The 72,089-nt window shown below is 42.3% G+C and overlaps 5 protein-coding genes across 5 annotated transcripts in view; 3 read left to right on the plus strand and 2 right to left on the minus strand.

Annotated features, from left to right (window-relative positions):
• Nucleotides 1-6,275: 6,275 nt before the first annotated feature.
• Nucleotides 6,276-10,595, plus strand: LOC146176505 (uncharacterized). The gene is made up of 3 exons (XM_084582816.1): nt 6,276-6,456; nt 8,596-8,684; nt 9,678-10,595. Exons 2-3 carry the CDS (start codon nt 8,606-8,608, stop codon nt 10,232-10,234), a joined length of 636 nt encoding a protein of 211 aa, XP_084438942.1. The 5' UTR covers nt 6,276-6,456; nt 8,596-8,605; the 3' UTR covers nt 10,235-10,595.
• A 5,188-nt stretch (nt 10,596-15,783) lies between these two features.
• Nucleotides 15,784-21,651, plus strand: LOC146176506 (uncharacterized). The gene is made up of 4 exons (XM_084582817.1): nt 15,784-15,858; nt 16,163-16,233; nt 19,951-20,039; nt 20,945-21,651. Exons 3-4 carry the CDS (start codon nt 19,964-19,966, stop codon nt 21,508-21,510), a joined length of 642 nt encoding a protein of 213 aa, XP_084438943.1. The 5' UTR covers nt 15,784-15,858; nt 16,163-16,233; nt 19,951-19,963; the 3' UTR covers nt 21,511-21,651.
• Nucleotides 21,652-30,531: 8,880 nt separating this feature from the next.
• On the plus strand, nt 30,532-38,309 carry LOC146176507 (uncharacterized). The gene is made up of 3 exons (XM_084580985.1): nt 30,532-30,695; nt 32,111-32,199; nt 37,645-38,309. The coding sequence occupies exons 2-3, from the start codon at nt 32,124-32,126 to the stop codon at nt 38,211-38,213; spliced, it is 645 nt and encodes a 214-aa protein (XP_084437111.1). The 5' UTR covers nt 30,532-30,695; nt 32,111-32,123; the 3' UTR covers nt 38,214-38,309.
• Nucleotides 38,310-54,242: 15,933 nt separating this feature from the next.
• Nucleotides 54,243-60,379, minus strand: LOC146176508 (uncharacterized). Its single transcript, XM_084582820.1, has 3 exons — nt 60,232-60,379; nt 57,004-57,088; nt 54,243-54,966 (listed from the first exon to the last, which is right to left on the minus strand). The coding sequence occupies exons 2-3, from the start codon at nt 57,068-57,070 to the stop codon at nt 54,323-54,325; spliced, it is 711 nt and encodes a 236-aa protein (XP_084438946.1). The 5' UTR covers nt 57,071-57,088; nt 60,232-60,379; the 3' UTR covers nt 54,243-54,322.
• An 8,587-nt stretch (nt 60,380-68,966) lies between these two features.
• LOC146176509 (uncharacterized) overlaps nt 68,967-72,089 on the minus strand; it is a 21,350-nt gene continuing 18,227 nt past the window's right edge. Inside the window, exon 4 of the mRNA XM_084582818.1 lies at nt 68,967-69,705. Coding sequence (XP_084438944.1) covers nt 69,138-69,705 — 568 coding nt within the window. The 3' untranslated portion in view covers nt 68,967-69,137. The remainder of the gene's footprint in view (nt 69,706-72,089) is intronic.

Here is a 72,089-nt window from a genome sequence, read left to right on the forward strand (position 1 = left end):
CGCTTTTGTTTACATTTAATGTGAGACGCAAGCCACGCAACCAATTCTCAATAGAGTTTAGGTACGTTTGCAAGTGGAGATAAAGGGATTGAATATCCGATGCAGTTGCAAAAAACGCAATATCATCTGCATATACGTAAGTGCGAACGTCATGATTAACTGGTATTGAGCTGAGTAGTATGTTGAAAAGGACTGGTGAAAGGACTGCTCCTTGCGGCACTCCCCTGGCTTGCTTACATCTGCCAGAATGAACGCCGTTTAATGCACAGTAAAACTCTCGGTTTTGGAGGAATTCAGATATCCAGGCTACTAAATAATGTGGAAACTGAAGATATTTTAATTTTTGCAATAGAATGCTATGCTCAACGCTATCATAGGCCTTGGCTATATCTAGCGTTATCAAGGCAGCATGCATTTTTTGGCGCCGCGCTAAACGAACTCGACTCTCGAGATTAAATTCATTATTGAGGAAGCTACCTCGTCTTCATCGGTTGGAGACAAAAACATGATACTTTCGAGTGATAAAATATTTGGAAGTGCAGGATCTCTTTCTTCCAAAGAAATAATTGAAGTTGAAAACTGGGTTTTGAAACAGTCATTAAAAAAGTTTGCTACGCAGGATTCCGACACATTTATACTCTCATCAGAGATCGATTCGATTTCATTAGAGCAATGAGTACGATCAACATCTGATTTCTTCCACGTTGATTCAGAGGCATGCGAAAATAAGTTAGAGGAGGGAACGGCTTAGGTTTTCGGATTTTATTGAAAGGCTTATTTCGAAGAGATTTCAATTTAATAAGAATATTTTAATCTTTTTGTCAAGAAACTGTTCAAAAAAGGCTATTTTTGTGATCAAGAGTTTCTAGAATATCCCTAGTTGTTCAAGGCTTTCAGATTCGATTTGTGAACTTGAAAGTTTTAAGAGGAAGACTTTCAGTATATGCACTCCTTACTGTAGCCAGAAACGTTGCGTAGAGCTCCTCAGCATCTGTTATTATGTATAAATGTTCCCATGCAATGTTCTGCAAGGAGTTTTAAAAGAGCTTTAAATTCATCTCCTAAATATCTTGAAATGTTCATTTTCTTTTCTTCTTTTTCGACAGCGTTGTTGTTTTAGAAATCATGTAAGCAGGCCAGCGATCACTTATATCCGTAGTTATAGTATCTGAAACTATCTCTAAAGATGAACGGTTTGTTGCAAAGAAATCTAGCAAAGCCGATAACGTATAAGTGACCTTTGTCGACCTTTGGCAAATAACTTCACTGCCTTAAATACTAATGATAAAGTTTAATATTATGTGTCTTGAAGCACATTCAAGCAAATAACATTATAATCACCACCAACCATAAAATTTATCCTTTTGTATGATGCAAAACCCAAGAGTGTTTCAACAAAGGAACAAAACTGGTCAAAACTTTCATTAGATTGTCTATATATGCTGCCGCAAATGATTCAAATCTTTTTTCTTTTTTCGACAGCCGCCGGCATTCGTCCTTATCCCTAATTATGCCACGTGGATATATTCTGCATTCTTTGTTTATTCATGCTCGTTGTAGCAAAACGCAGCATTATCTGTTTCTTTGATGTCCAAGATGTGGCGAGACGTGTATCGAAGATTGCGGCCACTAGCGTCAGTTTCATCAATGTTCCAGGTTGTGCTAATCACTTTTTGCGGCTTTATTTAGACGTTTCTTCGCCGCCTTTAAATTGAGCATTGACGGGTGCGACGGGCATTCTTAGTTCGTAGAATGACCACCGCCTAGCACTCTTGCTGCTATTGCCGCAACCGATTCTTTAGTTCTTTTACGGTCACAACTCAGCCCAATAAAAAGCTTATTTCAGTGAATTTCAAGCCTCCTCATTTGTCGCCAACGGCCTTGTCACTACAGCTTGAGACCTGGTGGGACATATCCCGGGATGCCGGGACATATCCCCGTAGATGGCACTCGTTGGACAGAAACCACCTGCAGTTTTCGACCAGCCCCGTGAGCCCCCTGCTTCTGAGGGCGATCGAATGAAGTTGCAAAAGACTGGCTCGACTGTTTGAACGCGTGTAATCCTACAACGCCTGAAATGAGGAAACGAAGATAAGGCAAGTCTACTTTGCTCTTGAAGATTCTACCCAGATCTGGTTTAAAAATAATTAGGCTTTCTTGAAGGATTGGGACAAATTTAAGAGATAGGTTTTGGCGGCTTTGCAAATGCCATCTGTAAAGAAAGAGCCCAGACCCACCTTCAATCCCGAAATGAACTATATTCTACTGTCTGGAGTTTAGCAAAATGTAGACAGCCTGTCAACACCAACCGTCCCTAGTTGGTGCCTCGAAAGATCTGGAACATCAACAAAGGCTGGCCGTATCAAGAGCGCAGAGTTATTGAGTGCGTGTTCTTCGAGACGTGTATACATATTTCGTTGTCAAATGTATGCTTGAAGCGGTGGTCGTGTCGTACAGCATTCACCTTGCACTTGTTCAGCGCTACGTTTTGTACAAATACAAGGTATTCCTTGCCTTGGCGTTCTGTTATTTAGGTGAAAGGCTTTGGAAGAAAGGTCGAGGAAGGAAGTAACTAAGGTCAGCGCTTAACGTTAACGCTTACACCAGAAATATAGTTCAGGTTGTGTCGAAAAAATGATGGAACAAAAATAACTTTAGTGGCTTTAGTTCAACCTGGGAGCAGGGAAACTTACTCTCTAACTTCAACTTCCAAAAAAGGAGGCAGCAGGATTGAAATCACTCTTTTACTTGTGAGTTGTGTCGAAGGCCACATAGGACTACATCATTTATCTGGTGATTTTCCTCAGGGATGAAAATTTAGTCCCTCACGGTTCTTCACGATTCCTTCGTTGCTCAAATGTCTGTTGTTGATTTTGACAGCCTTGCCGTCTATTGTTAAATTTTCCCGCAACGCAGTCGACATCTCTATGTCGTGCTCCGGACTCTCCACAAGCATTGTGTATGCGTAACAGAGAAAGAAAAATGCTGTTCCAATTTAATTACGCAAGGAGACTATTGTCATATTCTCTCATATATAATTATTTTTTCTTTTGGAAGGGAGAGTTGGGTGGCGTTACTTGTCGATTTGATTATTGCATTGTGTCAATAATACTTTGTTGCTGACGTGTCCTTTCTCTGATATCGGCGTTTAAGTTTACATGTCAAATTACTTGTATAATTTTCTTCCGTCTCATTTGTCTCTGTCCCCTCCACACTGTAATGCGATCTATGTAAACGTGTGTAATATGATGAATAAATAAATAAATATGCGCAGAAATACCATTTTCAAAGTGTGATTCCTTGTTTTACGTTCTGAATGTCGGTTCCAGTCACGCGATGGAAATTTCGAGATTTTGCGTTTGAGAGTTCCCTACGGTAGACACCAAATGTCGAAGAGCCAAAAGCCAAACTTTGCTACTTTTGTACGGTTTGCACCGTCAGAAACGACTGCTGTATAGATTTACCACTGTGGCTTTAGAGAGCACTCAGCGACGTCCTTTACGCCTCATGGTCTTCAAGATAGCTCTCAAGAAAGCACAAAACTGCTAGTGTTCGTGCAACGTAATACTTGAGACTGACATGTTCTTCACCAGAACACCCCTACAGTAAGGACACAGGCAAAAAGCAGTCGTCTCCCTCGATTCCTACTACCGACATAACTGCTTCTAGCCCAGGTAAGTTTTCGGTGCGTTAGCGTAACCATCGGCTTCCAAGCGTGCAGCATGCCCGGAATGGGCGATTTTTTCCTCCTGACAGTGTCAACGCGCCGTCAAGGCGTCTAATACAACTTGCAATTGCCTAAATGGCGTATTAGAGCGACTGTACCTGGAGTCCAGATAAAAACAACACCTTCACTGCGAAACTTAAATTTTTTGTTCTTGAGCAAAAAACCTGAATACCGAAGCGAGTGAAGCCGCAGCAATGGGATGATCGCTCTCTGACGCCTGATCTATGTACACAACAATCTCGCTCCACAGATTCACCGCATATTCAATACCCACTTCAGTACCAATATAATAACCAACTTTTTAGCTTCAGTCCTATTCGTATATTGTCGGACTGTACGGCTACAGCTATAGTACGTCGAGCAGTGTAGGGCAGTTCGTGATCGACATACATATTTATGCTGGTCGGCTTAAGCATGGCGCTGCGCTGCAGCAGATATCCATTCATTGCGGCATCGTGATATTGCCTCAGGACGGGAGATCAGTACGATTCGAAATCCTATTCCAGAGGTAATGTAGATAGACTAGCGGCTACTGCTGAATCGTCGCAGTCTCGAAGTTATCAGTGCTGTATTTTTAGCATCATTACAGGCCCCAAATTTTATTTATCCTTAATGCGGATTTCGAGCTCCAAGCAATTAGGAAGGCGCATCGGGATTGTGAGCCCCTAATTTATTGGCACGGCTCCTGCTGTAAAGAATTTTTAACAGGTTGATGTATACGGCTCCATTTTCCACCCGTCGTGTCGTTTGCGCTGAAACCTTAACAGTATGTATGTGAGAGTGCAAATTTATTTGCACGTCGCAAGTGATCACACACTAGTTGGGCTGGATGAATGGATGGAATATAGGAGCGTCCCCTTTGAAACGGGGTGGTAGCAGTAGCTATCATGCTCATTTTTCTCCCTATATCTTAATTATTGATTTAGATTGGTTAACTAAACCATCATTCTATTTATTAAATTTTGGTTTCTACATTACTAACATTATGTCACTTCTCTGCTTTTAAGCCACCAATCTTCCAGTCGTTTTTTGCTAGTTTCCACCGCCGGTTTATTTACTCGGCCACTGCTTTCTCTAAACCCCAGAGCTTCAGGAACAGTTACTGCGCCTGCCGGGTGGATACTATTATATTCGAGTATAATATGGTCAATTGTTTCTCTGGAGTTACCACATAGAGCACATGCGTCAGCTTTATTGTTAAATTTCTTTTTGTAGCTGCGTGTTCTAAGGCACCCTGATCTAGCTTCAAAACGTAGGGCACTGCCTCTTGAGTTATCAAAGAAAGCTTCCTTCCTGATCTGCATTTTCCACTTTCGGTATAATTCCACACTCTGTTTCTTCTCCATCTCCGCCATGATGGTGCCCTCTATGTGATGTATGTAACTGGATCTTGCTGTGAGAAAGCATCGGACATAAGTCGGACTAAAGCCCACTAATTTACTTGATGGACCCAGGTTTGGTACAAACTCTTTCAAAATCCAGTCTGTTTGCGACTTCGTCAATGTCAGCAACGTGTTATTTCCATTTAATCTTTTTGCATGCTTTGAGCTGAATCATGCGTTCCGTGCGGTAACGACGACGCGAGATTATTTTTCGCACTTCCTGTTTTGCAAACACCTGTGAATACGTTCGTACGGATACAATTAGCGTGGCCGTATTAACCATTTAAAATTGACGCTATTCGTGTCACTCTATATTCTTACGGGTCCTCACAGACTCTTTTTTTAACAAATTTGGTTCCATGGATTTAGAAAAGTTCACATCTTTTGCTGAGTGTTTGTTAAAGCTGGGGTTGCTTAGTGCATAAGAGCGCTATAATTATTCAGCTGTGATCAAACCTTGCGCCAGCAGAGCAAACGTTTTGATATTCTTTTGGTATTGCTCGTGGAGGTGTGGGATGAAGTGTCTTGGAGCAGAATCGTATGCCTTTTGTGGCTCCAAGACATAGGCTAAGAAAAACTTAGTGAGGGCCAAAAATTCAACTTGCCACTAGCAGTGCCCTCGAATAACAAACTGCGAAAGTGTTCAGTGTTCGTTGCACTAATCAACGACAATACATACAGAGCAGGACTTGATACTGCTTCTTGGGTATATCCTAAGTACTTGTAAGCTAACTTACTACTCATGCGAGTGCCACTTCAATGTAGGAGGCCCTGGAAGAGATCAGTAAGCAGTGTTCTGCTGCTGAACGAAGCATACACGTATAGCGCATCTTGAGCAATGTTAAAAATTGGCAAAAAATGCAGAGCGCGTCTATTGTGCAGCGAAAGGAATAAAAAAAAAGTACAACGTAACACTGTGTTTCCGGTTTTCAGCAGACCTTCAGCGGAAACACTCTAATGACAGGCTGCTGAGCCTGCGCTTACAATGATAAGAGGAGAAACGGAAGCAGTCCGCTAAATGCCACTCTCGTTATGAAGATAAGCACTGCTTTTATTCTTAAGAATTATATCTCTGCCAGTGTGAATGACCCAGTAGCGGGTATAAAAATAAAATAAGCGGTATGTTTGTCATCCGCTTTTTAACAGATTTAATGGTTTAAACCCTGCTGCCTTCATTCCAGGGCCAGAGCTGGACGCTTATCGACTTGGAGTAGCAGCCTGTGTCCTCATTTAAAGCGGTTGAACTCTTGCACTACAGTCAGTATTCGTATTCAAGACTGCCGAACAGGCTCGAGCTTTTCTAGTGCGCTTAGAGGACGCTGTGTTCTCAAGGAGAAGCTCTTCCCGGTAAGCGCTTTCTTCATTCCCCATTTCAATAACGGAGAATCTGCTCTACGTTTCCCATCTGCATTAAGGTAAAGAGAGCGAAGTTGCAGTTCCTAGAGTACCCTTCAGGTCTTAAGAAAAAGTGCCAATAGTGTAAATAATCACTGGTTAAATCTTCGATTATCTCTATAATATAATACAGGCCAAAGTTCAGTTGTTATCGCTCTACTGACATATATATCAAAACGCACAGCGCAGTTTCTTATGTGTAGCTTAAAATTGAGCAACAGCCATCGAAATATTTTCATTCCGACATACTTGAAGTAAACTTTTATGGAGCTACAATGATATACGGGTGGTTTGTAGCAATTAATGAATTAATTTAGCTCGTTTATTTATCGCTCGACTGTCATTCTTCTACAGCCCGCTGCCGTAGTGGCACTAGTTTCAATTTAGAAAGCTAAATTTTGGTCAGCTAACTAAAATGAACAATATCATACGCAAACGCTCTGAAACTCGTATTCCTCCTCTTTGTGAAAGAACGACACTATACAGGCTCTCCTCGTGGCAATGAATCTCTGGTCGCACAATATATTTGTTTCCTATACCACCTTTTTCCACAAAAATTTTCGCCTTCCACCCTCAAACATAAAGACTTTCAAAGTACCTCGGGAGGCAGCCCCATTTCGATTCAATGTTCTTGGCTATCGCAACATTCATTTCCGTCTACGGTAACCACATCCTTCGATTATACCCACTGCCCATTACTTATCCTTGTAACCATTCTCAAGTTGCGTCTGTGTCTTTCCATGGTTGTTCTCCTTTTGCTCCGCCCAGAATAACCCTCCTCCTCGTTCAGTGGTAACCGGCCAGCATATTTTTACTTTGGCACCCAACCAACGGTAACGTATTATTCAACTAAGGCCAGCATTTTTGTCATCAAGATTGCAACCGTCCGACTGATACCTGGTGCAACCGTTGAAGATGTATAACACACGAGGTCTTTGTGCTTTCGTAGATTTCTGACGTGGAAAATACATTTACTTGCAATGTCTTTCCTTCTAGACGGCAAAATGTATTTACCCCATTTGATTCTTGTCCCATAGTTTTTCTTTGTGTTGGCATTGTTTATTTTGATGTCATCAAGTAGTTTCACACTCTCCTTGGAAACATCGGTATACTAGAAGCTTGCTCACTGTTACGTTGAACGGGCCAGTCTTATTTGGTTGAGTTGGTGGAGGAAGATTATAAACTACTTCCAAGCTTCCTAGTTGCTTCTCGTCTTCTCTCTTTGTTCCTCGTATCTACAAAGCACGAACACAACAGATAAACGTGGGATATATATATATATATATATATATATATATATATATATATATATATATATATATATATATATATATATATATATATATATGGTTTGTGGGGTTTAACGTCCCAAAGCAACTCAGGCTATGAGAGACGCCTATATATATATATATATATATATATATATATATATATATATATATATATATTATCTCTGTTTTAAGCTTTGTAAAAAGGATGTCTTTCGGGAGCGGTGGGAATGGCAAGGAAAAATGATCATGTTCCTTTTGTGACCAAAAAAAGGGCGCTGGGTTTCACACATTTTAATATGAACAGGCGACGTTCTGCATCTCACTAGGTTACATACGGTCAAGTGTATTGAGTGCTGTTTAGTTTAACCTTAACGCAATACAAGGCGCTGTTGCAGCATGTCTACTGTGCGAACACTCACTTAGAATGAACAGCGTGGCAATAGACTGTTTAAATGTGCATTAATATTTGCTTGTATGCTGCATCCTAGGACGGTTCCTAGGGTCAATTTGACCCACGTCTAAAGAGAGAGACAAATTATGCTCACTTGCTGGGTATTGTATCTTATGCAAAAAAATAAGTGCAGGCAGGTATGGTGAACTACATGAGCGCTTCTATCCACTGAAAGTTCTTTTTAATTTTTGTGGTAATATAAAATAGATCCACGCTCTCTCAGAAGATACTTTGCAATCAGTTAAAGTAAATATCAATTTATAAGTTACAAAAGGTTTTTTTTTTCAGCGTTTTTAAACACCTGTGGCTCCTTCTTATTTCAGTATCTTTTCAGCGTTTTTAAACACCTGTGGCTCCTTCTTATTTCAGTATCGAAACAATGATGGGGGCGTTTCTCATCACAATAGTGACAGCATTTTGCACGGTCCTGTCAGTTACAGCCATACCATACGAAACAGGTAAGAACTCTGCTACAAGCTGCTGCTTGAGGACGTCAGACCTTTAGGCGAACTAAACGACTCCCCAGTCCTGAGACTTGATTTCAGTGAAGTAGAAATATGATAGTGAAAGTATACACAGGAACACTCATCTGTGAGGGTATATGCGCTTGAAATAGCAGATGCTTTAACGATCGCTTGCGCCACCTAAATTTGTATGGCACAGTGCACCCCTGACAGTTCACGATAAGGTATATCTGAGGTGATATATTTGTCATTGCCCAGCACAGCGACATAACATCAACGTTGTGTTTGATGCTCCAAGCAATGCTTTATACGCTCACAGCTTTGCAAAAGAGCATACCAACACACCTTCATGCTGACGTAATCAAAGCTTGAGCGGCCACTATTACAAAATAGCTTCTGAAGGATGGCGGAGAAAAAGGTCGTCTTCTCGAAAGAACTGAGACTAAATTTTATCTCATATCGAAAATAGATTGCTTCGTTCAAAGTGTTGTTATTTCTACATCTTTTAAATATGTATTGAGTATAGAGCCATGTATTCTACATATATATTCAGAATTGAACACATTTCATAATTGATAGCTCTCTAACATTTTTGGAAAATTTTAAAAAATTCTAAAATTGTTCTTTGTAATCAGCACTAACCCTAAAAGGTGACAGGTGCAGAATACTTCAGACATTTTTCCTTTCTTCTCAGAGCACTAAGGTCTTATAATATAAAACAAGCTTTATCCTACATTAAATTTTTAGACTACTCTTCCAAACAAATAATACCCAACTACCTTCAAGCGAAACTGCTTTAGTAGAAAATGTGTCTATGAAACAGTGGTTCCATTTGATTGCATGTAAATGCGCTAAAATAAAACCCCAAGCTGTAAAAGCGATGTATCAACTAAACACAAAAGGAAGTCATGCCTGCTCAATAGGCGCTTTTCTACTGCTGTCAATTTTTTTATCAAGTTATGAACGTCTTCCTCTTTTACTCGACAGAGTGCGACTTCACTGGCTTGGACCTGGACCGCGCCGTGGACAAACTTCTCTCAAAGCTACCTGAGTACCACATTCCCTACGTGCATGAGTACCATCGAGTTTTCGCAGGCCTCGAAACTGGGCCTCTGAATCTCACCGGTCTCAACAAAGTGCGCCGCTACGGGCCGCTGCTGCCGTACTGTATCAACGACACCCGCATGCTACAACTGGATCTCGTCAGCGAGAGGGACACTTTCCTCTCAGTGCCTTGGAGGACGTGCACGGGCCACGAGGGAGCTCTGCTCATTAAGGCCGACGTCTCACGCTTCACAATTCTGCTGAGCGTCGAGAATCAAGGGCTCGGAGACAACGTGAAGCTTGCGTACGAGGGACCCATCCTGCCTCTATCAACGGAAAACACCAAGTTCGAGATTACAGGTTTTGGTCGCCGTTTCATTGAGAAAACTAATATACTCAGCACTCTTTTTCCGGCCATTACCCGCCGTGCTTGGAACGATAACTTTTTCATATATTTTCGCGGCGCCCTCCGTAAGGCACTGAGTGATGCTTTTGAGTAAAACATCATGGAGAAATGTGGTGCCCGACAGTCATGTGCAACGTTACAATGGTGCCGGTAGCAGCAGTGGTAGAAGTGCCTTCCATTAACAAAGGAGTTGAAGAAGCTACCTTGAAGGAGAATAAGCCGTTGATGTAATCTCCGCAACATCTTAAGCGGTTGATGTGCCACAGGTTACATGAGTCTAATGCTAGTCAGAAACACCTGCGGATGTTGAATATGAAATGCTTGCGAATAAAACAAGGTGGGTGCTTTATTATTAAACCTTTTTTTTTTGACCACTGAATAAATATGCTTATTTTAGGAAGCCTATCTTTGTGCAGTGTGTGCTTAAAAATATTAAATAAATTGTTTGCACTTAAGATGAATTCTGATTTGGTATCTGCCTGCTGAGAATGTAAGATAATCAAAAAATATATATACTTTCATTGCTTACGAAATTGATGTTTTCCAGAAAATACCTACGCGTCGCCAACTACAACCCCTCGACGGTTGTTTGAAATACATAGTACCGCTAGCGGACAAGAAGTGAATAGCGTATTGAAGGAAACGATGTGGAGTTAATAATTCTAAATTTAAGCCAACAGGAGGACGTAGATTTAGGTATAACTTTTTATTGTATAAAGTAGAAAAGGTCATAAGCTAAAATATTACGCGGAAGTGACGGAAATCGTCTTTAAGCAAGACGTTTATTGCGTGAAGTCCGTAGTGTAAACGCTCTAAATAAAAAACTACTTCCGAACGTCTTTGTCTTCTTTGAAACGAAGTAACGAGTATTGTCCTCAATATAAGCCTTGTTTACCTTGCCGGAAAGCAATGTTAGCGTTTTATAGGTTGTTTGAGGCCAAAACAAATGCAAATAATTCTGAACACTGTTTTATTCGCCTTCCAAACTTGTTGCAATAATGTCAGGTTTTGAAAAGTGGATGGACATCCCCAAAAAGGGCATAATTTAAGGCTACCGGACGCTACATCGATTATGACGTGGATATTAGAGGCGTGCTACTAACGTTTCTTCCGGAGCACAAATTGTTTTTTCCGTTACAAACATCGAGTGTGGTGCATCCGGTGTGGAGTGCTATAAAGCCAGGCAATCGACCTTGCTACCCTTTCAGAGCCGGATGTAAAGCTAATGGGCAGCGATAGATTTAAAGGATGTGTTATCCGAAGTAACAGCCACACTGTTCGGGCGTAAGGGTCAAATATTTAGTGAGTCGGGATTTTATCAGCTGCTTTCAGCAGCCTTAGGCTGACTGCATGGCTCAGAATGGATATTGTGCAGATTTTCCTTAAAATGAAATAAAAGCGATACGAGCAGCTAATCCTGTATCTCTGGCGTTTTTTTTTTTTTTTAAATTGTCTTTGTATGTCAATTCGATTCAGGTGTCTCACGAGAACCTGACACCTCTAAGTGTTTTTCTGATTATCCCATGTGAATGTTGCCAAGCTTTTCAATATAGCAATTTGTCATTTTTCAAAAATAGGATTGTGAGCTATTCAGAGTTCGTGACCTAATTTTGGGTTCATTTATCTTGATTTATTCATTTATTTATTCATAATACCTTACAGGGCTCAGAAGGGCATTTATTAAGGGGGGCAAATAACAGCAAAATGTGCAAAAGAAACTAATTAATACAACATAAGATACAAAAGATTAAGTAAAAAGAAAACTATTATACAAGGCAAAACTAAAGCGAAAATATACATAGGATACAAGGTACTTTGTAGCATGAACGCAGGACATACGGCACATACCTTTCGTAAAAAGAAGACAAGAAAAAAATGCAGAGCACTAGTCACTGTAAAAGTCATAAAACGCACAAAGCACCGAAACAAAACGCAATAGTAACGAAGGAAAAAAACATACACTGCGATAAAGAAAATAAAAGATAAGAGAAGAACCGATGTCATGTGAGATGGAACATTAACTATTCTTAGATTGCCTTTTTGGTTGTCAACTCAAGTACAAAATGCAAAATGTCGAACAGCTAGCTGAGACTAAAAACTCTTAGTTGTTTTCTCTAACCCCAAATTATTACTCCAACAGCAAACAATTTCAGATAGCTGTCGTTTACCCTCTCAGTTAAAAGAGACACGCCTTTAAGACTTACATTCACTCTTCATTGGAGCGCTCTCATCGCTGAGGTTTTCTGTGTGCATTCATTGAGAGGTGCGTGCCATAAGTTGGCCATGTTGTAGCATATTTTAACGGCCAGTAATATTGCATGGTGATTTATTAATAATTAGCAGCTAGCTGCTTCAAAACATGATCCAGAATATGTGAATCGACCCGTTGTTTTAAATATCTCTCAATAAATGTTAGATAATCAGACTTACTTATTAACTTAGATGTGCTTTTGTTGCTGATATCAATTGGTTGTGTAATATTGTTTATGTAAAATATATACAAAGTAGAGAGAAAAAACAATACGCTGATAGTTGGATTCCAATCCAAGGCCTCGGAATATCATTCGGAGCCCTTACCAACTGAGCTAAAGCAGCGACTGGTCAGATTTCTTTCTTGGGTATTAATTAATGTTGCGCCGTGTCACGCCGTGTACTTTATATTGCTGTTACGTAGAACGTGGGCGAGAGAAAAAATGGCAATCTCTGAGAAACATTTCATGCTTCCTTTGGCTTCAAGACTGCCATAACGATCCCTCAAACTCTATAGCAGAAAATGAATAAAAAATGAGATATTGAATGTGGTACAGAAATGAAAAATTCCGAAATTCAGCTACGCCAAAGAAGTATACGGATTTGTGTTCATTTTGCTGTTGGCATTAATAAATATTGGAATATTGTTTTAGGTGAGGTATAATTAAATACCATGTAGAAGGAATACAACACGCCGTTTTATACATTTTATTGCACCTAGAAAGTGTTGTGTTGCGTTGATATTTCTGGCGCACAAGCAACTAAGGCCATCATGTGCCAAGAGCAGCAACTAGAAAGCAGTACCCTAATAGTTCATATAAACAATAGAAAGTACATAAAGCAGTACCCTAATAGTTCATATAAACAATAAAAAGTACATAAAACCATGCCTATGCTTCCTTTTTCTCGCTGAATGTTGGCTTTTTTCATGTGTGTATCACAGTGAATCCCTAATTTTCACTTCATTTGTCTGCTTAATAGCATATGATGGTCTCTGTTCTGGCTGTACCTTAAAGCCAGAGGCGGCGAAAATGGTTCTGATACAGCTCCTACCCTGCATCACGATTGCGTTCTACGTGACATGCACGGTACTAGATGGCGTGCCACGACCACGGCTATACTTATGGGTGGTTCTGGTGAATATTATCAAGGCTAAGTTGAACGCCGCATTAATACCCCCAAAAAAGTAGAATTTTATACTGTGGCCGCGTGGCGCAGTTTGTACAAACTCTCGATGCGATATACGGTTTTTATTTTGGATCCTACCAGCGGAGTGTTGCTTTTAATCCGTTTTGTATTTATTACCTTTCCCTCAGAACTCGTCGACTACAATTAATCTCAAGTGAAAAGACAAAAACAAAAAACAATCCTCCATGCTACCACCGCATCGCCGACTCCTGATTTCTTTCGTTTTTGTCTCTTGTATTTTATAATTTGATGGTTCTATATTTTTCAATCAGCTCGTTTAAGTCCCTAGACAGCTTTCTGGTATTCTGTCTGACTAACGTAGAACCGAGTTTGATGGTGCGCGCCGTACGAATATCTGAAAAATTAGCCGTCATTACTTAAACGCTTAAGCCCATCTTCATCGGTAAAAGCCTAATAGCTCTTCTCCATCGAGATCCTTGATTCGTTTTTGTTTCTAGCGGTAAACCAATCGTGAGGTTTTAGAGCATTATCGAAAATTTCTATGATCAAAGCATGCCGTATTTGTGACCCTGAACTCTCGTGCTGTGCTACAAACAACCTCGTTTTCGTCATAGTGCCCAGCCATGAGACCACAATGCTGTCGCCGCAGCCAATCATGCCTCGTGTAAAACTACAACACCTTCCAGCGCTGTGCAGTAAACATTGTAGTCGCCATCAACTTTCAAAAGCAAAACACTTCCGCGCTCTGCAATGACCATCGCTGCCTTAATGAAATTCCGACGGTGTCGTCCACAAATATTAAACATTGCCTGACAAAATGCCACAAAACCTTTTAGTTCCCTACCTACCATTTCCCTCCACCACCATCGTTGCCCTTCTGGCCTCCTTGCCTCCTTGGACATCTCCCTTGAAAACGTTTTCGACTCCGTGTCGTCTCGACCCGGCTCTGCTGTCCTTGAGGTTCTCAAACATATACGAATGAGTCCCACACTTTCGCTGTGCCTACTTTGCTTTCGAAGTGTTGACTCTTTTCTTAATATTTGTTTCCCCGTGAAGTTTGCTCGCACTGAAATTGACCAGCGATGGCCACATGCGAAATTTAGGTGCTCTACTGCTACCACATCACTGTTCCTGAAGTCAACATTGCTTAATAATAGTATTTAGAGTAAATGAAATGGCACAGCGGAGCAGTCTACGACATCCTTTCATTGCTTTTTCTAAACATTAAGAACGTGACCAAATCGTGCTAAGTCCGGATGAGGCGAAAGGTTTTCTTAGATCGTACTAATTCCACCCATTATGTCCAGACTGTATGCTTACAATTAAAGCTGACGCTACGTACCGATGTATTTTAACATGTGAGCAGTATAGAGCAGCACTGTACTTGCCGTGGAGAAGGGTATACTCTTTTGTTGAAGATACCTGGTTCATGCATAAAACGTAAGCTCTGAGGACCCTGTAAATTGCTAACCGCAACTGGTACTTCGAGAAGCAGAGTACAAATGGCTTCCGGATAACTGAACTGATGCGTTCAGCTCTCGTCCTCTGCTTCTTCACCTTTCTACCTGTGTCTTTCTCGCTGTTTGCCTTTTGAAGACCCGAATACTGCTTACTGCGGCATATAATGTTGATTTTATGCGCCAAGGAGAAAACTATTCAGCACATTTGAATGTTTTCCATAAAGGCGCTATAACAGGAAGTTAACAAGTGACTTCTAACGTGGTTACGAAAGATGTGGAGATAGCGGGCATGCCGTTCAAGCAGTATAGACAATAGCAGCGTAGCAATGCTTTTTTTTTTTTTTTTTTTTCAAGAAGTATAGACAATACGTACAGACCACCTCCGTAGTGGATTGCACGGAATCGACTGTGTGGAGTTGAATTTCTTTCAAAACGCAGAAAGGAGGAGCGGATGGAACTGCTTTATATAAAACACGGCAATTTCTCATTATTTTAAGTATAATTATCCATCTTCCTGCCGGCACACACAGACGGAAAGAATTTCCGATTGTTTTCCGTGAGCAGTAGTGACTGTTTCTTGTTTTCATGCACACGACATGTGAGCGCTACCCACTTACGCCTCTTATCGCTGCCAGAAGGGTGACGGATGTGGTGTCTGAGCAGCTCCCAATTACGAATGTAATGACTTATTGTTGCGGGTGACATGATTGGATGCAACCGTTTCTGGCTTATCGGCGAAACCAAGCAGCTCACGACGCCTTATATCAGCCTATGTTGATCCTTGCTCAAGCATTCGTTCCAGCTCCTGTGCGACCGTTTACGATATTCGCGCCCTGGTCAAGCTGCCGTCAACATTCGAGTGAGTGACTTGAACTATTGAGCCGTTCAGGAAAAGACAGCAGTGTAGAAGAGGTCTGTGATGAATGCATTTTGAATAGCGGAGCTTTATTTTAATAATATTATACCAAACATTTTTTCTGCGTTCGAAAAATAAAGTGTAGAATAGAAATTTACGGTTTGATATAAAAAGTACAAAGTACAACTTTATGGCCCTCATTTGTGTCGCCGCTCATGTTCTGAAATATCTGAAATTACTAGCAAAAAATGCATTGATCATTCGGTATAAATCTTTCTCAAACATATTCTGAAACTCTGCTTTCCAGCACGGCAGTGAATACGGAATAGTAAATTCGAAACAGTACAAAAAGATTTTCTGGACGAGTCTCACATACACGTGAGTCCAAAACATTTTTTTGTCGCTGGGTAATTCTGATTATCTTGCAACAAGAAAATCATTCTGACCAATGTAGAATGCATTTCGAATCCTTTCTTCTTTAATTGTTATTCCATCCTAAGCCCAGACATTTTTGTTATTTTTATCTGCAATAGCCGCTTTAAAATTTTGCTTTTTTATTATTTCGGCTGCTTGTTCTCATCTTAAAAGGAAGGAGCGAAGTTTTCTTTGTCCCAATAAACACACTTTGCACTTTCCGCTTGCACATGACAGATGGTAAGAGCATAGCTCTCTCTGGCTGCCGCCTGAAAACTAGGGCTGGCTGTCTTTACAGGGTTTCAACTGCGATGAGTGCCTCTTGACAGGTCGCAATCCCATTAGCACCGCTTAAATCGACTGTCCTAAAAAATGACAGCACAGTTTCCATTCGCCGAGGTTGACATGTCGAGGGTTCACAGAGGCCGCATCGATGGCGTGCCGTGCAAAGAAGTCTGGCCTGTGGAATACGATGTGGTCCCAAAGCTGGGCCGACAAACAGCAAATTACACTGCCAAACTACCAGAAGCAGGGGAGGCATTCCACAAGACATTATTTCAAACCTAGAAGTGCACCTGCTCTTACTAGAGTCATTGGGCTTGCAAAGGCATTGCCCTGGTAATGCACTACCCTTACTGAACGTTTCATATCGACAGACGTACTGTTTAATCTGACCCTTGAGCCCAGTATTCTAAAGCGATAGTGTAAAAGCCCCAGTTCACAAAAATTGCTAGTTTTTGGTGATAGTGTCGTCTTTGTAAGCAAAAAGTCTCCAGCACGCATCTGTAGGGTGGTACTTATCACACGAGCGGCCACCGACTGGTCGTTGGGATGTATGACGTCATGAGATCATATCAGAATGAGTTATAAATTCAACTAACGCTGGCATTTGTATCCCAAGTATGACACGCTACGCAGGTATAATTTTGGGGCCTGATTAAAACGGTGTTATATAAGTGCATTGTGATCTTACAGATAATATGACAATTTACGGTTACATATTGAAGAATATGATAGATATAACATGCAATAAAAATATGGAACTTGCTATCAAGCAGGTCCCACAATGGAAATCCACAAAAGAGCCAATATCACTGTCGCGTTATCGTATTAAGGTTAGAGAGTTTAAGTGCCCGGTAACATCGTGTATATCGTATGTCAATTCTTGAAATACAGTGACAATTATTTGTCATACTTTATATCATGCATGAGTTGCACTGATTTTAATGCTGGCATTCAGGATATTCAATGAACTTGAACATGCCGAGTGCTAAAGTTCGAGTGGAGTCCACCATCATAGTCAGGCTGGTCACCAACTTGTTCATGCTATCTGCACCCACTGCAGAAACAAAGGCTTATCGCATAATCGTGTAATTAACTAAATTCTCCGCCGGCTGCGGCCACCCTAGATCTGCTTAATGTGTAACCGTCTTCGCCCACATGACAGTGTGAAGCCCCTACTACACCTTGCTCAGAATCCACAATATTGCTTTAGGGAAATACCGCTTCTCTCCATGCCTATTTATCGCACCAATTTTGAATAGGAAATCAATACCTGTTGTTTCCTCACCCACTCTGCTCTATTCCTGTCTTTAAACTTCACGCTTATCATGTTTCTTTCCCTACCCAAGTTTCTCTTAGTTTATATTCTTCCCTTTAAGTAGCCACCCTTCTTTACGACTTTTGTTACCGGTAATACTCAGCTTTTATAGACGTCTTTCCTAAGCTTTGCTCAAAAGCCACTATTTCCTATCTGAAACTGTCTGACAGATGTGATCTAACCTGTCCTTAGAGTCCTTGTTATGTGACACCTGTCAGAATCCGGCCTACTACCTGCACTTAATATTTACAGTAGCCCCGTGCCCAGGAGAAAATTGCTGGTCTCTCGGGGGCTGATAATTATACCATTTGACGCCTTCGTGTTATTTTTACCTCCAGTTTTATAATTTGCTACCGCATTTTTGCATGCCCCTTTTTTGTAGTATGATTAAATAATCACTGTTTAATGGCCTGCTCTATCCCCGCTAACAATTTTATGCCCTTTTTGGTATGTTCATTCACTTTCGATGACGTTTGTCAGGAGCATCGTAATTATGGGGTTAGAAAATGTCACTTTTACCCTTAATCAAATCAATAATTTCCTTAGAGAGCTTTGTACTCTTCTGTATAATGGCTTTACCTTCTACTTTTACTGCGTAAGCCGGAACGACGTTTAGGAAAAAATCCTTATCTCCTGAACTTTCGGGTCATTCTCCCTCGGTAAAGCTGCATGGATTATGACTAGCAGCTCACCGGTATCGCTCAAGAGGAAAGTATACAACAGTGGCATCTTACTTGTGCTCACCTATGGGGCTGAAACGTGGAGGCTAACCAAGAAAGTTCTACTTAAGTTGAGAACAACCGAGAGGGCTATGGAACGAAAAATGGTAGGGGTAACATTAAGAGATAGGAAGCGTGCAGAGTGGGTCAGAGAAATAACTCATGTTACCGACATTCTAGTGGAAATTTAGAAGAAGAAATGGGCATGGGCAGGATATGTAGTGCGAAGAGAGGATAACCGATGGTCGCTTAGGGTAACAAATTAGATTCCAAGAGAAGGAAAGCGTAGCAGGGGGCGGCAGAAAGTTAGGTGGGCGGATGAGGTTAAGAAGTTCGCGGGGGGTCAAGTGGATGCAGCTAGCCCAGAACTGGGTTAAGTGGAGAAATATGGGAGAGGCCTTCGCCCTGCAGTTAGTATAGTCAGGCTGCTGCTGCTGCTGCTGCTGCTGCTGCTGCTGATGATGATGATGATGATGATGAAAACTGTATGCAGTCTCTCTAATAAGATCAGAAAATCTGCTTTCTCGAAAAGGGGGTGAATACGGGCTGTTTGGCACATGCGGTTTGAAAGAAACAGTATTAGGAAGTTGAGTCAAGAGAGCAAGCACTTGCGCTTAGTAGTAGCCAAATGATGGTCGCTAGCCAGCATAAGTGTGTGCTCGTTTGTGCCGTTTCATTATTTTCGTCGATTTACTCGATGATCGCTATCCCGCAGAAGAGCCTCCTCCTTAAACGTTCATTGCGTGCCTTTTTAACACTAGCGCAAATCGAACCCTCATGACCGCGGCTGAGCCAAGTCAATCTGCTCCTTGAAGCGAGGTCATCCGTATAATTCAGCCGCCTTCTGCGGTTCTAAACGACCGCGTGAGATGGTCAGTAGACAAACGCCACCGATTTATTTTGTGTAAGCGCTAAATACGAATATAGATTACATAGCATACTGAACCAACGAATGCACGCCCTCAGAACGACTGCGCTCAAAGACTACGGCGGTATTACCTTCTTGTTACCAACATATTCCTAAAAGATGACAAGAGTGTACTTGTGAAATACGCATCAATATATTAGAAAACTCGTATCATGCTTCTGTCCAGATGAACACTTTTTCACAAACGCTATTTTATCCTTCGAACTTGAGAGAAGCGTAACATTTGTTCTCAATTTCAGTATGGTCAAACTGAAAGGTTTCTGTGATTGTTGTGTCCCGTCTTATGGCAAATCTATATTTGCCATATCCTTATTGGATTTGCCATAAGAATATGAGAATGAAATAGAATTTAAAACACTTTACTTACTGAACGATTCTTCGTTCATGTCGTGTACGTCCTCAGCCACCCGATAGATATCAAATTTCTGCTGCAGGTTGCAAGCCAAAATGATGCCACTGACACCTTTGGTCGGAGTTTTTTTCGTGGTCCTAGCGGTTGCAGCTAGTCCATTCAACACAGGAGGCAAGTTCAAGAGTTTTCTTGTTCCTTTTGGGACAAAAATGTCCTGTGTACTTACAAAAAGTAGACTGGATGATAGATTACAAAGACAAAGGTTTTTGCTATTCTATGTTGGAACTTGCAGTGTCCGCTATTGCTTCAGAAAGTTAGAGTGACAACTGAAAGGCTTATGTGGCGCTCCGAAGCATAGGAACTTGGCCGACGATAAATGTGCTGTAGTACTAGTGGGCCGCAAACATCTTTGCAGAAAAACTAGTAAAGAAATAAGAAGCGATTATTGAAAAATGCAGTCTGTGGTCACAGTTCCTGGAGAACTCTCACAAGGCATGTACAGATAAATCTTACACGCAAAGAAGCTTGAGTAATGACCTCAGACTTGTCATTCCAGGACCCTCTCTTTGTGGTCTTTAATAATGAGCGTCTCAGTCACTAACAGAAGTAACTATGAATGCTCCGTAGCAGCCTCTGTTTACTTTTCTTGCGGTGTTTTTCGCATTTATTGCTGAAAACTGACATCAAGAAAGAAGGGCCAGTTGGCGGGCTAGTTTGTTCTCCATGATGATAGAACATCTTCGTTTCCTTGTCTTCCGTTCTTTGCGCTGTTCTGTCACTATCACAAAAGAACATTTTTTAATCAAGTACAGGTGGGGCATTTTCTTGACGTGGTAAAGATTGTACAACATTAGAAAAAAGTTTCTTTCATTCCCTATAGGAATGTTAACGGTGCATTAGCATCACTATCCTTGCCACAAAGTGATTTCAAGCTTAAACCCTTGCACGAACCTTACGATGCATCCCTCTCTGTCAACCGTAGACGCAATTACAATCAATGCACAGAAAAAGTTTGATGAAGGATTCTTGTATTTGTAATCTTTCCGGCCCCTAATTTTTGTTTTGTTTTTGCGCAGAATGCGATTTTTCGGGCATCAACCTCGACGAGGAGGTGGATAAGCTGCTGGAAAGGTTTCCTAAATCTATGCTCGATTCCAAGAAACGAGGCTTCACGCCACTTTTCGAGGGCCTAGAAATCGGGGACGTGAACGTGACCGGCATGAACAAGATAAAAAGATACGGACCAGTCATTCCTTACTGCTCGAAGGGCACGGCCTTTGTCCAGGTGGACCTCATCAACCTTGGCGATGTGGAGTATACCATGCCTTATAGGACCTGCTCTGGACATGAGGGGAAGGCACTCCTGAGCGCTGAATACTCGCGCTTCACTGCACAGCTGCGTGTGAAAACCGAGGGCTCAACTGGAAACTACTTGGATGTCAGCGAGGAACTTGCTCTGCCAGTTATCAATTACAGAGTGGATTTCTCTCTGGTTGGCATGGGAGACTTCGGGTGGGTGGCGAGCAAAGTATTGAGCAAGCTCTTCCCAACAGTGTTTTTGGACATGTGGATGCAAGCATTCTTCAACACCTTCCGAAAGTCGCTTAAGAGCGCACTGTCGGGAAACAATGAAATATTTTAGTGATGATTCCGGAATACCAATGAAAATACTTAACTTCTCACCTCGACAGTGGGGTTCACCAGTTCAACTACGTGTAGCAGTTAATGGTCGGAAACGTGTAGAATAAAACTGCCTTGGAACCAATAAAATCTGATACCTGGCTTTCGCATTGTGGTGTATTTAGAAAAGGAGGATTTCATTCAATATGCGTCGGTGGTTTTGTTGCAGCATACAATAATAATGAAAATGTTTCTTTTTAAACTGTAACAAGGTTTTGAGCAGAATCAACAGAAAGGTGCTTAGAATCAGTCAACACTGTTTTCGACTGTGATGCTGTTCAAACACAAGACAACCGAGCTCCATCAGAAATGGCTATCTGAGCCAAAAGTTATTCTGTTTTGCTGTAAGGAAATAAATTTAGGGCACAGGCACCACGTCACTCAAACAGTACTTTGCTATGCATGAACAACTAGATTCTTACTTTTAAAACGTCCACTGTCTAAAACACGCTGTAAACGCTCACGTTAGCATCCTATAGAAACAAAACGAACTATTGCACACACCAAATATGTATACCCTCCTGTCAATGTCCATCAGTTTTAAACCCGGGTGATATTGAAACAGGACCCAAATTTCAGTCATAAAAGTCCCATTCAGTGTTGGTGCGGATTTACATTCCAGATGACAAGAAACATATTTTTTATTTTGATGGTTATACATGGAAAATTTTTTACTTCTTGGGAACAGCGCAAAATGCGGAATGATGCAACATGTAAAAAACAACGAACTTCTTTTTAACACTGGCGTTCATTACGCGAGCACCGTGAACAATTGGCAGCCGTAGAACGCAGAAAAAAGTTGTAGTCCGAAAGTGGAGCAGGTTGCATTCACCTGGGATTATAAGACAAGGGGTGATACAGTATGTCGCAAAAAGCGTTAGTAAGAAAGAAAGTTTGCAGAGCTTAAGAAAAGCACGTCATCGCCAGTCATTCACTGCTAAAGGGAAAATTTGCAGGCTTACACCACAACAAGTTTGGCGCATGAAATTAAACAATTAAGCTAAATTACCACGCCGCAAGTAACTAAAAACGCAACGTTGAGAGATTACAGCTTTTTCCAAAACGGAGTAAGAACGGATCTTCGCATGTGTAATTGAAGGCAAGTAAGCCAAACGCTTTCCATTTATTACGCCGTGGCACATTCTCCTTCTTCCATGTGAAAGCGGAAGTGATACAACGCGGTAAAACTGGATAAAAGCTTATTTATTTATCACTATCTACAAAGCTTAAGGTTATTCGCCGATCCCTCTGCGGAGTGCAGAAACCTGGAAGGATGCTTTGTGGTTAGCACAAAATGAGCAGTGCCGCTTTACAGGTCCGCGCCTTTTAGAGCAACACTCTGCTTATATAATCACCGAGATACTTTTTTATGCAAAGAGTGATAATGTGTTGCGCAAAAAAACCTTATGGCATTTGTACCAAGGGGCACCAGACACGGGGTCCTCAACTGATGCTTTAAGTGCTGTAAATAAATTGTTTTTAATTTGACGCTCTTCAACACTGCACATGCAGAAAGTTTTGTATTTAGTCTATAATCCGTAACAGCTTATTCCTAGCTGTGACACAGACACTCCACCATGATTACTCAGTTCTGCCTAAATGAATATGAGAATTAAGAATGTGTGACTTACGCTACAAGCAGCTATAAATGAAACAATAATTAGACAGCACATCCATCTCTATGATTTTTAATTTTTTTTTCTAACCAGGACATAATGTTGGAGGTAAGCTAAAGAGATATTACGAAAAAGTAAGAAATGGCAAGCGATGCCGTTCGCCTCGGTGCGTGGAGATGTTGTTTTTGCATTGAACATAAGCCGTAAGACCTTTGTTTGAAAGGGCCTGCAAAGCCCGTGAATTTGAAAATAAGTGTGCCACACGCAATCTGTTACTTCTATGTCTAGCCTCTGAGAGCTTTAGAAGCAGAATTTTAGGTTGCGAGTTTAACGCCCGAACCTTGCGACTAATGTATAGAACGAATAAACCGGGCACACAGCGATGTACCAGCTCTAACGTTCCGTATTTCCCTGTCCAGATTTTCCAAGATAATTTACAAATTAATAAACAGTCAATCAGGCAGCCTATGCTAGGTCTGTGCAGTGCTGACTATAGAAACTGGCTTTCTTCTTGCATGCTTTTTTATGAATTTGTCTTCCATTAGAAACTCTCGATCTACTCGTATAGATAACGGCTTTGTGTCTGTCCTGCACGCAATTGAAGATATAACATTGGCCTCGTAGTAGCTCCCAATATCGGATTTAGCCGCAGTCTGGGCCAATAGCGCATTTTGATGATGGAACGGTTCCCTCTTTTTTGACAAGTGAGGCATGTGTCGTTTGTAACGATACGCCTTCAAAGCGAATCTAAAGCGAAGAACACAGAGAGAAAAGAGAGAAAGAAAAACAAACATACTAAGCGCCTAAAGCAGTATATGCCCGGGGGGCCAAACAAATATGACGCAAAGTAATAAATAATGAACGACAGCGCAACCCTAGCCTATTATCGCGAAATCAATATCCATGGCGCATGCCAGACTTAGATTTTTATTCCATCTTCTATTCGAGTGCAGGTCTCAGGTATCCGCTCCACGTTTGTGCGTTTTGGTCACTGCTGTCATCTGTTGGAGGCGTAGTCATTAAACCTATAGGTGGCTACGCCACATACGTGTATATAAAATTCTGTATGCTTTGCTCGATCGCGGCTGTGTTCATTATGTTTTCGTGTAGTTTACCTTGGGAAGTGCGCTGATTTCTGCAGTAGGAGCATTAGTGGAAATCAAAGGGTACACCTGGGTGCTCTCCAAACGTACTTCCTGCTTCGGAATGCGACCTTCGGCGATTTTTGTTTTTCGCTTTCACCACCAGCTTTTTAAACATAAGAGCGGTGCGCTCTAATGCTCATCTCTAAGGCCGCCGCTCTTAGCCATCGTACACAAAGATACTATGCGTTCTCCTTTTGATCGATACCAATTAGGCTGTGTAGTAGCAACACCGTCACCTCCAGAGCCAAAGCATGGCGGCCAGTTGAGGTGCTCAACACTGCTCAGAGATACTGGAGGTATACTGACAGCTCTCGGCGGCGCATGATACGGAAGGTCACGTAGGAAATGCGCTATAGAGGAATGGGTTTTGATCGGCGTAGCAAAGCCTACTCTGCAGGTGCGTGTTTTTAGAAATGCGTAATAAGTGGACTACACTGGTACAGCGAGATTTCTAAGGAATGTCACGTCTCCTAATTTGTAAACCTGATAAACTAGCATTACATAGCAGTGATTACAAATATCGAATTTCAACTAGGTGATCAACTTTATATATCTGTTTCTATATTTCTATAATTTATTAGATCAATACGATTATTTTTAAAGAATTAGAACAACACTTAGGACCTGTTCGTTTTTAAGGCTTTTTTACGAGATAACCGTTAATAGCTGCCGTCTTCAGCTTACCTTGCGAATCATCATTCCCGCTCATGTAGTTTCCGCTTAATTAAAAAATTCCAAAATTCGAGCCCCTAATATTCGCGCAAGCTACACTTTTTATCTGGTTCCATACAGCTTTCAGTTATGAGTGAAACTTTTGAAACGTTCTGCTTATAAGTTGAAATTTTTAAACGTTCTACGTAGTATGGCCGAAACATATATGGAACCAGGTTCGCAGCTTATATTACGCGACTAGTTTATCGCAAGGCCAGCCGACCTAGATATAAATGCCACAATTTAACCAATTCATACTAACCTCACTGAAAAATTTACGGCAGCATTCCTTACTCGGAGTGCAAGGGCGCCGATGAGAACGATTTCGATTTCAAATGAGAAGTCTTAGTTCAGAGCTCCTCCCATAATGTTGTGTCTCGTGCCAATCCGCCATCACTCAGTGTCATTGATGTCACCCAATAGCTACCACCTGCTTGTGTCATGACCATTATTTTGCTCTCTCAGTGCCATTAACGGCGTATTCTTATCGCGTTAAAGTATTCGCGGGGCTTGCTGACACTCTAGTGATATAGCCTTTATAAATGGATTGATTTTATAGTCGTAATTCCGAAATCTTGCGAAAAGAAATGATCCGGCAAAGGGATCACTAATTACGTTACCTCTCCATTTACTGACATATAGGGTTGGAAATCAAGACGTCATGTCTAAGGGCAGTATCGCTGCGTTTTTCTCTCCCTCATGCAACTGATCTACTATCTCATAATCTGACTCGCTGCAGCCGTGAGTACCGTGACAATATTCCACTTGACACAAATAAACATAAAACCCGCAGCCTAAAATATTTTCTTTTCTTTTCTTAACATGAACTCTTAGATTACCTGAGCGAGCATATCTTTCTGCGACGGTATTCTAGCTTGTTCTTGGATTGAAAGCATTTTCGATGGTTTTGAAACGGCCTCTAAATATTTCTCGATTTTGTATATTCACAAATGGCAAAAAAATAAATTAACAAATGTCACTGCTGAAGTTCAGAGAACGAAAGAAACACCCGTAAAGCGTGATTTCGAACAATAAATTATTTTCTTTGTAAGAAAATGCAGGATGTTTCACAGCTGCGGCATGCGACTAAAACAAGGCTAGCAACTTCACTACCGCTTATATTCCCGGATGCAAAGCACCGGAACCGCGACTCGAGGCAGCGCTATCCGAAGTAGCAATCCCAAACTTCCGGATTGAGGGCCACACACTCAGCCCTCTGGGATTTTATCGCAAGCGTCTAGCAGTTGTTGTTCCGTGTTTCAGAAAGGGCGGTTAGAAAACATTCGGTATTTATGGGCACCTATACAAGAGGACAAAGTAATGGCCTTTTCCTCAAAACCTGATGATATAGAGAGGAGAGAGAGAGAGAGAGAGAAATAAGACAATTTCACAATTCTCGCACTCATTTGGGCTGTGTGCTGGAAATTTGTCAAATTTCATATAGAATGAATTGGAGCAGTGCCGAAAAGTTTATTAGTGTGTGCGGAAAAGCTGCAGAGTTGGAGCTCGTGCTCCAAATAGTCTAGGCAGAAAAAGAACATTTAAAACAAATTTCAGTGCACCTTACAAGGCCTGTAGATGTCAGGCAGAAAGGCTGCTTCACACCATAAGGCGGTGTTATAGGATGAAACAGCTTTCAGTCTGACACCTACAGTGAGTTTGGTGTAGCGCGCTCCGCTTCAGCGCTTTGAGATCTGATTGTGACTGCGCGCAAGGTACTTCTGCAGCAGCTACCAGCGAGGTTGCGGTCGAAGCGTGGTAGATAACAAATCACCACGCACTCATGTGGCTCCCAGGGGACGGCAGCAGAGTGACTGAGTCTGCGGGTGAAGCAATCTGCGTCAAAAATGTGGGCCAGTGCTGTGTTAAGCGAAGGAGCCGCTTATCAAGGGGACATCTGTGGGTGCTTAACATGTCCTACAGTTCATTATGAATTTTCTTCGCGCCTACACTGTCGGGAGGATAAGTTTCAGTTCTGAAAATACAAGTTCCCTGAATAAAATACATTGTTGACTGATGTGTTTAGTCAATTACCAAACTAATACAAGCGTTCTGCATCTTGCCGGTGCTTGAGTAGCCCCAAGCACAGCCTCAAGGTTAAAATAAGTCAGAAGTCTATTACCTGTTTCTAAAAATTTCGCATGTTCTAAAGAAAACAAGAATGCGGCATATGTAGCATTAGCTGCCTGATCTTTATTTAACGTGTTGTGGCGCTATTTTCATATTTCAGTGGCATGTCCGTAAAAAAATGTGCTCTTATTATCACTGATGAGATCATTATTGCATCTACACTCTTAATATCGTTCCACATACGTGTCAAAAAAGTTCCAGTTATGAGTGAAACTTCCACTTATCTATGTAGAAGTTCCACCTGTAACTGGAACTTTGTTGACACGTATGCGGAACTCGATTAAGAGAGTAATAAACAAAAGTGTTTCCGGAATTCTATCTTGGTCCACGCCCTCATCACCACGTGATGTACCTTATAGCAAGCCAATCACATCCACGTATTGGGTTCGGTTATCAAGGTAGGTGGCTATAAGCATTGGCACATGACCTCTAATAACACACCTTGAATTTTTTTACAAGCAGAATATCGTAAATATGTAGTCAAATGCCTTATTGAAGTCAATGAATAAAGTATTAAATCTCTGGCCTCAATATTACTTAAAATAAACTCCTTTTCAGCTAGCAAAGCCGTTCCAGTGGAAAAGTGTTTTCTGAAAACATGCTGCGCATGTGTGATGATGTTATGCGTGTCAGCAAAATGGGACAACAACGTTGAAATTATTTTTCGAATCCTTTAGAAAAAAATATTTGTAGCAGAGATATGGGCCTGCCGTTACCGATGCTATTGTTATCACCTTTTTTTAATAACCAGGAAAACGTTTGCTTTTCGCATTAAAACGGGGAAGTTGCCTACGTCGAACAGAGGTTAAATATGTGGGCTAGAATGGGGAAATCATGTCAGTAACAAATTGAACAGGTCCTACTTGAAAGCCACTCATAACAGAAGATGCTGGAGGGTGCAAAAGACAGAAACTGTTTCTTCAGATGTTACAGGCTAGAGATATTGTTAAAATCTACAAAACCACAGGCATTACTATTATAATCTGCATCGGGAATTCGAAGAAAAGAGTTATTATTAAACGCGTCCGCCGGTAGCGAGCCTTGAGTTTCAACACCAACAATATTTATGCTCTCAGGAACTCTTACTCCCTCTCTGGAATTTGTTATACTAGTTAAAAGTTCCCTAAGTAAGTCACATTGACCAATGCTACACTCAAATAGGTAAGAATAATACATTGTGTTAGTTACGATTTATTCTGTTCCGTTGTTTGTTTACCCTGCTAGGACCTCAAGATCTCGAGTTTTCCGAAACAGTCCGTGGTGTTCATATTTTTCTTGTATACGATTATGTATTGAACTACTTTTCCACAGTTGTCTGATCATCTCTCTGCGTGTGCCTTACTAAAGCGGAAAATGGTCATTATACAGAGAGGCAAACCTAGTCAGAAAAGTGTCATATGCTGTATAGGCATTATTTTTGTCATATATATTACTCCACGTTCTCCTGAAATGAGGTGATGCAAAAACGATGAAGTCCATGTTCCATAGTTAACTGGTAACTATAATGGTGCTGAGAACCACGTATTGGGACATATAATTTGAGGCACCTATGTAATGTCATATGGTCGCTTAAATCACTGGTAACGACACGAATTTGACATGCGTTATCTCAATATTTGTTATAAACAATTTAAGCGATTAGAAGAGTGCTTATCAATGCGAGTAGGCTAAGTAATAACGTTTATAAACCCATTACATGAGAGCCCAGTTTCAATGTTTACCTTAAAGGATTAATCAGATAAGATATCAATGTTAAAATCCCCGCCCCAAACCACAATGTACTTATTCTGAGAAATGAATTGCAAGAAACAATCAAGCAATGCAAAAACACATGCAAATTTCTAATTCGTGGTTGATAAAAAACTAAAAATACAGACGAGTCGCTTAACACTGATAACACTTCAACATCATCTGAGGAAGGAGTAAACTCCTGACGTACGTCACATTGCAGATGAGGTTGCATAAATAAAGATTCTCCACCGCATTTGCAGCTAGTTTGGCGATTCAGATGAAAGATCTGGAATGAAAGATACGTAATCGCCAAATTGCTATCAATACATCGAAATCAAAATCAATGCAGTTTAGAAGCGACGTAATATCGTCGCTATTACTGCAGAGTGATTGAACATATATATGAATACATTTAAAGGCAGAGTTTTCAAGCGGTCGTCTCCAAGATGCGATTTCAGGTCACATGGCAATACAAAAGCAGGCATATATCTGACTGCACTGTTATAAAAAAATGCTTGTCCGAATTCAAAGTCAAGATAGCTATTACCGGCATACATTTGGACAACATAACTCGATGACGAAGTCTGTATGATGGACGATGTTTCTGTACGGCGAGCCATAACTATCCCGTTGCTGGACCGCACAAATTTCAAGCCAACAACCTTTTTGCAAGCTTTAGTGGCACCAAGCTGTTGGTTGTTTTTTCACGTAAGATGCTCATCGACAAATGCACGTTTATCTGTACAATTGTAGCCAAAGGGCTGCGGTCGTGAGCTCGGGCTTGCGTGCTTTCGGAAAAACGTCATTGCGTTTGGTCCTGCGCGTGAAGCGAACGACAAGATTCTTGCCTTCAGATTTGGTCGTTTCAACTTTGTGACATATGTCGGTGTCTGAGTTATCACTAACTACTCCTAGGCTTTTTGAAATTTCCTTCACTGCATCTACTTTGTGACATCCATTAGGCGGACCTTTAATTCAATGTTGCTTAGTGTCTGATATTGCGCCTGTTCATCCTGCCTAGCTTGTAGCCTTTCATTTCCCTGTTTCAGTTTACGACATTTTTCTACAAGCTTCGTCATGTCGTGCTTCAACTCCTTGACATGCTTCTGGATGGCATTCAGAGCATCACATGTGTCCTAGCAAAAGTTAACACCATCTTTCAAAGATCTAGTTTAAGCACGCAGTTCCCGTCAGAACTCATCAAACTCAGTTTATTGGCCAATCGTTTGCTTTTTTATACATTGTTACAAAGATGACCACTCCTGAAATGGGAGAGACTTCAAGTAGACATTAGGGACCTTTGCGCTAAGTTCGGTAGCAATGCAGAGAAGTATGCAAGTAAACAACAGAGATGATTAGTCGCACCTGCAGATATATAAAACTAAGCTTGGGATGCATACTCCTGAGCACTGTCGCCGAACTGGTCGGATGTAGTCGCTCAGTGTTCTTATAAACACCTCAGGTGGTCAGGTGATGCGCAGACGCCGCGCACCTGTCTCACTGTCTACACGCGGCAGAAAACGCGGCATCCACGTGCGGATGATAGCGATGCGATGCTGTCTTCCACCCACGCTCCTCACGTCCATTCTGAAAGAAAGCTGCACATATAGAAAAATAAGCTTGAGATGTGTGTTTCCGGAACACTGCCTGTTGCAGGCCTATCGGCGGAAACCAGCTTGCCACAACTTCCCCTTGTAAGAGGCTGAACAGAGTACTTCTTCGGGCACCACATAGCGGTCGCAGGGGAGTTGGATTGCTCCTAAGTCCGTTAGAGCATTCGATTCAAGATCCTTGACACAGACGAAGCGGCACAAGTGAGTAGTTCTCATGTCATATGATCAAGTATTCTATATCGCATTGGCAAACCTCGAGGAGAATGTACGTGACAACTTGTGAATGATAATGTGAAATTCAAAACCTGAGAATCTCAGAGTGCGACTTTCTGAAAATGTCAGCACTATAGCAAGGGTCAGTAGTTATGTCGCAGGAAGTACATATAATTTATTGCCTCTTACTATTCTACTGAGATTTTCGCACCATTGTCTGACACGAAAATGGCCAAGGGAGTAGGCTGCTTGAAGCAGGCGTGTTACTCTGGAGACTGAGGTCGATGTGTACATCTCTTATGCTGAAAGAGGGAGATACGAATGAATAAAATGCTTCAGCTGGATTCTTCGCTTCAAGAGGGGTGCAGTCTCGATGTCAAGGGAATTCGAAATTGCGTTATCCTACAGTGACGCGATTTCATTAATCATCTAATATCTTAATAAACCGTAGAATACAATATTGGCAGTTCCTGCTTACACGCTATGATGAGAGGCTCCGTCTACATACAGCCAACAGAATCTTGTAGTGCCGCAGAGGCTAAAAATGTTTTCGCGTTAAAAGGGGCCTGGTAAGCCAATGCACAGGATGAACATTATCCCGGCCGCTAGGTTATCATGTCTTGTATGAAGAACTAGGTTTGAAGACAGGTTTTAGTTTTTCTGTTCCCTTAAACCTGCTTTCTGGCTCCTTAGTGTGAGAGCATAGGTTTGAGGGGGAGCTCTCTGCAGTCGGTAACGATAAATGTATTCACACATATGTAATGGCTGGTCAACTTTCATTTCAATTAGTTTAAGCTGATTCACATTCATAATATCCTTGCTTTGAAAGACCTTTTTTATTGTTACTGATGAGAGAATAAGAGCTTCGCTTGATCCTCAGGAATTTACCTTATTTCCAAATTTTCGCGATGTTGTTGAATACAGGAGCCATCTGTCCGCGGCAGGGTTTTCCAAGTTTTTACTTGGAAAATACACCTAAGCGACGAAATAGCCCATAAATTTTATTAACCGCCTACTATAGGCTAGTGTCGAGCGCTCTATCCACATATGTACTGAATAATAAAGTAGAGCATCCCGTAGTGTAATTATTCTCGGATCACGTACAGATTTTAGTAGAGCATATTTACGTTGCGTACGACTATCGCTCTCCGGTCACTATAGCTGCACTGCCGGACGCGTCTAACTATCCCACACGCTTTGCAACGTGCAATGAAACGTGAATTATACAAACAATCTGTAAACTATACTTTGGCAACTTATCCTTTTTCATTTTGGCGCTGGGGATTGAGCATGGAAAAACAGTTATTCGCTGTTTTGATGGACCACATAAATATATCATTTTATTTGTGTTTTCTCAGCGATATGCGTTAATTATGTTTACTGTCCACGTGCTACCACTGCAGGGTAAAAGAAGCGATGAAAGCTCTGAAGCTCTTCGCTGGAATTCTCTTCGTTGGTCTCCGAGCCACTGCAGAAAAATTAGAGACAGGAGGTAAGCTCTCCTCCAAAGTCGGTTCCCGAGTGATATGAGCGACAGTTAATGCAGATCTATTGATTAATTGAAACAATGGTCACAAAAAAAGACATCTTAGAGGTCAGGAGGGCCCGCCAAGTGTTCAAGATACGAGACTACCTATAACCTTATATTTATTACGTAAGTCATGAACGCGAAAGTAATATGGTAGATGTGGGAGATAAACGGAACCAAATTCTTAAAAATTGGCAGGTGAGTCCTCTGAGTAGTGAAACTTTCTAAGGGCTGCTGAAATACAATGTGGACCTACTCTCCAGTTACTTATTGTGCGAAGAAGGGGGTCATTAATCCAAAACAATCAGCTAACATTCATGAGCAAAGTTTCAATTAGACATTTTTTTTTATTGTGCCCCCAATGAGTGGCTGAATTCTTCCCATCGTATGACCGTTTACTTATTTATTACTTTATGAGTCAGCCGGTAACGACATTTCATGCTGTAAAAAAGCCCCTGATAACGATACTCGGTATTGCGAAAATTAAAGGCAGCCGTCCAGATATTTTAAGGCAGAAGCTCATGCTCGGGGCCACGATCGTGTCCGTCTGTCCGTAACGCTTTAATTTGATGACGCCTAGTCACTAACCAGTACTAACTAATGACTAACTAGTCATTAGCTAGTACTGATTAGGTATTAGTCATGACCATATAGTCATGAGTAATGACAGATTATTCACTATGATGCGCCTTGACGTCATCATGACGTCACATCCGGTTATGTCCGTAACGGACCTCATAATGGCGCCATAGCCTGAGTCGCTTTGGGACGTTAAACCCCACAAACCAAACCAAACCAACATCCGGTCATGATGCCACGACTGATCAGGACGTCAACGGGCGATTCATGCATATACGAAGCTAATCTCGTAGGGCGTTCAATTCAGGCGTCCGTGCCGAGCCTTTGATTTGGCGCTTCCTCGAACGCCGCCCCACACAGCATACAGAAGCAGGCGCTTCAGGGGCGTTTCAATTTGGTTTACACGAAAAAAAGGTGCTTATCTGCCACAATTCCCCACGGACACCTGCCGAGCCGAGAAGAAAAGGGGGAAGGTGGGAGTGAAAGAAGAAATAGAGAGCGAGAGAGAGAGAGAGAGGTCCTGTAGTGGAGGGGCCACCGCGCTGCAAAGGCTTTCGCCTCATCGCACTTTAGGGGTCCAAAGTGCCCTAGCATTTTTTAGCAGTAGAATGTGCTGTGGTAATTAAGTTGAGAGGCATATTTATATAAGTGTGCAGTTCCAGCTTGCCTTTAATTCTGCCGTGAAAACGTTTAGCTCAGTCCTTTCCGAGCTATATGTTTCCGTATAGGAGGAGGTGCAGTCAAAACGCACCGGTAGCGCCGCATTGCTTCGACGGTCTCATCGTAAGCAGTGCGTGGGCGACATGCTGCGTTCCTTTTCCAAGCAAATATATTCCACTGCGCAAAATACATGCATTCCTTTAGATCCAACTACAATTGCTCAATGTGACAGTGGTTAACGGCTTCCCTAAGCGGCTCATGTTTTCGAATTACGTTTCAGTTCGCGTACTTGCTAAATCAGTACTCTCTTAATTTGTGACTGTCTTTTATCATAGATCATTTGAAGCGTATATAGTATCGCTCCGTAAGCTGCCGTACAATGTGGAATTCCACCAGCGCAGACATAATGCGCCGCTTTGACCAAGCCCTGCTGACACTCCTGTGAGGCCTGGAGGTTAAATGGCTGCATTACATTCAAGGGTCCCGATGCAACTGCCATGTCACCGCATCATCTGAGAGTTGCCGAGTTTACAGCCGCATTGCCGGATTTTAGTATGCCTCTAAGTCACACTATAATACCCATCTTTATTAACGTTACTCCACTAATTCGTGCGTACATCCCCGGAGATCCTTAGAGTGAGAGTGGGATGGAGGGGAGCTGTTCCGGTCTCTCAAGAGATGCCATTGACTTGCGTGACATGTTCAGCCACAACACAGCTACCACCAGTGACAAAGGAGGTGGTGGTTTGGTGCCCTGCTTTCCCAGGTTACACGCCGAAGAAAAGGCCGGCGTCACAAACAAATCAAACATTATACATCAAGAGGCGATACAGAAGAATACGCACTAATACATCGAAAACGTAGAAAAGGTCCTCAAAAAGAAAATACAAATCATGCAAGCTAAAGAGGTTATAATACAAACACAAAGGGTTTATGAAGACAGCTAATACACGATATAGAACAAATGAGCACAAAAGTTTTCACCGGGCGCTATTTCAGACCAACGACTGGAGTGTCACGTTCTGGCGGTCCCGAAGAATCGCGCCACTGACTCAGAGACCTGTGGCTGGTTGTGAGTGGGTTGACGTCAAGACCGAGCCAAAGCACTTGATGACTGAAATGCAAAATTAGCTGACTGGCGGAGATAGGGGAGCTCCCTATATAAGGCGCGTCTCGTCAGCCTGTTACATCGCGGCAAGACAGGCGCATTCATACACATAGCCTTTTTAGCAGAATCGTCCTCTTTCCTCCTGCCGAGACTTGCGTCACCATTGTGGTGGGGTGGAAACTTTACAACTTCCAAAGACATGTTTCAAAAAATACGCACATTAGTGAGGTACACTTCAGCAGCTCTAATGTGTATTGATAAAAAATATACGTCAGCACTAAATGTTTACATATAAAACATTTCACCGGTGTTAACGTACGTTACACTGAAAATTGTACCACAATCGGCATCCTCTGGAAAAATCTAGTGCTCCAGTTGCTTTAATGTGACTATGACGTTACTGCCTTCAATGAGTTATGCTTTTTAATTTTGTATAGAGGCTCCTAATACGCGATGATTGAATCGCTCTTTCCTCTATGCTCCTACTCAGCCTCGATTTCAGACCGGAGGATTGGTCCCGTCTTCTATACTTCTAGCATGACGCTTGCGGAAAGAAATAGCGCTAATATGCTTAGTGCCGCTACATGTGGGCGATCTCGTTTTCCGAAGGCATAGCTTTATTATTTGAGGTGAAGCCAAAGTCCCCGTGCGCTTCCGGTGACCTTGAAACAGCTTCGAGGTCAAGTTAGAAGTAAGCCAAAACCACATTTGGTAGCTTTTTCCACCAAAGGTCAGTGTGAAGGTCAAATGTAAGGTCAAGTCGAAGGTGAAATGACGTGGGTAGTAGCTTAATGCGTGAGCGGCTACATGGCGAGACGCATGAGCGCTGACGTCAGTCTCGAGTATAGATCTAGGTGCGTGGCGCGCCTCGGCCAGAGCTATCGCTTCACACTAGGCTTAACCAAAGCTAAACCACAAGCAATACATAATACCGTGGTTTATTGCATGGAGGCATTAAAGGAGTTAAGAAACAAAGAAAAAAAAACGGGTGTTAATTAATAAATGAGAAAAGCTTAGCCGATCGAATGAAGTCGAGGAGGGAGCGGTGATGAGGTCCGTGCGTCCAGACAATATGTGAGGGTGGGTTGTTTGGCGGGAGACGCGCTGCTGTCAGGGCTCGAATTTTTGTTGGCTTCAGTAGCGGGCAAACAAACAAGTGATAAATATCTGCTACAGTGCGTTCAAAGTGACAGAGAGGACACTTTGGATGGGGATGTAATTTCCGCAAATGTGGCTACGTTCTAGTGACAGCAAGAGTGAGAGCAATCCTGACCTACATCCTTCGAAAGGCATCCTCATCCGCGGAGATAAAACAGTGAAAGAGGGTTACCACACAAAGAGGGAAAGGAACGCGTGTGTGACTGCGGAGGTATGCCTTTCTTGTGATATGGAGGGTAGAATTATCCTTATTGAGGAACAGTGGCATTGATGAGGTTATGGTAACCGGCGGCTTGCTGAACCTGCCGAATTTTGTGAACTGAGTAAGTCTCGTGGAGCCCCCCCTCTTCCTAATGGCTAGCTGGATATGAGCCGAAGTTGTCTGGGTTGCAACTTACCTGTTAGAATAGACTTTCTCGAGGGGCCTCTCGGCAGGCCGCCTCATTTATTATCGGTTTATGCTCTTAACCTTCCGCTTGCGCTTACAGTCCTTAAGTAGCTTCTTGTCTTCGAAACTTTTCCAGCTCAACGTCAACTGCATGAGTAGTGTTGAAAGTTTTCTCTTTCTTATCTCCATCGTAGGCTGTTGGGGTATGCCACCTTCGATCGTGATTGCATCCTCATTATATTTTTCTCTCTTGATGAACATCTGTTTGACAGTACCCTCGCTCTTCAGTAGGATTAATTTTCTTTCTGTTTGCAACCTTTAGTCACACATCCTTATAGTCGGGTTCATTACTCAGTGGAAGCTCATTCTCCTCACTTGTAACTAATCCTCTATTAGGTAGTTTTTCCTTCCACTTTTCAATGGCTCGCCTCTTGAATTTTTTAAACCTTGCTCTGACTTGTCATCCTAATGAGAGTAAAGGTTTTCCACATTTGCCTCTACGGGAAGGGTCCCCTGTGTAGTCGCGCCTGCACGCGATATCGTCCTGAATCACAACACTGTCCTTAGCTTCCACTAGATACGAGATTTTGATCTCGCTATTAACCGAGGGCTTTTCTCGATTGTGCATAACCTCAGACAGGTACTGTACAGTGTCACCAGAGTCTCCCCTTCATCATCTCCAACTTCAGGAATGAAACTTCTGGCTCGATAACCACTTTAGCGACTTGTGCGAAACGTGTCATCTGAGAGTGCCCATTCTCAGTTTCATCAGTAAGCTTAGTACTTGTAAACTTTTTCTCGAATTTAAATTCGTGGAATATTTACGACAGGCCAACTTCCTCTTGAAAGCTCGCAAGCGCGCACGCACACATGCATCCATGCATGCTCGTGTGTAAGATCATGTATAAGATTTATACCGGGCTCTTGAATACGGTATTGAATGTTTGAATGTTTGTATAACAATATAATACCATCAACAATAAACTGTCTTGTGCTTGTTCTTGAAAGCAGGCAGGAACAATCTACAGTTTTGATTTCAGCTTGTAAACTAATTTGTTCGTAAATTCCCGCTAGCAGGATTTTGAACGTATTTTTGCATTCGGTTCCGGAGCCCTCCACTGCAGTGCCTCTCATAACCTGACTCGCTTTGGGTCGTTAAGCCGCAGATACCAAGCCAAGCCATATTTACACTCAGGGGTGAAAGGGCTGTCTACCACTGAAGTTTTGTTAAAACTGCATTGCCATGCAGCTCTAGTTAGGCGCCAGGTGTCGATATTTTAGGCGATATGAGCTGTTCTTTCAGAAGACATTTCAATAGACACACGGCTCTTCCTAGCCCTCGTCCTTACGAACGACACTTCAAAGATTTGCATAAACAATAATGGAATGAATACGGATTGATGTACGCGACTCTTTTCTCGAAAACACGGTTTTGGTATGTGCCGTGTTTCGTATGCTTTGAGAAAAATATTTGCATTGCGTCTTCTCACATACAGCCGCTTGTTGCTCTTTTCAGTTGCAGAATGCGACTTCTCGGGCTTCGATCTGGACAACGAAGTTGACAAGCTCGTTGATAAATTACGAGAAATAAACACCGGCAGACCAGAAGAATACGAGCCAATATTCGGACTGGATGGAAGTTACCTGCAAGCAATTGGCCTTAACAAAATTAGACGATATGGACCAGCTGTTCCTTACTGCCTGAATGGCAAGGCTATGACCCTGGTGGACTTCATAAACCTCGGAGATGTGCAGTTTAACACGCCCTGGAAATTATGCAGCGGACACCAGGGCAACATGACCCTGCGCGCCGAGTACTCACGTTTTACTGTACAGCTGCTCATACGGAGTAGGGACACCGGCGAGAAGTACCTAGCAATGAATTACGACCATCCTGTATTGCCTGTGCACAATTACAATGTTAAGATTTTTGTCGAAGGTCTCGGTGATGTCGGAAGAATTACAGGAATTGTGTTTAGCGTTCTCGTTCCCTCCATTCCTGAAGAAATATGGGTGGGAAGTACTCTCTCAAGTTTCCGCGTGGCATTCCGGAATGCTCTGGAGAGTTCCAATGATGTCTTCTAGCCAGCGTCGCGAACGCGTCATCGATTATACGATGTGGACAGATGTAACGGTAGTTGTCCACGATAAAGCATTGTGGAATAAATGATCCCAAATGAAGCTTCGATCAACGCTGCATGCTTATAAGTACTAAAAGCTTCTTATCATGTGTGTGTGTTGTCTGCTTTCTCGTGCATAAAATGAGATATATTTGTTTTGGGCAAAGTTTACTTGCTTTCATCTGCGCTGGGAGGAAGTTGTAGAAAGCAAACAGGCATCGAGAACAGCTCTCAAAAGTGGAATAACAGCAAAAGTGGCATAACTGGAGAGTTGGAAGTGTAATCACCCTGTCTCCGTGGGACTCCATACACTTCTTCCAGCAGTGATGTCATTGTTGGAAGCGTTCCTAGAAGGCCTATTTCCGAATGAAGTATAGCTCGAATTGAGCAGCTGTTTTAGCAGAATTGGCGTTTTCCACCTAACCTTCTATCCCATCCATTCGGGGTTTCTAGCGTTAGAATAAACGGTCCGAAATCGCGGTGAGGCGTATTCAGTTAGATTTCTACGCACCGCACGACCGCAAGCAGCAGCAACAGCGCTGGAAGGACTTTTTTCTACGGTGACACTTGGTGTAAGAGCTTGCTTGTAGTGAATATATAGCGTTGAATAGTTCTGAATAATCGTTTTTGGGCTGCTCAAAGCACTGCTCTCTGGCGTGAGGAGAGCTGCACAATGTTAGGTTGCCCTTTTAGGCGTGTACCCGCGACTGCAGCAACACAAAGCAATTCTTCCCAGTAAGCGCACAATTATGCCCTTCCTGCAATAGCAAAATGCACAAAATATTCTCGACAGTGGATGAAGGACCTAACCCGCAGCTGCAGGTCAAGACAATGCGAGAGTTTGTTCTGTGTATTGCTGCGCCCCGATCAACTAGGTTGTCGATACAGCAAGCAGGGATTATTCTTGACAACAGTTTCTTCTCCAGACGCGGCTATACCTACCACTAGATTCTTGTGCGGTGCAGTCTGCAGCGCTGCTCAAACAGACAACGCGCGCTTCTGCATTAAGAAATAAGAATTTAGAGAGGGAGAAGCAGCACAAAACCTCGTTCTTGCTTAATATAAGCATTCTACATATGTAAAACCTGTGGGCGTATTTAATGTGCAGTTTTTTATTGCTCACACAGGACGCAAAATTTTTGCAAACCTGTCTTTTTTTGGTACAAACATCAACAGAATTTGCGTTTAGCACATTAAAAATTACTGTCTTTAAAAATTACAGACCAATCAACTTACTGTCTGTTACGTATAAGGTAATTACCAAGGTAATCGCTAATGGAATCAAGACAACCTTAGACTGCAATCAAGCAAAGGATCAAGCAGGGTATCGGTAACGGTACTCTACTATCGATACCCACACCGTAAACCAGGTAATAGAAAAATGCTCGGAAAATAGCCAGCCCTTATACACCGCATTCATTGATTAAAAAAAAAGCATTTGACTCAGTAGAAACCTCGGCGGTGATGCAGTCATTGCGAAATCAGGGTGTAGACAAGCCGTACGGGAAAGTGCTGGAAGATATATATATAGTTGCTGCACAGCAACCATAGTTCTGCATAAAGAAAATAACAAAATTCCCATAAACAAAGGTGTTAGGCAAGGAGACACGATCTCCCAGTACTATTCACGGCTTACTTAGAGGAAGTATTCAGAGACTTTTAAAGGGAGCTGTTAGGGATAAGGGTAGATGGAGAATAACTGAGTAAGCTGCGATTTGCTGAGGACATTGCCTTGCTAAGTATCTCAAGAGATTAACTGCAAAGAATAATTGGTGACCTAGACAGGAAAAGTAGAAAGGTAGGCCTGAAACTAGTTTTGGCAGAAGACTAAAGCTAGAGAAATATAAGCTTTGATGTTGAGAAAGGTTGAGGGTTACCGGAGAAGGGGTAGGCAGCGAACGCGATAGTTAGGTGGCATCCTCGAGGTGCTGCAGATGAAGTTATGTGATGTTAGGAAGATAGTGACAGGCCGTAAAGCGTGGCGTGATATGGTCCATATAGGGTCCCGAAGAGTCGGACACGACTGAACGACTGAACTGAACTGAAGGTAATCTTCAACAGCCTCGGGAAGGAACAGCAGTTTACGTTAGGTAGTGAAGCACTGGAAGTATAGTAGGCTAATATGTCTACTTAGGACAGGTAGTAACAGCAGATCTGGACTATGAAAAGGAAATAACAAGAAGAAAAAGATTGGGATTGATCGCATTTGGCAAGCACTCGCAGATTATGACTAGTAGCTTACCGGTATCGCTCAAGAAGAAAGTATACGACAGTTGCATCTTACCTGTACTCACCCTATGGGACTGAAACGTGCAGGCTAACCAAGAGGTGTCTGCTTAAGTTGAGGAGAACGCAGAGGGCTATGGAACGAAAAATGGTAGGGGTAACATTAAAAGATAGAAAGCGTGCAGAGTGGGTGCAGAGAAATAACTCAAGTTACTGACATTCTAGTGGAAATCAAGAAGAAGAAATGGGCATGGGCAGGACATGTAGTGCAAAGAAAGGATAACGATGGTCGCTTAGGGTAACAATTTGTGTATTCCAAGGGAAAGAAATCGAAGCAGGGGACGGCAAAAAGTCAGGTGGGCGGATGAGGTCAAGAAGTTCGCAGGGGCCAAGTGGATGCAACTAGCACGGAACAGGGATAATTGGAGAAGTATGAGAGAGGCCTTCGCCCTGCAGTGTGTATAGTCAGGTTGATGATGATGATATTTCCCTAATAACAAGGACGGCCACTATCAGCGGGCGCCAGTTACCGCTATCTCTCCGTAACTCTGGCTCACCGACACTGCGCGCTACTATTCTTGACTCCGTCGTGCACAGGAACGGGACGGTACGCATCCTTTTGTCTCGGGGCCTCTGACCGGGCATGCATAATATAGGGGGCTATGGCCAAGGGAACGGTTAGGAAACTCTCTCGTATTCCTCGCAGAAAGTGGACCTCTTGCTCCAACCTTTAAAGATCAACGCTATGTCAACTCTTCGTATAGATATATTCATTTTAGTGGGCTGGCAACTATTAAATATGACAATATAACCTTCTGATATTGAGTCGTGGTGCACGTCATGGATCTCCGAATGTACTTGATTATGCTGCCCGCAGCATTGTGAACCTTGCAGACTTGAACAGCTGTTTTTATTATCGGTGTAAAATGAACATTAAGGGGTTGTGGGCTTATGAACTCAACTGCAGCACGTATGGAATCTTGTTCAGCACCAGTCATGAAAGCGTGGTAAATTGCCTTCATCTTTATGAAGAAGAACTCTCTAAGATCGCCGCAGACCTCACGAAACTGGCTAAGTAACCTGAGCCATATCAATTGGCAGGTACGAGGAGGCCGTGGTTTTATTTCAGGTGCGTTAACGTGGTGTATTTAGAGGGGTGTCAATGATTTAATAGCTTTTTGTTCCCCGGTTTGTCGCCTAAGAAAAAACTAGGACCTTACCAATATAGCGCAAAGACCTCTCACAGTCATGCACGAGAATTAGTCTTCTTACCAAGTTTTCATACCCGCTTTCTTTACCAGCCCTGAAAAATAAATAGCCCAAGAAAAAAGAATTTGCGTGGAAACCATGCTATTTCAGTGCCCCAACGGGTGTCAAGAAAAAAGGAGTGCGTATCCCCGAGAGTTTTGCAAAAAAATATATAAAATTGTGTAAATTTGGTTCGCAACATCAGATAGCCTTACATTAATTTCACTATTGAAGAATAGCCTCTGTTTTTATGAATTCTCTACATTTACATGCAAGCAATACGATATATTAGACACCCTATGCGACATCATGGGGTATTTTTCCCGCCACTATCCGGTCTACCTCTTGGCTTTATAGTTGCTGCATTCCTGTCATGAATGCTCTTGACATCAATACTGAATCTTGTATGCATGTAGTGTTACAAACTGGATGGAATATAATTATTTTGAGGCGCATTCATCAACTGAAACAGAGATTGTAGGAAGAGCATTGCATCAAGTATTCGAAATGAGCTTGGGAGCTTAATCTCCTGGCCTAAACCGCTCTGGCACAACCCTCATTTCTAACTGATAAGACGAAAAACCAAACTAATTTTCAATGTAATATCATTGGATTCAGTAACCAGTTGATTATTTTTGCGCCGTGAAGCATTCGCTATAAAACACCGGCATTTGCCTTGGCTGAAGAAAACATTCAGGTACAGTAAATAAAGCGTACACAGTGGTTTAATGAATAAGTTGGATGTTCTGTTATGAAACGTTTAAAGTGGTGTTGTCCAGTGGCTGGCGATGACTTGCTGCACGCTTGTAGGCGGAAGGTCTTTCAGGCGCAGACATATGCGGAGTGAAGAAATGTTGATGTATACTTAGCTTATAAAGAGAAAGCCATAAGCTGTAGCTCAACATTTTCGGCGCAATTCCCCAGAGTCGGCGACGTCGTCCATGTTACACCTGCTACGACGGGCGCGTCAAGCAACAGCCGCCGCTCCAGTGAGGCGCGCCTTGTTTGTACGTTACCGCAGCGCACAAGCGCGGAATAAAGACAAATTATAAGGTCACTGACCAAGTCAAAGTTTAATGAAAACGTAATGACGTTTCGGAAGCCCTACGGCTTCCTTGTTCACAATGGGGAAACTAGACGTAAAGCATGCGTTTATAGCTTCTTCAAAATGCATCGTAATGATGTTTCATAATCAGATGGCAGATTCCATTGCGTCTGATTGAGTGGGCCATGAGTGGTATAAACCATCAAAGACTCTAGATACAATCTTCAAGAAGAGATCCGTTCTCTAGCAAGCACACGTTCCCCGTCCCAGTTGGTGGCCTGTCCAGTTTCTTGCACGTGTTCGACCAGAGCGTTAGTAGCACTGTGTCCTTTTGCCACATAATTTTGTGCTGCTGTATCCGTCTGCACACAGTTTCCTGATTCTCCGATATAAAACTGCGGTAGCAATCTGCGCACGGAATCTTGTACACGACCCCAGGATATCTCTTAAGGGGAAGGGGGTCTTTCACATTCACAAGCTCATGCGTTAGTTTGCTCTTTGGAATGTGGGCAACTTGCGCGCCGTACTTTCGGAATACCCGACCAAGCGCTTCACTGATCTGTGGGACGTAAGGAATGCTTGCACGTTTTGGCTTAGAGGCATTGGAAACGTCAGAAGGTGGCGGTCCCTGTAGGAGTTCATTTGTTGTGTTTGCCACAAAGCTTCTTGGTTAACCATTTCTCGTCAAATTCTGTTCGACAGTCCTCAGCCCTTCCTTCAGGAACTCTCTGATTAGAGCACGTGTTTATTGCACTTTTGTTTAATGAGCAGACAACGGATCGCTTGCGTGCCATCGGGTGGACAGAATAAAAGTCGAGATAACGACCTGAGTGTGTGGGCTTTCTGTACACGGTTAAATCCAGGCTCATGAGTTTTCGGATCACACGAGTGTCGAGAAACGATATACAGCCATTCACCTCCTCTTCTACGGTGAAATTGTTGGAGGCTTCTATGCCGTTCAGGTGGTTCAAGTAACGCTGGACGTGTTGCTTCTTTAAGCTGCAAAAATAATCGTCCACGTACCTGAGGATTAATTTAGGCCGTGGCTCGAATGTTTCCAGGGCTTTCGCTTCGATGGCTTCTGTTGTCACATTAGCCGCCGTCACTGAAATTGCTGCATCCATGGCTGTGCCGAAGGTCTGTCGATAATAATTGCCACCGTACGAGAAATATATATTTGCAAGACAAAAAGAAACAAGATTACATAGATCGGGTACCTCGAAAGGTGCGCACTCTTTAGGAGACGAGTCCTCGTTCAAACGAAGCTTGCAGGCTTCCACCGACAGGTTAACCGGAATGCTCGTTGAAAGGGAGCAAACATCGAAGAAACGAGGACTGGTTCAAAGGAAATAACAAGAAGAATAAGATTGGGATGGAGCGCATTTGGCAAGCGCTCGCAGATTATGACTAGCAGCTTACCGGTATCGCTCAAGAGGAAAGTATACAACAGTGTCATCTTACCTGTGCTCACCTATGGGGCTAAAACGAGGAGGCTAACCAAGAAGGTTCTACCCAAGTTGAGCAAAAGGCAGAGGGCTATGGAACGAAAAATGGTAGGGACAACATTAATAGATAGGAAGCGTGCAGAGTGGGTCAGAGAAATAACTCAAGTTACTGACAATCTAGTGGAAATCAAGAAGACGAAATGGGCATGGGCAGGACATGTAGTGCGAAGAGGATAACCAATGGTAGCTTAGAGTAACAGACTGTATTCCAATGGAAAGAAAGTGAAGCAGGGGGCAGCAAAAAGTCAGGTGGGCGGACGAGGTCAAGAAGTGTGCGGGGGTCAAGTGGATGCAGCTAGCACAGAACAGGGTTAATTGGAGAAATATGGGGAGGCCTTCGCCCTGCAGTGGTTATATTCAGACTGATGATGATGATGATAAATTCGTCATGTAACAGTAATGTATTGAACGCTTTCCAAGAAGCTTTATGTTCCAGTGTGGAAAAATCTGCAAACATTCGCAGCGCCGACATTCACAAAATAAGATCAATCAGACAAAATCATTTCAATTTCAGACACAGCGCAAACTTAGATGATCAGCGAATTACATCAATCGCCTTGAAGAAAGCATTATTGAGAGTGAACATACGCTTTAATTCCCATTCCTAAATATTCCCAAAACCTGATCTGAGTTTATAAATTCTTTAATATAGCATTATGCGCCATAAGAGAAGAAACATCTCCCAACGAAATGCACCAATAAAACTTGCACCAGCTTGGTGGCACAGAATTTAAGGCACTCGACTGCTGTGCTGAAGGATGCGGGATCGAATTCCAACCACGGCGGCCGCTTTTCGATTGAGGCGAAGGGGAGGAGCCCCACGTACTGTGCATTAACAAAGCACGTTAAGGAAACACTGGTGGTCAAAATTCTCGGAGCCCTCCACTACGAATTTTCTCCTAGTCAGAGTCACTTTGCGGCGTTGTACTTCGTAAGCCAAACGAAACACTGTAAACTTGTGACATCAATGTTTATTTCTTCTGAAAATATATTTTATATTCTAATCAAAGTCTAGTCCAGCTGGGCTCTAAAAAAATCTCCTCTCCGTGATGAGGCCACCGGAGTATTACCAATCATTTCTGCAAAATTACAAGCGCTATCATCGGAACCACGCATAAAAGGACCCTGCCCAATTTGTGGCCCGCCCAATCTTTGCTCTCTGATCAGCCAGGTGATAAGAACGTCGCCTTAAACAGCCTGATTCCCGATGCGAATACAGCAGGCACTAAACACCCTCTGGACTAAACGAAGGAAGTGTGATATTTTTCGCATTGATTTTTTGCACCACCGCTTCACTCCCCTTCACTAGTAGCTTTTTCTACCATGGAACAGAGCCGCAAGGATTTATATTGCAAGAGGGAAAACATTGCGTAATGTGTAAAAATTTGCTTATTTCGTCGATTATCTTAATTAACCTTGCAGAGATGGCGCGATTTATTGTGCTGAAAAATGAACAATGCCCCTATCTTATGCTGGTGGGCTAGTTGCTTCTCCATGTTACACCTTAAAAAACCGTTAATTTATGTGCTGCCTCGTTTTCGAAAAATCCCTTCATTTGAAGATCTCCACCTCACTGTGTAGCGCTCGTTTCCACTGCATCAAAAAGTAATACAAAATAATAATTTAACGCCGCGAGATTTTCACTCGTTTTAAGAGTATATTAGCGGCCTTACAACTACTAACGTCCCCCGGCGATCTTTTGTTGAAATAATTGGCCTTATTTCACAATTTCAGTGTAAACAGTCTATTCCCAGTTGTCTTCCAGTGCTTTTCGTAGGGCTGAGTCCAAGCCGTGATAGAAAACTTACATCCACAGTTGATGCAAAACAGGCCTAAATAAAAAGCTGAGGCCGACGCTTACTTTCCTGGCGGTATCGCCATCACCTTCTAGCTCGAACACCATGTAGTCCGTTGTAATTGGGATTGTCGGACCCCCATGTGAAAGCACGATATCCTGGCTTGACGCCGACACGTTGACACGGAACTGTGTTGTTAGGCGCACGAGCGATGAGCGAAAACTGATGCTTCCTTGGCTTCCAGAGCAGTGTCTCCATGAGGCGGATATCACAGCGCAGCAGTCTGTGAACAGCTCTACGTGCAGCATGCGGGTGCCATTCTTGCAGTGGGGCAGGAGCGGCCCGTACTGGCGGAATTCGTTGAGGCACTCATGCTGCCATCTCCAATTTCAAGGCCGGCGAACACTGGCACGAAGGACTGGGAGCCGATGAGTTTGTTCTTTGGTAGCTTTTCCAATACATTCTGTACAGCAGTGCTAAAATTGATGTCCGTGAAGTCGCAGGTGTCATCTGTTTGAAACGGTAACAGCAAAAACATACTAAGCATGAGAAGTAAGCGACGGTCCTCCTAAATGGCACACTAGCTATTTCTAATGTCGAATATTACAGTTTTATAATTGAAGCAATATATAAAGGCACACTTGGTCTTTCTAGAGGAAATAATCAATAAAATCAGAACTTTGATGAAAAACTACTGTAACAATATAATATAAAACGTTTGTAAAAATGTGAGCGATGTTACTTGTTTGACCAGATAGCCGAGTTTCATAAATATGTGGAGAAAATGAGGGTGCTGGGGGTAGTTTCAAGGTATAGTGAGAGCATGTCAGCAAATATATTGCGTTTTTGATATATTTTTTGCGTGAGAAAATTTGGTGCAGTGGTAAGACGCCCGACTACTGTGCCGGAGTTCCCGGGTTCGAACCCGACCGCGCCGGCTGCGTTTCGATGGAGGCGAAACGAAGTGGCGTCCGTGTGCTGTGCGATGTCAGCGCACGTTAAAGATCCCCAGGTGGTCGAAATTATTCCGTAGCCCTCCACTACGGCTCCTCTTTCTCTCTTTCCACTTTCATTCCCACCTTCCTCCCTTCCCCTACGGCGCGGTTCGGGTGTCCACAGAGCAAGTGTGACAGTTACTGCGCCTTTCCCTTCCTGTGAACCAATTTAACTTTAACTCTGCCATGCATGCTTGCAGTTTACTCTTACAAAGTGACGTGAGAGAAATGAAACTAGAAACGTTCTCTTCAAACGACTGCAATTGCGATTGATTTACATTTTATTCAAACTGGCCATTTATGACGGGACCTGAGCGCTTTAAAGAAATGTACCCGCTTTTTTGTGTAGCTCAAATAACCTTTACATTGCGATGCACGTTGATTTCCAGATTCTGAGATTTAGGATATGCTGTATTTCTTTGTGCTTACCTTTTCAAGTACAAAAAAAAAACAAAAAAAAAACTGCCGTTAAAAACGTCCCAAAGCACATACTCGCCACTCCTTCACCTTGACACACACCTTGAGAGGCGCGCATTCGGACTGAAGTATTTACATAGACATTTTGGCACTTACTCTCTTTCACAAATGAAGGATTACCAGCATTCTCCAGGAAATGTGCGTATTGTCTTTGTCTGGCTGGCATTCCTCTCTGACTGAAACATGTGGATATAAAAAAGAAGAACCGAACAAGGGTAAATAGACAAGTCCACTTGTCGAAACGTTGGCTCATCTGCGACCTGAGGCGTGCCCTATTTACCCTTGTTCGGTTCTTCTTTTTTATACCGTGCAAACCATCTTCTTCCTTTCGTTCTACCTGAAACATGTGGACAAATATAAATGCGAGAAAACTCAGAGTATTTAATCAGGCGTCCGAAAATAAGGAATAGAAACTAATCTGAGTGAGTGGAGAGACAAACGCGATTATGGAGGGTTCTATTAAATCGAGAAGGAGAAATGGGCATGATAAGGATATGTGATGCGAATGCAAGAAGCCAATTTTAGTTGGGGACAACTGAATGTGCTTTTAAGAGGGTGCGGCCGAAAATCAGCATAATGAATAAGAGTAGTTTGCCTTATCTGGCAGACGAATGGTTTAATGGGAGGACAATAAATAATCCTTCCACTGCTGTGTAGTAGTACACAAAATGAGGATGATATGCTTATCAGTTACCTATTGACATTTTGCTCTTTTCTACTCCGTTTTGTCGATGCGATTTCATAAGCCCTACATTTCCTACATTATTTCCACTATCATAACAACAACTACGTTGTTGGCGGTAACCACACTGACATTGCTTTAAGTAGTTTTTACGGAGGGAAGGATTAAACTCTTTAAATTAAAGGCTTTCCTGAAATCTATAGAATCAGTTCGCGAAAATTTTGTAGGCCTTCCGCACCGTACAGAAAAAACAATTGATATAATTTAAGGCTAGAATCAACAAATAATCCATCTCTGATGATGTTAATGCATTATTAACTAGACGTGATTGATTTATACATCCAGTTTTTGCTGACAATTTTTTGGGTTTGAAATGATCATCCTTTGATTCTTTATCTACTCACGCGTGTGTAGCTGCTTTATAAGCGGATATAATAAATTATATCTGAATAAAGTACATACCAGCTCTCAACTGTAACGCATTTGTATTTGTAACAATTACTACTGTTACCAAATTTATATGTTCGTAGGAATTGAGTTCTTTTTGCAAGTAATGTTTTGTTATCACACATAAAAATAATTGGATTTTACCTCTAGGGGACCTTAAAGCAAACACCACTCCTACGAAAGCAAGGACCACAATGACTTTCAGTGAATTCATTACGGAAGAATACCTGCAAGAAAAAACTCCGTGCCACTCAAGTACGCAACGTTTTTAACTGGAATGGGAGCTCAAAACTGACTTGACCGTTCATATAAATTTATCCAAACTATAGCTAGCCCATCATGGCTGCAGTTCATCTAGAAGGGATTATTGACGTGGCTGCAAGAGATTATATCAGTAAACTATCATATCTCTCGCCAGATACGGGCTATGAGCTTCGAAAATACGGCATTATGTACGCGACCTTTTGCGAAGAGCGCAATGAGTTCTAGACGAACAATTGATTTCTTAACTAACTTCAATAATTAACCCTGACATCAACTTACTTTACGTATGCAACATGCTTTATTATCGTCGCAAGTTATAGAGCCGTGTGATCGCGAAAAAATCATATGTGCTTAAGACGAGTAAGCTCATGGATAGAATGAGGAGGCACTATAGAAGAGGCCGCATAGCTGTATGCCAGAATAGTTATAAACCATGAGCCACGCACACACGCACGCACGCACGCACACACACACACACACACACACACACACACACACACACACACACACACACGCACACACACACACACACGCACACACGCGCACACACACACACACACACACACACACACACACACACACACACACACACACACACACACACACACACACACACACACACACACACACACACACACACACACACACACACACACACACACACACACACACACACACACACACACACACACACACACACACACACACACATCAGATTTCATGTTTCCCTATAATAGCCAGGCTCTTGGTAAGAAGCCTCAGGAACATTAAGCCATACATGAAGCCAAAGCAAATTAAAACCGGTTTCACGATTGTTCCTTTCTATCTTCTGAGTTATTCATATCATGGACCTACTGTTTTGAGATAAGCTATAAATCTTAGCATCGGGTACAAAGCAGTGCATCTGCGTTTTGCCACTGTCGAGTTAACATTATCTTTTTTGAAAATATATGCAAAGATAAGAGCCAAACAAAAATTCGTAATAAATGTAAGCTCTCGATTCTAACAAGAGCCTTGATAAGAATCCAGATTAGAGAGTAGCATTTTAGTGTAACACGAAATGACACACCTGCCGCTTTTTGCTGTAAGGAAAAAAATTCAATCCATTCTGAACAATGTTGTATAATGCGGATATGGTTGGGTTAAGCGGCAGACACCGCACCCTAGGATAAACATTCACTTTCAGATCATTCATTTTGTTTAAACTACTATAATATTTGCATCATAAATATGAATTTTAGTTTATACTAACCTGCAGCTCCGCGTGATAAGCACTCTTGAATAATATCTTATTTTAAACAATGGGTTCAGTAGCAGTATTTAAGAGCATAAGTAAAGAAAACTAAGCAGCAGTACTCACTTTTGATGTGATCTTGTCAGCAAACAATTAGTGCTAACCAGCCGCGCAGCTGGGTGCGTTTAGTAGAGAATAAAGTTGACAGCAGCTCGTCTTCACTTGACAAGCACCGCTTTGTGTTGGACGCAATATATAGAGCCACAGGCGACCAGGAGGCGAGAAATTCTTGACACTTTGCCAAGAATGTGACACGTTTCGAGTAACCACAATAAAAGCTAGCCGACAAAACATCGCCTACTTTTGCGTGCGCTTAGTGACTCTCACAGGGGAATGCACAGGAAATACGACGAGGTTATGTCGACCCGAGCTCTGGCGTGCATTGCAGGCATAGAAATCTGCTTCTGCCCGTACAAAACGTTTTTCAGACAGGATTGCTTCGAAAACACATTGGACTAATACTGCCTAGAATGAGCGACCAATGAGGGAGGCTTGATGGTTTTAATTCAACTTCGTGCCACGCACAAAATAAATGAGGAAATAAAGAATAGGAGTGTCAGCGTGTTTCATTTATGTTTTTTTTTTGTTTTTCGTTTAAGTGTTTGGGCTTCTTGTTTTCGACCGCTTTCCAAAAGTAAAAAAAAATCATAGGTGCACTGCCGGCAAACCTGAGTCGATTTACGTTTACCTCAGAAATAGTCCGTCTGCAATCGTCATTTTCCAGGAGGAGTATGAAAGGGGTTTATGTAAAAGTAACAATTTCACACATAAATAAGTTCATGAAATAATATATAACAGCACAATAACATATGACGCATGAATCCAGTATAAGAACAAATAATATATTAAGAGTAAAGTAACTTAAAAAATTATCAGCAATAGCACAGGCTTTGAAAATGGGGCCCATTATTTTTTCTTCCATTGCAAACATCAATTTTGTTGGTATGAGCTTTTAGAGAAAAGCAGAAGGCATTGCGTCTGTGTGCTGTGCGATGGCAGTGCACGTTAAGAACCCCAGGTGGTCGAAATTTCCGGAGTCCTCCACTACGGCGTCTCTCATAGCCTGAGTTGCTTTGCCACGTTAAACCCCACAACCCAACCAGCCAACCATTTGTACGGTTTAAGCTTGCTACCATATTTTAAGGCGAAATCGATTGTAAAAACTCAAGGTGTGAGCACAATGTCTGTCCGTGGAGGGTGTCACACAGTCTATGTCGAAGAGAGACTTGACTTCTAAGTATGTGATTAATTGTATAAAGTAGATATTGAGTCGATGTGGTGTAATGGGTAAATAATTAGAGCCAATAAACTAAATTTGACGTAGAAATAGCTCTAGATGCCGATATAGTGTGCAGTTGTCAAATCAGCCACGAACGTCGAAATTTTAGAAAAACAACTTGAACGAACGTTGAAAATATTTAATGTCAGGACTTCTCATTGCGTTAAAGCATCGAAAACAATCAGTAAATAGTAAAAAGCGAAAAGAAAAAAAAACAATAAAAATAAAGAGGTAGAAACAGTAAAAAAAGAGGAAAAAAAGAGTAAAAGATGCAATGAATGAAAAAGCAGCGAATTAGTGCTAAGAGAGAGAGGAAACGCTTTCACCTTATAGCGCTATATACCTAAACGTTTATACAAATATTGTGGAGTGCCCGAGGCAATAAAAGCGCCTGTAAGCGTAAAAGGCCCATAGATGGGTGAAATGACTCCAAAGCACAGATATGAAATTAGAATAAAGTGCTGCCGCCGCTTATCAATCTTTTCGTGACTTTTTTGTCTTCTTCGAAGGCTTTTGTGTTATGAAGGAAAATGTTTTATATGCAGGCTCATAATCAGTTTGATACATCAGGTGTTTGCCTCATTCGCATTTTCTCTGGTGAATATCGTAATCACAAATTATCATCCTGCATGGTTTAAACGATTCCAGACTATTCTTGATGGAACTATAATGGACTTATTGCGGTCCTTTGTTTTCTACAGAATTAGTCTGGCACCTCATAAACACATAGTAATGGATGCTTAAAGTAAACTAAATCTTAAGTAACAAAGCCGTGAACTATACCATACCGTTCTTGACAAAATGAATTCTAGCATGGATTAAGTATTTATAATTAGTCGCGTGGATTTTGAAATCGTCCAAAAAATTGAGAATTCAGCAAAGCGTAAAAATTACGAGTAGGCTCGCCATAATATATGGTAAAGTCTCCAATGCACAAAAAGTGCCTCTTGTTGCTACGCAGAAGCGTCAGCAATGAATGAGAAAACTATATGAAACATTCATTACCTTTTGATCAACTGCATAAAGCAATGTTCCGTATGATGCTCAATGCTGAGCCGTTAAGGATTCGTCCCTATAAGTCAGTTCCTTGCCCATCTTTTTCGGATTATTTTTGTCTGCTTCCTTCTGCTTCTGCCCCATTTATTTAGTTTGTGAGAAACAAGGGATAGAATCCTATTATGCATTTCATTGTAGGACTAGAGCACAGACTCCGATGAGTGACGATCTGTGTGGTAGCACACAAAGAGAAGATGTCCATGCTCAGCCACTCGCTCGACCACCGTATACACGTTTTCGCGCTTGTTTTCTCTTCATTCTCCGAACGCCGCTGGATACAAGGCGACATGACCGTACTCTAGACAGCAGCCTATCCTTTTTAAGTTGTTTGTTTATGAGGCATTTTTATTATTGATATCACTATTATTTGCGGTATAAACGTTGTAAATGAAGACTTACGTCGGCTGTTGCAAATAAAGGCGATTCACCCTTGCTGGGCCCCCATGACATTGTTTTTATTGCTTGCCTTTGTCTACGTTGGTGCATGCTTGGTGTTTTCTTGGTGGTGTGTTGAAGAGCATTACGAGGTGCGTAGGTGTTAGTTATTCATTTTCTGCATAGAGTTGGATCCTAAACACGAACGGAGAACTAATTATAGGCAAAAAAAGCCGCTTTGGGTGTGGCCTACACTGAATTTGATATGTGTTATATCTTTACACCGTTTGTTGCAAAGGAAACGGAAACGATAAGATGCAACCATCTAAACTAATAAGCGTAGACATTCACATGGATTCTGCTGAAATAAAAGACTTCCCGATATTCTCACAGAATAATAGAATGGAGTCGTGACAAACACAGATTAGAAGGTACAGACCTCTAGGTTAATAAAAGCTGAGAGTTCTGCCAAATTATTATCTGTCCACTCTCGCTGTACTTTGGGTTACACTACGACACAATAATACAGAAAAAATGCAATAATGCAAGACAATACAACATAATGCAGTTTACTACAAAGCAACATACACGCGATTCGACAACCAGTAAACCTACAGCCATTAATCGAGATCACTACTGCAGAAACGAGAAAGTAACATTGCCTAAGAATGTTCTCACTACTCCTTTTCAGGAGGCCAGTAATGGTACCGAAAACGATGGCTTGGTTTCAAATCTATGAGTGTAGAAACCAACACCGTACTTTAGCGCACTTTCACTGAGATTTTAGCAGTAAGTCTCTTTTGTATGAAACTCGCCTGATTGCAAAAGCGAAATATCTGGAAATATACATTGCGGTGTTCACTCTCACAATTGTTTAACACACACTCGATGAAAAGAAGCTCGAATTAAATGGATAAATTACTTGCAGCAATATGTTCCTAAAAGTGTGCCATGTGTCAGCCAGAGTACGGGAAGCAGAGTTACGGCACAAAGTGTTTTCAACTGTTATAAGCATTCAGTAGGCATGCGGATGGTAAGCCTTCGACTTGTTTTCCTGCCGCTTGTTGCCTTTCGTCTATAAAGCACGCCGACTGAAGTTTGTTCCTAAGGTAGATTTCGAAGTTACAGCGCTGCACAAATGTTATCACTAAAGAACAGTAGTTCCGGGTCAGGGCGCTTAGGTACGCAGGAGTGTGGCTTAGTTTGTGCATTCCTACTCTCCAGGCTTTTGTCTATTTTCTACTGATGCATTAAAAAGGGAAATGATAAATGTAATGAACACGTGCAATATTTTCTAAGCGAAAGTCTCAGACGACAAAGATATATTCAGCAACATTTATTTCTTCTTGGTACAATACCTTAAAGCTAGCGTTTTCCAGAGCATTTTATTCCTCCCAGCTACCGCCCATTACCATACGAATGCAATCGGCAGGGCCACCGAAGCGGCAGAGGCTCATGATGTCTGTCTGGTCATGTCTGGCCGCCAGGGCATCCCGCAGAGCTTCACGGAACTGGTTGATGAAGTTGCGCATCCACAATTCCATAGAGACCGAAGAAAAAATCTTGCTGAAAACACTGCTAGAAATCTTCACTCCTTCACCCAGGCCTTCTACAGTGATCTGAGCATTGTAAGCGTTCACAGGCACTATCGGTTCCATGTAATTCATAGCGAGGTACCTTTCGCCGGTTATTATGGTCGAGACGAGCAGATTGGTGGTGAAACGGAAGTACTCGGTGCGTATCGACACATTGCCTTCCTGTCCGGAGCACAGCCTCCAGGGCGAATAAATTCTGACGTGCCCGAGGTTTAAGAATTCTACCTGAACCATACTCTCGCCTTTCCAGCAAAACGGAATTACTGGTCCATAACGTCTTAATTTGTTTAGGCCGGTTACGTACACACTACCGACGTCTAGGCCAGCAAAGAGCGGTTTGAAGTCTTTAGTTCTGCGGGCGCGGTAAGTTTCCGGTAGCGTGTCGACAAGCTGGTCCACTTCGTTGTCCAAATCAATATATGAGAAGTCGCACCCTATGCGTGAGAAAGGAAAAACAAATAAAACCCTGAATGATGCAAAAATGCAATCATATTGTGTTCCACGATTCTGATAAAGTGAAATTGCTGGGTCTAGAAAATCCTGCATTGTCACTTTAGGCAGAAACTGCCGCCCTCCACAAAAAATGACCCTGCCTCAATATTAAACAAAAGAAGAAAAATTATTATTGTGGTATTTCTAAACATAGAAAAAATCATTTGAAGAAAGCAAATGCCGGCCAGTAGATTTCGCTTCGAATTTTCATTTTGTTATTAGGAAGTACTTGCCTAGCTGGTAATAAAAATTGGTGCTGTTCACATAGCTTTCCACCATAGAGCTGAAATTTAAAAATTCACCGGAACATTATAAGTGATGTAATGGTGCAACATCAAATGATATCCACTTGGCATGTTTCCCTTCGTAGTACTGGAATCTTGTCATTGGCCATTGAGTCAGTAATACGATGAGAAGTATATAAAATACACTCTACAGCAGCTCAGATTAGAAAATACTGCTCACTTTGCTAAAAGCATAACAAGGGCTTTTCAAAAGAACGGTATGATCCCATAGGTATGATCAGTGTTCTCTGGTTGCTTGTGCAGCTGTGAGACATATTCGAGTTCAGTTCAGCACACCACGAATAGCCCCTTATAGCTTTCTACGTCTCGGCTACCGTATTATGGCTTCAACGATCAGTGTTAAGCATGAAACCCTCAAGCGTGCTTGAGACGTCGCGATTATACCTTTTTGTCGGCATTGAGACGACTTGCTATGAGCACGTATTGAGATTTAATCTTTAGAGTTGTAACACTGCTCGGAAACTAGGCGTGTATGCACCCAATCTAACAATAGAATGTAATAAAATATGCCGATGCTCTCACTTTTAATAAATTTCATAGGATAACAGTATGTGACTGAAGGTGACTTCAAGCTTTAAGGAGAGTAATAACGAAGCTTGTTTAAGTGTTTTTCGCTTACTTAGTTCGTGAGTTTATAATAGAAGAATGAAACTACTGTTCTTTTTATGAAAGATAACGCCAAAATTCACGTAGAAAATCAGGACGGTAACTTATCAGATCAGCAAGTGCGATAGTAGAGCAGCCATAACATTTTAGGGTGAAGCAATAGTATAAATCTGCTGTTAATAAAATGAGGTTAATTTAAGATTATTTTTAATCCACATGTCCTAATGATAGGGATCGGCAACGTTTCCTCACGTTTAAAATAACGCAAATATTTTAGGTTTTACAGAAGCAAGAATTTTGTATTTGGTGTATTTTCTGAAAACCAAAACAACATATAATATTCGTGCATTGCTCATACAGGACCTTGAAAGAAATCAATCTCAAATGGAAAGTATGTTTCAAATTGGATCAGAGGTTTAAGTGTATTTCCATACTTTTCTTTGTGTCTAATTTAACGGCGGCAGCAGAGTAGGAAAGCTCAATGGGGAGTGTGCTAACAGCGTTGTAAACACACAAAATGAAATAAAATAAAAACATAAATTATTTTCATGTTCTTCTTTCTTTGTGGGGCATTATAAATTCGCAGTCCTGCAGCCCGATATTCAGTTTAAGTCATTAGGAATTGACAAATATAGAGTGATCTATTTTTCTAATCCGAGTTAAAACTTAATTTAACGTATTCCAAGAAAATAATCTAAAATACCATCCGAGTGTCTGTGACAAATGTGTTTTCTGTTGTTGTTGAGTTAACTGCCTCTGAAACCGAAGAAACTTCGAAACACTGCAAGAAGACTGCACATCTATTTGGCTTGATGAAAAAAAACGTAAGAATGTAGATTAGGGTGCCATTTCAATCTTATATGTTGTGGTGATACGTAGTTTTTGCTGCCAACCCGGCATCGCTTTATACACGCTGTAGTGATATGTATTTTAAAGGGCGCGTAGAAATTGACACAGCCGCTGCCACTATCAGCAAAAATCAGCTGAACTTCGTAACGTTTTCTGCTCCAAAAATTTTGTTATGTTTTAGGCATACTTCTCATGAAGGGAATTAGTACAAGGGCTTACCTTCTGTCTTCGCATTGACAGCAACACCAAAGAAAAGTACAGAAGCAAAAATCTCCACAGCTGCCATGAGGTCGTTTGGTTTGACCTGTAGCAGAAAAATATAGCTGGTAAACGTATTCCTTCTAGAACAAAATCACTGAGCGAACCCGACTTTCAGGTTATATTCGTGGCAGCCATATAAACAGAGGGTTGCTGTTTTTGGAGTGGGTGGAAACGGCTAGAACGAAAACAATGTGATGGCCGATTTGTCCCGGACGAGTTTCTTGTGTCAGAGGCGCGTAACATTGGTCGTGCCGGATAGATAATGTGCAGACTTAGGATTACGCAATTCTACCCAAATCATTATTCACATTAGGACAGCTGCAGTCCCTGGCAACACACCGAACACCGAATTGGGAGAAACATTGCTTTATTGCAGCTTCTTTTTATGAATAATGCTTTAAAACTAATCTGATTTCATGCACTCAGTGGCAAATACACACTCAACTGTAATAGCAGCCTGTGATTTTACTTATGGGTAGCTGTTCTGTTTTTAATGCAGGGTCTTGAAACGTCTAGTCTATCAAAAATATTACTAACTCCGTACCAGCTGACTGCCAGTGGTTTTTTGCTGTTTTCCTATAAAATCAGCATTGAATCGGCAAAGAGTGCTTTGTAACAGTTAATAATACCACCGCACTACGTTTGATTGCAAAAGAGGCAATTGTGTGCCATGCGGTTAACAGTTGAGGTAGATATATTTAGAACTTTTTTAAATAGTGTTACATAAACTGTATAATATTTTTCGAAGCAAATCCGTACTGAAAAACCGAAAGTTCTATGGGGCAATAACCTCATATAATCTCATTTAATCGCATAGAGTCTCATACGGTGCACATCATTATCATAAAATATCGTGCATAATTTATGATAATGTACAAAAAACTATGAGAACTTAGCGGCTTGTACTTGATTTCTTATATGAATTGAGTGAGATTGTGTGAGAAAATGTGAGGTTATTGCCCCTTAATTTTTTCAGTAGGGATTACACTGACAGGTAGCGAACTTACAAGTGTATACGTGTTTGCATAGCTTGTCAACTATCTCAATGCTGCAATAGCTAAAGCAGTGCGCATACTGTTATAGAAAAAAAACAGAGCAATGATATTGGGCGCATTCAAACAACGATGGATACCTTGCGCCTGTAAAACGAGAAAATGAAAAAAACATCTTTGAACAAAGACTACATGTAAGATGCTTCCTGCTCGCTACAGTTATTACCCCCGCTTTGTTAAGCTTTCGTTAGGTTATTAAGTGCATTCGGATACTGATTCGAACATTTCACCTGTTATTCGTTACGTCTACCTAATTGCGACAGTTTTGAAAGTAGGGGCTATGAGCATCTTTAAAAAAGTTATTGATTGGTACTCTACGGGAAACCCCTATACATTCCGATCGCGAAATTCATCAGCTGGCGTGTTCTGTAACGAACAACTCGAAAATTGCGTACATTGAAAGGATATTTTTATTCAGTTTACTTAGAAATTATTTCTTTCCAGGTTTGCCGTGGACGATGAAGATGTGCATTTGGGACCGCAGTAACCTTATTACAATCAATTGTCTTACTTATTAGTAAACTCACTTTCATACTTTATCAGCTTCCTGTGATTCACAAGGGACCATGTGCCATATTAGGAGCCCATTGGCACCAGGTTTGCCTTGCGGTTATAAGGTTTAACGTCTCGAAGCGGCTCATGTTAACAGGGACGCCATATTGAAGAGCTCATGATAAATTTGATTATATTCATTTCGTTAACAGGTGGAGATATCGCTGTTTACACGGGCCCGATGCGTATCGACTTAATTACAAAGTGACGGAAATGAATCGCGGGCCTCTCATTTCTCCTCCCTAGTGCACTATAATCATCCAACTAGCGCGGCGGAGAAACTGGAACGTTAAGTGCCAGCATTTACCTGTATGATATTCCTATGTTCTACTCTGCAGAGCGCGCTTTTAAGAAGAAAATTTGAAATGAAAAATAAATATAATAGGCCCCCATATTATACATCCAACAATGCATTTCTAAGAGGCCCTGCTAATACTCTGCTATTACCAATATATTGCGCGCGAATAATTACATACTCTATCCTTTGCATTGAAAATAACTTTTATTTTGTCGCGCGTAAACTTACTGCGCCGAATTCCTTATATTGAACAAGATCATAGAGAGGTTGTAAAGATTCGCTCACGGCGATAGAAATTTATGCGTCAAACGAAGGTATCATGAGCTGAAAAGTGCCAAAATATACTTTTTATTGTCTTTGAGCATTTCAAATATTACAGTTCCGGGATTAGTAAACAGAGGGCAAGCACATCTATTCGCTGGAAATTTCTATTTTCGTGACACCTAAGCAGCTGAGAAGTTTTTCACGTCATTCCAGCTTACTGCAAATGAGGACCTAAATAGGCAGCTCTTAATGAATACTGCCTGCATTATCATGAATGCAGTAGCTTTATTTACCCATGGCAAATGGATAGCTGCTCTCTAAGCAATCAGAGAGTGGTTCTCTGTACGCTGTCTGCTAAGAGTTACTCTAAGGTAATTCCTTGTTGTCAATATCAATTCAATTCTTTAAATCTCTAAGATTGCGACTTCTATTCTTAGCGCACTTGATGGAATAAACGACTCAGTACGCGCGCGTTCATGCTTTCTTTCAACTCGGTTTCAGCGCCTAGGGCACACAGTCTACCTTTATTTTGCATAGCGAAGCGCGCATGTTCTTTTCGGGTGTTGAGAATTACCGAAGCTTTGCCTTGAGCTGAAACGACCTTTTAGTCCTTTGCTTGGGTGTTTTGGCTCCCTGTGATTTTTCTGAAAAATAAACTCAAAGCTTCGCACCAGTTTTGCCTGGTGTACTTTGTCGTGGTTCTTGCTCGCCTGTCCGCTTTTGCGAAAAATAATTGCCCTTCTTGGGGCTCACAAGGCGATCGCGACATACATGTACTTGGTACGCGACATAAAATGACCAATATCGGCATCCTTTCAATCAAAGTGCAGCCTTAGTGACTGCGTATATAAATATGATATTCGTAATGACACTCCAGATTTCGCAAGCTAAAAAACAAATTGCCGCTGTGATCCTCAATGTTCGTTGAGACTCAATAACTTGGCCTTGTCGTCGTTTAAAGCATTATGCTATTGTATTATAATTAATAAGCTTATCGCATGGACTACATTGACTACTCACTTTTGGGGCCGGTTGAAATGGCTAAGGACTTCTGTAACAGTGAATCGGACGTCTCAAGGAGCTTTGGAAGAACTGCAACTTCCCTGCAGTTTCTCTGTCATCTACTACAGCTCGAATGGAACCTACGTCCGTCCTCATAAAGGCGCTTGTTTTCAGAGGTCTGCTCTTTCCAATGCGCCTCTAGCCGAGGCTGGCATTCGTGCTATCTGCAGCTAATGTTATCCGCCCTAGCTTTAATGACGGCTTCCGCAAGGCTACATGTGTTTCTCTTCTCAATGCGATAAGTTTGACTGCCACCAGCGCTGCAGTCCACATTCACTTATCATTTTGACGTTCATACTTACAGCCTACTGCCTCAATTTGATGTCAATACAACATGAGAAAACCGAAAGCACCCGAGTTTAGGCGCAATCTTCAAGCAGACTACGCGTTACGTGAGGTTATTGTCATTTAAAATGAGCAATTGGTATCTGTGCCAGCGAAATGTTCTTTGCATGCAATTCCTGTTCTCGAGATTTTACGCATGATACATAATTTGTTAGCATTCAACCGTTTGATATACAGCAATTCCGGCTATTGAAAACATTGCAATGCGGACATCCTACTTAGCACGAGCGATCTACAAGCCTAGTGATGCACGAATTTATAAATTATCCACTTATCTACACCTGTAAGTGGGCCCTCTCTATCACGGTTAGCAGTTTTCATGTATCCCTCCAGAGAAATGTCCCTGCGTGCTTAACTTCGTTTTACCGGCACTATCTTATAAGAAACGAGGAACAACCAATAATGTTTTCATTTAACATCAGTACAAGAGCAGCCAGTTTTAGAAGGGAACATAATGGGTCAACTGTTATAATGCTTGAAGCAAGTCGAGAGCGTCGGCTAACAAACAAGAGATAAGATTTCACTCGAAGCCAAGAAAGAATAAGTGGTAACAATTGGATCTCAAGAAAAACCAAGATGTAGTGGGATTTTGGCGGAAAGTCCATTGTGGGGACCAGTATAAAACGTTTGCAGGAGAGCTAGCACGGGGACCCGGTTAAAAATGAATATTTGGAATAAGTATTTGCACCGCAGTGGGTTTCTTAAGACTTATGATGTTGATCGGTTCATCACTTACCTGAAGCAATGCATTTTCGTTATGTTTCAGCCGTTTTGTCTATATAACCTTACTAACTATAATTTCTGACATCACTGCCACCATTACAAGAATCATTATGTCGTTTGCCGTAAACACGTTCACATTGCACTGCATTCATTATTGAAGTAGAAATCGGAACTGTTTGCCTAACAACGTTTCTGAAATTCTGTATAAATATTCAGTTTAATATAGTGGGGCTGCCATTGCATCCTCCTGAGCATCTCGCAGAGCTTCCCGGAAATTGGGGAAGAACTTATGCATTCACAGGCCCAGCGGAATAGAAGAAAGAAGCCAGCTAAACAGGTTGCTGGCATTCATCCCGCCATCACCGAGGCCTGCTACAGTTACCTCAACATTGTACATGTTCACAGGCAAAATGGCATAATCGATAGTCATCGCCAGGTGCTTCTCGCCGTTGTCTCGACTGCGGACGCGCAGGTGTACTCTGAAACGCGAGTGCTGTGCGTGTAGGGACACGTTGCCCTGCTGTCCGGAGCTTGACCTCCAAGGTGCGATAATTTCGACATTGCCGGCGTTAATCAAATTCATGTGAACCATTGCCGTGCCTTTCAAACAGTAACGCACAACCGGTCCGCACCGCCTAATTTTGTCCAGGCCGGTTACGTGCACACCCCCAATATCTAGGCCAGTAAATACAGGTGAGAAGTCTTCAGGGCCACCGGCCCGGTAAGTTTTCGCCAGCATGTCGATGACCTTTTCCACTTCGTGTTCCAGGTTGATGCCAGAAACATCGCATTCTGTGTATGAATGAGAAAAAAAAAGCAGGGGAAAAGTTTGCTGGAACAGAAATGCAATCCTTTAATTTCGACCGGCCGCGTAATAATTAGGGCATAGCCGAAGACGGATAGAATGACGGTTTGGGAAAATCTTTTCATCTAGCCCAAAATCATACTACAATATTATGCTGGCGTGCCTCTGCAATAAACCAAAAGAAAGGGTTCTTGAGCCTTGTCTTTCAGAATAATGCGTAGCTTTTGACTCAAACTAATACATTCCAAGGGCTTTACTTAAAACCTTGCATACTGTGAAATAGCATTATTGATGTATACTATACCAAAACCGCAAACATTACGACGAAGACAGGTAGACACGCAAGCTACACACAGGGGAGACACACGGGTTGCCGTGTCTTTTGCTGTGCAGTACTGCCATACATCATGCAAGACCAACAACTTGCAGCCTTACCCTACAAAGGGAATTAGCTAAAATCTAATTTTGAACACCCATTTAAGCCATAGTCGTGTTTCTTTTTCATACTAAAACGAAAAAAAAATTCAAGAGCTCACGTTTTTCTTTATTTTGGGCCAGTGATAACCTAAGAAAACATTTAGGGCGACGTGCTTGGTATTGTTCACTGGGCCAGTACCCTGAGCCATGCTTTGAACAAAAACGCTGTTCCGTCCTGGACATCGCAAAACATCGTTATCCACAATGTGAGCTTATCGCTTTTTCGCAGAATCTCTAAGATCTAATCGTTGCCTATTAACGCTTTCCTTCCCTACACCCATCCCTAGCAAGTTGTCTTAATATTTTGAAGCCTTAATTCTATGAAAGCTGATGCAACCACCTGTTTTATAAATATTGCTGCGTACGTCAAAATCTATTCAGGAATATTCTCGGAGCTGTCACATCCAAGGTAAGTACATTTGCACATGTCGTACATCTCGATATGTTACTTGAAGAACATCCTTTCTAGTAAGGAACTCTATGATTGGCAGTAACAAGGAATAAGACAGTATTTCGAAGAACTGGTACGGAAGTAGTAAAGGAGCATGCGTGCATGAAGTGAATGACGGCAAATCATTTTTTGCGATACCTAATGTATTCCTTTTCATTGAGAGCAAAAAGATAAGCTTTCTTAATTTCACACATATTTACTTCGAGGGCCAGTATTTGGTGCATTTCATACAAGTTTAAATCGCCGCACATGTTTATCGTTACTGATTTGGGACATGTTTAATTACTTTTTCAAGTGGAAGATATCCATTAGGAGGTACTCACGTTTTTGACGGCATTCAGTCGATCATACACTGGGACGTTTATTTCTACACAGAGCCTCTGCAAGGCTACAGCAAGTCTGCTGTGCCACAGAGTGTGGGGCTAATGAGCACCATGGATTGCATGGAGCGCACGCGCGCGCGCACACACACACACACACACACACACACACACACACACACACACACACACACACACACACACACACACACACACACACACACACACACACACACACACACACACACACACACACACACACACACACACACACACACACACACACACACACACACACACACACACACACACACACACACACACACACACACACACACACACACACACACACACACACGCACGCACACACACACACGCACGCACGCACGCACGCACGCACACACACACACGCACACACACACACAGCCGGGGTGGCGCAGTGGTTACGGCGCTCGACTACTGTTCCCAAAGACGCGGGATCGAATCCCGGTCCCGGCGGCCGCTTTTCGATGGAGGCGAAAAACAAGGCGCCTGTGTGCTGGGCGATGTCAGTGCACGTTAAAGAACCCCAGGCGGTCGAAATTTCCGAAGTCCTCCACTACGGCGTCTCATAGCCTGAGTTGCTTTGGGACGTTAAACCCCACAAACCAATCAACCAACCAAACCACACACACACACACACGCACACACATGGACGCACGCGCGCACACACTCACGAAAACGCACACGCCCGCACGCACACACACACTCGCACACGCGCATGAACAACCACACTCTTGGTAAGAAGCCTCAGGAACTTTAAGCCATACACAAAGACAAGGCTATTAAAACAGGTCTCACGATTGTTCCTTTCTATCTTCTGAGTTATTCATATCATGGACCTACTGCTTTGAAATGAACGATAAATATCAGATTTCATAGCGTCTGGTACAAAGCAGTTTATCTGCGTTTTCCCATTGTCGAGTTAAAATTTTCTTGTTTAAAATAAATGCAAAGATAAGAGCCAAACAAAAATTCATAATAAATGTAAGCTCTCGATTTGAACAAGAGCTTTGATAAGAATCTAGATTAGAGAGTAGCATTTTAGGATCACACGAAATGACACTCCTGCCGCGTTTTGCTTAAGGAGGAAAATTGAATCCATTCTGAACAATGTTGTATATTGCGCGTATGCTTAGGTTAATCGGCAGAAACCACAGCCGAGGATAAACATTCACTTTCAGATCATTTTCTGTTTAAGCTACTATAAAGTTTGCATCATAAAATGATTTTTAGTTTATACAAACCTGCAGCTCCGCGCAGTAAACACTTCTGCATAATATCTTATTTGCAACAACGGGTTTAGTAGCGGTATTTAAGAGTAGAAGTTAACAAAACTCAGCAGCTCTACTCACCCTTGATGTGATCTTGTCAGCAAACTATTTGTGCTAATCAGCCGCGCAGCTGGGTGCGCTTAGTAGAGAGTAAAGTTGACAGCAGCTAGTCTTCACTTGACAAGCACCGCTTGTACTTGTGTTGGACGCAATATATAGTGCCACGGCGACCAGGAGGCGAGAAATTCTTGACACTTCGCCACGAATGTGATACGTTTCGAGCAACCACTATAAAAGCTAGCCTACAAAACATCGCTTACTTTTGCGTGCGCTAAGTGACCCTCATAGGGGAATGAACAACATGGTTACAGTACGCCACGAAATACGAGGAGGTTATGTCGACCCGAGCTCTGACGTGCATTATAGGCATACAATTAAAGCTTCTGCTGCCTGTACAAAACGTTTTTCAGTCAGGACTGCTTCGGAAACACGTTGGACTAACACTGCTTAGAATGAGCGACCAATGAGGGAGGCTTGATGGTTTCCACGCAACTTCATGCCGTGCACAAAAAATGAGAAAATAAAAAATAAGAGTGTCAGCGTGTTTTAATTATGTCTTCTTTCTTTTCTTTTAAAATGTTTCTGCTTCTTGTTTTCGGCCACGTTCGAACAGTACAAGCATTCATAGGCGCGCTGCCAGCAAACCTGAGTCGATTTACGTTTACCTCGTAGATAATCCGTTTGCCATCGTCATTGTCCAGGAGGAGTGTGAAAGGGGTTCATATAAAAGAAACAATTTCGCGCTTACAAAAGTGGATGAGATATTATTATAAGTCAGTTCAGTTCAGTTCAGTCGTTCAGTCGTGTCCGACTCTTCGTGACCCTATGGACCATGTCACGCCACGCTTTCCGGTCTCTCACTATCTTCCTAACATCACATAACTTCATCTGCAGTGCCTCGAGGATGCCATCCAACCATCGCGTTCGCTGCCTACCCCTTCTCCGGCGACCCTCAACCTTTCCCAACACTAACAGCACAATAATATATGACGCATGAATCCAGTAAAAGAACAAAATACATTAAGAGTAGAGTAACGTGTAGAGAATTATTAGCAATAGCGCAGGCTTTCAAAAATGAAGCCCATAATTTTTTTTTTCTCATTGCAACCATCTCTTTTGTTGGTAAGAGCTTTAAGAGAAACGCAGAGCGCATTTTGTACGGCTTACGCTTGGTGCCATACTTTAAGGCGAACGGCTTGTAAAGGCTCAACGGCTCAACGTGCGCGTACAAAGTGTCTGTCAGCAGAGGGTGTCATACAGTCTAAGTCAAAGAGAGACGTGACTTATGAGTAAATGAATGGTTGCATAAGGTAGAGAGTACAAAATATCTCTCGGTTCAACATTGCGTTGATGTGGTGGTGCAATGGGTAAATAATTAAGCTAGTAAGCTAAATTCGACGTCGAAATAGCCCTGGACGTTGATATAGTTTCCAGTTATCAAACTAGACATGAAAGTCGAAATTTTGCAAAAAAAAGAAAACGTGCACGAACACCGCAAATATTTAACGTCAGACATCCTCACTATGTTAAAGTATCGAAAACAATCAGTCAAGAGTAAAAAAAGTTAAAGAATAAACAATAAAAAAGAGAAAAATGTAGAACAGTAAAAAAGAAAATAGAATCACAAGTAGAAAAAAGAGTGAAAAGATGCAAGAAATGAAAAAGCGGGCTATTAATGCAAAGAGTCACAGGAAACGCTTTCAGCTTACAGCACTTAATATAGATCTAAGTGCCCACAGTATTAATTTTTTTTTTTTTTTAGTTTAAAGAAATATCGTGGAGTGGCCACGGCAGTGAAAGCGCTTTTAGTTGCAAAGGGCCCATAGAGGGTTAGAATGCCTGCAAAGTACACAAACGAAATTAGAATAAGTGCTGCCGCCGGTTATCGAACTTTTCCTGACTTGTTTGTCTCCTGCGAAGGCTTTTAAGTTATGAACGAAAATGTTTTACATGTGTGCTCATACTCAGTCTGATACACCAGGCGTATGCCTCATTCGCATATTTCTTCTGTTGAATACCATAATCAATCACAAATTATCATCCTGCATGGTTTAAACGATTTCAGAAAATTCTTGATTAACCTATATTAGGAAATTTCGATCCCTTGATTTCTGCAGAATTAGTCTGGCAGCTCATAAATTCAGAGTAATGGACGCTTAAAGTAAACTAAATCTTAAGTAATTATAGCGCAGCCATGTACTATACTATGTCTTTCTTGGCAAAATGAAATCTAGCATAGATTCTGCAATCGCACAAAACAATTGAGAATGCAGCAATGCGTAACAATTGCGAGTAGGTTCGCCGGCATATATGTTGAAGTCGCCGCTACAAAAAAAGTGCCTCTTGATGCTACGCACGCATACCAGCAATGAATGAACGAACTGCATAAAATATTCGTTACCTTCTGGTCAACGACATGAAGCAGTCATAAATAAAAGTTATCCCGTATAATGCTTAGTGCTGAGCGGTTAAGGGGTCCTCCCTCTAAGCTAGTTCTTTGCCCATCCTTTTCGGATTATTTTTATTTGATTCCTTCTGCTTTTGTCCCATCTGTTTAGTTCGTGAGAAAGAAGAGATTATGCATTGTGCATTTCATTGTAGGACTAGTGCAGAGACATCGCAGAATGACGATCAATGCGATAGTACACAAAGAGAAGGAGTCCATGCTCAGCCACTCGATCGACCACCGTGTACACGGGTCCGTGCTTGTTTTCTCGTCATTCTCCATACGTTGCTGGCCACGGGGCGACAACGTAATCTTACCCGAGACACCAGCCTATGTGTTCTTGAGATGTTTGTTTATGAGGCATTTTTGTTCCCGATGTCACTATTAACTGCGGTATAAATGATAGAAATGAAGCCTTACATCAGCTGTTGCAAATAAATGTGATTCATCCTTGCTGGGTGCCACATGAAATTGCTTTTATTGTTTGCTTTTATTTACGTTGATGCATGCTTGGTGTTTTCTTGGTGGTGTGTTGAAGAGCATTACGAGGTGTGCAGGTCTTAGTTATCGATTTGCTGCATAAAGTTGAATCCTAAACACAAACGGACCACTAATTATAGACAAAAAAAACAGCCGCTTTGGGTGTGGCCTACACTGAATTTGATATGTGTTACATCTTTATACCTGTTTTTGCCAAAATACGGTAGAAAGAAAAGGGAAACGATAAGATGCAGCCATCTAAACTAATGAGCGTAGACATTCACATAAATTCTGTTAAAGCAAAATCCTTCTCGAAATTCCCACAGAATAATGGAACGAAGTCGTGGCAAACAACGATGGAGAAGGTAGAGATATCTAGCAAAATTTAAAGCAGAGGTCTGTGCAAAGTATTATTTTGTCCGCTCTCGCTGTACTTTGAGTTGCAATACGATACAAGAGCACAGAACAAAATGCAGTAATGCAAAACAATACAACATAATGTAGTCAAATACAAAGCAACATACACGCGATTCGACAACCCGTAAACACACAGCCATTAATCGAGATCACTACTGCAGAAACAAGAAAGTAAAATTGCCTAAGAAAGTTCTTACTACTGCTTTTCAGAAGGCCAGTAATGTTGTCCAGAACAATGGCTTGGTTTCAAATCTACGAGTGTAGAAGCCAACACCATACTTTAGTGCACTTTAACGGAGATTTTGGCGGTACGTATCTTGTTTGAAACTCGCCTGATTGCTGAAGCGAAATATCTACAAATATGCATTGCGGTGTTTACTCTCACAAATTTAACACACACCATTGTACCAGAGACAAAAAAAAAAAAAACGAGGACACAACGAACTCGATGAAGAGGAGATCGAAATTAAATGGATAGACTACTTGCAGCAATATGTTCCCAAAAATGTGCCATGTGTCAGCCCAAGTACGGGAAGCAGACTTACGGCACAAAGTGTTTTAAACTGTTATAAGCATGCAGTAAGCATGCGGATGGTAACCCTTCGAATTGTTTTCCGGCCGCTTGTTGCCTTTCATCTATAAAGCATATCCACTGAAGTTTGTTCCTAAAGTAGATGTCGAAGTTACAGCGGTACAAAAATGTCATCACTAAAGGACAGAAGTACCGGATCGAGGCGTTTAGGTATGCAGGAGTGTGCCTTAGTGTGTGCATTCCTACTCTGCAGGATTTTGTCTATTTTTTTACTGCATGCATCAAACAGTGAAATGAGAAATGTAACGGACGAGTGCAATAGTTTCCAAGAGAAAGTCTCAGACGATATATTAACATTTATTACTTCTTGGCACAACAGCTTAAAGCTAGCTTTTTCCAGAGCATTTTATTCCTCCCAGCTACAGCCCAGTACAATACGAATGCCATTGACAGGGCCACCGAAGCGGCAGGGGCTAATGATGCGCCATACAAAGGTTACCGGTCGTCACGTCTGCCCGCCAGGGCATCCCACAGAGCTTCACGGAACTGGTTGACGAAGTTGCGCATCCACAGTTCCATAGAGACCGAAGGAAAAATCTTGCTAAAAACAATGCTAGCAATCTTCGCTCCGTCACCCAGGCCTTCTACATTGATCTCAGCATTGTAAGCGTTCACAGGCGCTATTGGTTCCCTGTAATTCATTGCGAGGTACTTTTCGCCGGTTATCCGGGTCGGTACGAGCAGATTGGCAGTGAAACGAAAGTACTCGGTGCCTAATGACGCATTGCCCTCCTGTCCAGAGCACAGCCTCCAGGGGGAATAAATTTTGATGCCGCCGAGGTTTATCAGTTCCACCTTAACCATGCTCTCTCCCTTCCAGCAGAACGGAATGACTGGTCCATAACGTCTTAGTTTGTTCAGACCGGTTACGTACACACTACCGATATCTAAGCCAGCGAAGAGCGGTTTCAAGTCTTCAGATCCGCGGGCGCGGTAAGTTTCCGGTAGCGTGTCGAGAAGCTGGTCCACTTCGTTGTCCATATCAATATTTGAGAAGTCGCACCTTGTGCGTGAAAAAAGGAAAACAAAAATAAAAACAAAACAAAAATTCTGAATGATGCGCAAATGCGATCATATCATATTCCACGATTCTGATGAAGTGAAATTGCAGGGTGTAAAAATTGCTGCATTGAGACTTTGGGCAGAAATCACCGCCCACCACACAAAGGACTCAGCCTCAATGTTTAACAATAGAAGAAAAATATTAATTGTGGTATTGCTACACATAGATCAAATCATTTGAAGAAACAAAATGCCGGCAAGGAGGTTTCGCTTCGAATTTCTATATTGTTAACAGAAGACAGTTCCCTAGCTGTTAATAAAAATTGGTGCTGGTAGGATTGTTTTTCACCCTAGAGTTGAAACTCAAAAATTCACCGAAACGTTAAAAGTGATGTAATGATGCAGCATCAAATGATAGCGGCTTGGCATGTTTCCCTTCGAGGTACCTTGAGTCTTGCCATTGGCCATTCAGTCCACAAATATATATATATATATATATTGACGCATATAGAAGACGACGCAAAAGATGACATCTGAGACGACAAGCGCGAGCCTGGAAGTGAAAGAAGCTTGAACGCAAGACTTGTTCTGGTCGACCATTCAAACCATCTATCGCTAGGTTCTCCTTGGTGTTCTACCGAGACGTGACACTGGTGGAGGTGCTGGGTATGCATAGGACTCCTTCCGGCAGTCCACAGCGGATCCCAAACGTCGACACGCCTGTCCATCGTGCTAGCCGCCGCCTTCTAGGCCTAGCGCCGGAGTACAGTCACCTACCGAACGACTCCTCAAACGCCCAAGTTCCTCAGACCTCCCAAGCCATGGCACATACCAACCCTACGCCGGTGACTCTACAGAACACCAAGGTGCCAGAGTGCTTTCGCGGGGAAGCGTTTGAAGATGTGGAGGACTGGCTCGACCAGTTTGAGCGAGTGGCCAAGATAAACCAGTGGAGCGCAGACCAGAAGCTTTGTAATGTTTATTTTGCCCTTCAGGATAATGCTAGAACGTGGTTTGAAAACCACGAGGCCAGCTTATCCACATGGGATGACTTCCGCTGCCAGCTGGTCGACACATTCGCGAGAACTGACCGACGGGACAATGCGCTGCGCCTGCTTGAAGTGCGCATCCAGAAGCCAAATGAGAGCGTGGCTATGTTTGCGGAAGACATGGCTCGCCTTTTTCGCCGTGCCGACCCTGATATGAGTGAGCCAAGGAAGCTACGGCATCTCATGCATGGTGTAAAAGAACAGGTGTTTGCCGGCTTGGTACGCAACCCACCTAAAACGGTGAGAGAGTTCGTTAAGGACGCTACTGCTATAGAGCGAGCCCTACAAGACCGGTGCCGCCAGTACAACCGACCCGTTAACTGTGCTTCGACGACTGCGGCGGCGCTGAATGCAACCGATAGGACCGCTCTTCGAGACCTCATTAGAGAAATTGTCCTTGAGGAGCTCCAGCGAATTACGGCTACGAAGGCTCAGTCATCACAGGCCCTTGTGGAAACCGTCAGGAATGAAATTCGGTATGCCTTATCACCGTCTGCACCATGTAACCAGTCTCACCCCGTCGACAACGCGGCAGCTATTTCGGAGCCATACCACGCTCCACAACCAGTCAGCTTCACGGCCGACGTCCCTGCACCTTACCAGGAGCAGCAACATGAGAGCTATGCCGCAGTCCTTCGTCGCCCGCCTCCAGACTACGCCCCACCGAGCTCATCGAGCCGTCAGGAGACGCGACTCTTCCATGGACCTCAGTGGGCGCCTTCCAGGCGCTTTCAACCACGCCGAACTGACAGGTGGCGCAGTTATGATAACCGGCCACTCTGTTTCTACTGCGGACAACCTGGCCACGTGTATCGGTACTGCCGCTACCGCGAAGAGGGGCAAGCCTTTCCGCCTGCTTCTGCTCGCCAACACTTCAATGCCGACACTGCCCAAATCGAGGACGATCCTCCGGTCAGCAGGGAAAACAAGTCCCGGGGCTTCCGCCGCCGCTCCTCCCCATCACCACAGCGTTATCCTTCGCCAATGCGCCGTAGCATTGCTGACGTTAGCGGACAGCGGTCCCCGAGCCCTCACCGGGGAAACTAACAGCCGCAACCTCGCGAGGGGAGGTTGCAACCAGTCGAAAAATGCCAAACCCCTCACCACCGCCGCAACCGCCGACAACCTGTGCTTCTGACGCCGCTGTTAACATTAACATTGACATCGCCGCACTACCGCCGAAAATGCCGCCTACATTACCGCCGAAAATGCCGCACCAGATGAGCAGCCCTGACGACGAAGCTGACAGCGCCGACCTTGCTGCACTTCCGCCGCAGATGCCGAAAAAGACGAACAACCTGGATGAAATTGTTAGTGCTGACCTCGCCGTTTCTAT

The sequence above is a fragment of the Amblyomma maculatum genome, chromosome 10 (assembly GCF_055883805.1).
Source record: "Amblyomma maculatum isolate TAMU_Amacu chromosome 10, ASM5588380v1, whole genome shotgun sequence".
Taxonomy (NCBI): Eukaryota; Metazoa; Arthropoda; class Arachnida; order Ixodida; family Ixodidae; genus Amblyomma; species Amblyomma maculatum.

Bases quoted from the DNA above. Each gene is read 5' to 3' on its own strand.
- LOC146176505 (XM_084582816.1), top strand. From the start codon at position 8,606: ATGATGGGGGCGTTTCTCATCACAATAGTGACAGCATTTTGCACGGTC. The intron at 8,685-9,677 runs GTAAGAACTCTG...TTTACTCGACAG, and splicing joins AGCCATACCATACGAAACAG to AGTGCGACTTCACTGGCTTG.
- LOC146176506 (XM_084582817.1), top strand. From the start codon at position 19,964: ATGATGCCACTGACACCTTTGGTCGGAGTTTTTTTCGTGGTCCTAGCG. The intron at 20,040-20,944 runs GCAAGTTCAAGA...GTTTTTGCGCAG, and splicing joins TAGTCCATTCAACACAGGAG to AATGCGATTTTTCGGGCATC.
- LOC146176507 (XM_084580985.1), top strand. From the start codon at position 32,124: ATGAAAGCTCTGAAGCTCTTCGCTGGAATTCTCTTCGTTGGTCTCCGA. The intron at 32,200-37,644 runs GTAAGCTCTCCT...TGCTCTTTTCAG, and splicing joins AGAAAAATTAGAGACAGGAG to TTGCAGAATGCGACTTCTCG.
- LOC146176508 (XM_084582820.1), bottom strand. From the start codon at position 57,070: ATGGCAGCTGTGGAGATTTTTGCTTCTGTACTTTTCTTTGGTGTTGCT. The intron at 54,967-57,003 runs GTAAGCCCTTGT...TCTCACGCATAG, and splicing joins TGTCAATGCGAAGACAGAAG to GGTGCGACTTCTCATATATT.